Raw genomic sequence first — 60,948 nt, 5'->3', positions numbered from 1 at the left:
TCCCATTCCTGCCTCTCAAGGGTCCTCGTTTCAAAGAGGAGCTTGCTGGCACGGAGCAATGTTTAACCAACAAAAGCGTTGGCGATGCCACCACAGCTTTGCGGTGCCCGAGGGGGGGCTCTAGTTGGGAGCCGGAGAGGGGTGCCCGTCAGCCACACGGGGCACCCCCGCCCCGAACTGTGAACAGGGCTCTGGCTCTGCCCCTCCCCTCGAGCTCCCCTGGCTCAGCCCATTTTCCTCCCCAGTGAGGAGAAGGAGAGGGGGCACTGAGGGGCAGGGGTGGTGCTGCGGGGACTCTGTTTCCCTTCTTGTCATTGTTTTCCTTTATTTCAGTGAGAGGCACATGCACGCACACTGCACTCACACACGAGCCGCGGGACCCAGGCCTCCTGGTCCACAGTCTGGGGGGGCAGGACCAGGGGTGCGGCTGCCCCCCGTCTGGTGCCTGCTCGGGGCAGTCCATGGGGCAGGGGAGTCAGGGGCAGTGCCGTGCTCGGGGACTCGGGGTCGCGGGGGGCGGTGGAGGCCTAAACGTTGGCTTTTTTGCCACCACCAGGGCTGCCCACTCTCCGTTCTAGCCGGCTGTAGGGCTCGAAGGCCGAGGAACCGAGTTCACAGCAGGCGGGGAGGTCCAGGAGGGGGGCAGAGGAGAAGCAGAGGGCTGGCGGAGGCGGTGGCAGCGGCGGGGATGCGGAGGCCGAGGTCAGGGGGTTGAGGCATGGGGAGGACTTCCTGGGGTCTCCCGGCGAGGCGCCCCGGTGGCCGGCAGGCAGGCCCAGAGGGCCAGGGCTCAGCGCCACGAGGCCAGGCGCCCTGGGCACGGACAGCAGCCGGCCCTGCTCCAGCAGCCGCAGGATGTTGGAGGTGGCAAAGGCCTCGGAGGCCGAGGAGGACGTCCGCTTCTCCAGGTCCCTGCTCTGGTCTTTCTTCTGCTTGGTGCGGCGATTCTGGAACCAGACCTTGACCTTGGGGCCGAGGGTGGGGAGGGGTGTCAGGAAGGGACAGGAGACAGGCAAAGTGCGGCAGGTGGGAGGAACAAAGGAGAGGAGGTCGTGGAGGGCCAGGGAGGGGGGAGCAGGGCAGCAAGGGTGGAGTAAAGGGGGAAGAAGAGCATTCAGAGTGTCATTAGGTCTTCCCTGCTCCCTCGGCCGCTCTGCGCCAGCCAGTAAGGGACCCTGGCCCCAGATCGTGGCCGCAGGGTGTGATCTAGAAGGTGGGCACAGACTCCTGGTGGTGACGTCCTTCGGCCTTGCAGAGCGCTCACCGGTAGGGAGGCCCAAAGTGGCCGGGGGTGGGCTGCTGGCGTGGGGACCGGCCCACCTTGGCTATCCTGGGACCCCCACACCCCATCCCAGGTGAGCTCTCTGTCCCAATCTGCGTGAGCCCTTCAGCTGCAGAGGACAGGCTCCTCAACAGGACACCCAGTGTGGCAGGAGGTTGAAGGCCACTGGCCAAGGCCAAACCTGGAGACGCAAGCTTGGGGACAACCAGGTGCCAAGTCCTCCACCAACAACAGGGTAGGGGGGCCCTTTGTCAAGGTCTCTGAGAGGAGGCCGATCCAGCCGCCCCCACTGCCCAGCACCCAGGGCTCCAAGCCCCGTCCTCCTCGTGTATGGAAGAAACCATAGGCTGGGAGGGAACCTCAGTGGTCAGCCCCCATGGTGCTGGGATCCCCTCCCCCTGGGAGAAGGTGAGGGCAACCCCTCACAGAAGGCAAGGAGCAGGCTCCAGAAGAATCTTTCATAGGGCCTAGAGGTGCGGGCGGAGAGAGAGTGACGCTCGTGGCCCAGCTAGAGCACTTGCACAGCATCTGTAGGCCCACCGCCCCCCCCACTCCCCCCTGCACCCGCACTGGTGTCCTGGGAGCACAGACTTGTGGCCGGGAGGTTCGGGAGGTTCAAGGAGGCTGGCAGCTGGCTGGGGCAGGGTGTGTCAGCAGGACAAATGGGGGCACAGGGTGGAGGGCGTGCCCAGGAAAGGCTGGGGAGGCCTTGCTGGTGGCCTCCAGCTTTGGGAGAGCGTAAGGGGGGCCGGCAACTCCTATGGCTCTGGTGAAGGAGCCCAGAGGCCGGGAGGAGGCGGAGGCCAGAGTGGGAGGGCTGCCTGGGTGCGGATGAGGGCCGGGAGAAGCCTCCTGGGGCAAGGCCTCACGACACCATCTCCTAGGAGCCACCACGCCCCCGGCGCCAACAGTGAGTCAACCTGTTCCGAGTGGGGAAGGGGAGGACGAGATCTGAAACAGGTGTGGGTTTGGTGTTTTGAATGGGACTGACTTGGGAGGCCCGGGGGGCTCAGCAGTGGAGCGTCTGCCTTCGGCCCAGGGCATGACCCCGGGGTCCCGGGATCGAGTCCCGCGTTGGGCTCCCTGCATGGAGCCTTCTTCTCCCTCTGCCTGTGTCTCTGCCTCTCTCCATGTCTCTCATGAATAGATAAATAAAATCTTTAAAAAATAAAAAATAAGTAAATAAATGGGTTTGGACTGAGTTTCAATGATGGAAATTAACCAGAAGGTTGCGGGATCCACTTGCGATTGGACGCATCATTCATTCCCTCAATCATTCATCCTGCAGAGGTGCACTGGGTGCCCTCTACCTGCCAGGCGCCGCCCCGGACTCAGGGCATCAGCAGTGATGAGAGCAGAGCAAACCCTCCGTGTGGAGGGGACACGGATGAAGAACGGCAGCAAGAACGGCAGCGACTGTCGGGGCGCTCAGTGCCTGGAGCAGGGTCTCTCGAATTATTCGTGCCAAGGAACCACTTTATAAAGTTTCCAGTGTGTTGTGAACCAATGATTTTGTCAAATACAATTAAAATGAATTGCACTTACTCTCCATTTCTGCACCTAACCTTCCTGGGCAGGTAACAGTTTGAGGGGGGACACCCGCCAGCCGCACTTTGAGAGGCGCTGCTTTGGGAAAAGGCTGAAGGATTAAGGGGGAAGGGCTGGCTTACTACTGGGTGGCAAACACAGCCTCTCTGCAGAGGTGACATTTATTTTTTATTTTTTTATTTTTTTAAGATTTTATTTACTTCTTTGACAGAAAGACAGAGCACATGTAGGGGGAGTGGCAGGTAGAGAGAGGGAGAAGCAGGCTCCCCACGGAGCAAAGAGCCCGATGGGGGGCTTGACCCCGGATCCCAAGATCATGACCCGAGCTGAAGGCAGATGCTTAACCGAGCCTCACGGGGGCCCAAGAGTTGACATATGAAGGGGATATCAGTCAGGGAAGGCCAAGGGACATTCGACCAAATGTGGCTGAAGGAAGCGACTGGAAAGAAGAAAATGTTAGTTTGTCACTCCTGGGATCTCGATTGCTCTAGGAAAGGATCCAGTCAGACACCTGGGGAAGCGGCTCTGTGGGTCTCTGCCTTCCTCTCCCCTGCTGGGAAGCCTCCTGGCTTCTGCCTTGCTAAGCAGCCACCCTTTTAGGACCTAGATACCACCCCAAGAATGTCCCAGCCTCAGCTTCTCATCTCAGAAACAGGGACAAAAATACGCGGGCTGTTGCAGGGATCAGATACAGACGTCCACGCAGAGGACTTCACGTGGTGCCTGGCCTATCCTAGCACCGAACCAGCGGGAGAGGACAGACTCAGAAGTCAGGATTCCTGTCCCGGCGAAGCTGAGGGTCTAGGGGGAGAGTGGCACCGACCCACTCCCAGCAACAAAGGGGGTGGCACTAACAAGGGGGGTGAGCCGTAAGGAATGACGAAGGTTTTACGGGCGTCCTGTCCTGCAGCTCTGGGGCAGCAGCAAGAGAGAGGCGTGGGCTCCCCGGGGTTGGGGAGTCCCTGGGGAGGGGAGGGGAGGAGAGGAGGCCAGGGCTGGGGGCTGGCACGCCCATTTCTTGGGACCTTATGGGCCATGTCGGCGGTTGTCAGTCTGGGCGGCACGTTGAGATTCCCCGGAGTCATTTTCTTCTGAATCCTGATGCCCACACCCGGTGGGGCCCACGCATCCGTATTTTCAAAAAAATTTCTGTGTGTGGGACGCCTGGGTGGCTCAGTGGTTGAACATCTACCTCCAGCCCAGGGAGTGATCCTGGGGTCCCGGGATCGAGTCCCGCATTGGGCTCCCTGCATGGAGCCTGCTTCTCCCTCTGCCTCTCTGTGTTTCTCATGAATAAATAAATAAAATCTTTAAAAAAATTTTTTTCTGTGTGTGAATCTAACCTGTGAACTGAGGTAGAAGGAGCTGGAGCTGCAAAGGTGGGGGAGAGGCGCCCCGCCTGACTACTTCCTACCAGCAGTCCCATGGTCCGCAAAGGGCTGACTCGTAAGGCTCAGCAAACAAGGGCCAAACTGAGTGAGAGGCAGGTTCAGAGCCTCTGAGCTCGTCCCTCCTTCCTCCAGGAAGCCTTCAGTTCTGCCGCAGGGGACCCCCTCTCTCAGGGTTAAATCTGGGTACGGGTCTTCGGGGAGGCCTGGGTCCTGTGCAGAAGCATACTACCTGAGGCGCTGGCCTCCCCCTTGCCTTCTGGCTGCCCTGCTGCGGTCTCCCTGCAGGCCGCATCTCGCCTCCTCCCCCTCCCGCTCCCCCCCCACCAACACCCTGGGTGCCTTCACTTCCCCCTCCCCACCCTCCCCACCCGCATCCTCCACTGGACCACACTGTGAGCCGCTGCACACAGGGGAGGGCCGTGGTTCCCAGCTGCCTGCCAGGCCCACGGAGGTATTTTCTGGGAGATCATCTGTCACCCTCTTGAGGCTCGTGGCGGTGCTCAATCCCAAGCCTCATGATCGATTTGGAAATGGGGCTTTAATGAATCTTTAAGGGGCTACTTCCCGTGACTGGGCACATTCCCATGACCGGTACTTGCGGATCTGGGATGGCCCTGGTTTTTGTGACCTGGAAGGTACCAGCTATTCTGCTGTTCTGGAAGAAGTCATGGGGGCAGAGCCCCAGGTATGGGGCTGAAGATAATTGTCAGAGAGCCGGAGCTGCTCTTATCCAAGCTAAGTGATGGCGCTGTCTGGATTGGGACTTGGCAGTTTGGCCTTAGGCTAGAGCCTGGGGCCCTGGCCCGGAAAAAGTCACCCGGGTCAGCTGAGCACTGGGGGTTCTGGGGCAGCCTCCCACCTTGTCTCCCTCCATAGCCACGTCCTCTTTTCTCGTTTCTTGCTCTGACTCTGTCATTCATTCATACAACAATCCACGTCAGCATTGCCAGGTGCTGAGAACACAGGAATCCGCAGGACTCTATCGGCACCCACTGAGCTCTCAGACCCCAGCGGGGGGAAGTGGACAGGCCCGCGGGTGTTACAAGACGGTAACTGCTTTGGCGGGAGTAGCAAACAACACAGTGAAGCAGATCCTGAGGTCAGACAGGATTCAGTTCTGATTCTCTCCTTAATTCGTTAGAATGGCATGGGGCAAGTTACTTGACCTTTCTGTGCCTCAGTTTCCTTATCTGTAAAACGGGATTGTACCAATGCTTCCTCATAGGTTTGCGTGACAACTCAATGAGCTAGTAATAGCGGATTTAGTAAAGCATCTGGCGGACACTGAAGTCTGTCAAGCAATGTGGTCCCACATCAGCTGAAAAACAGAGACGTTGTCAGGTCCTCCCCAGACATTCTGACTCGGAACCTGTGGGCTGCACGCGGAACCTGCGCCAGGAATCTGCATTTTAATGAGAATCTCAGGGGTTCCTCGTAAGGTGGTCTGCAGACCGTACTTTGAGAAGCCCTGGCTTAACCGAGCACCACACGTCTCCTTGAAACAAGGCAAGGCGACCAAGTGTGTCGGGAGGTCCTAAACACCGGGACAGCTGTACCAAGGGGCCCGTCCCAGTTCTCCGATGTGGAGAAGGGCACGTGCGCTCCAGGTGGGCCGGGGCTCACGGGCCTCCTCTGAGAGCGCTGCAGGCGGTGGGGAGGGAAGGCTTCATGGTCCCCCAGGTCCCGCAAGGGGGATTCTCACCAGGGCTGCCCACAATGTAACCGGGCACATAGAAGCTAAGACAGAGAGAGGGAACGAGAAGGGGGTCCTGAGTCAGCCCACATTTTCTCCACCTAAATTAGGGCCCTCCTGCTACCCAGGAAGGGGGTAAAGATGCTGGTTGGCAGGAGGAGGAGCCGTGGACAGCGGCAACCCCTTGAGAGCAGGTGTGGGCGGACTCCAGGGAATCCCGGGGTGGGGGGGGCAGCACGTGGTGTTGAAGCCCCCAGGCCCCAAATAAACCTCAGCTTCTGTTCCCTACCAGGCGTGGCTACAGCATGCTTCCTGTTCCTGGAGTCCCAGGATTGGGTCCCATGTCAGGCTCCCTGTATGGAGCCTGCTTCTCCCTCTGCCTGTGTCTCTGCCTCTCTTGCTCTCTCTCTGTGTCTCTCATGAATAAATAAATAAATAAAATATAAAAAAAAAAACAGTAAAAAAAAAAAAAGACACAAGATTGTGCCTCCTGGTTCATCCCTCGGGGGTCCACCTGTTATTTGAGCACACGTGAAGGAGTCTCTTATCCTTTCCCCTAAAAGAGCCGCAGGTAAATCAGAGAAACAGCAGCCCCCTGAGAAAAATCTGACATGTCTTCCCAACGTCTCCACCTGGATCTCAAACTGAACCGATCCCAAACAAAACGCTAGACTGCTCTCCAGTGTCCTGCTCCTCCCCAGCTTTCTCAACCCGTTACGTGGGCTTGTTGGCCAATTCCCATCATTCCCATCATATGCCCGTACCCCCCCCAAACCAGTTCTTTTTCCTTTGCCCTGTGCACATAATTCCTGATGAGCAAGTCCTAACAGATGCCAACTCCAAATCAGAGATTTGGATTAGACCAGTTCACTCCTCCACCGGCGCTCAGAGCCCCACCTCGGCCTCTCGTCCCCCTTCTCCAGGTGACAGAGTGGCCTCTGTAATGCCAGTCCCCTCGTGTCACTCTCCCCTCAACACCTCACCATGGTCTCTAAACACCACCTGCTGTGTCCCACCCGCCTTCCCTATTACACTCCGACTCCAGCCACACTGGCCTTTGGACACTTCAGAACATTCTGTGCTAGTTCTCACTTCCAGGCCTTCACAGTTACCCTGAGTCTTGACTCCTCCTCTAGTTCTTCCTCTGCCTCTTCCCTGTCATTCACACCCCGGCCACTGTCATTCACCTCCTCAAAGAGGCCTCCCCTGACCACCCCAGGGAAAGATTTCCAGGCCCCAGCATACCATGTTTTATCTGCTTCCTAGCACCCACTAACTCCTGTAAATGCCATCTTTCTCACTCAGGGCGTACGCTGCACAGTGCCTGGTCTGCGTTGTTCTCTGCTACGTCTCCGGTGCCTAGAACAGGGCCTGGTACATAGGAGGTATTCAACAATATTTTTAACAAAGCTATGGGTGTATATAAGGAAGATTCCACAGAATCTTAGCTCTAGAACCTAGGGCAAGTTACTTACCTCTCTCAGTTCCCTGAAATGGAGATAATATTACCCATAAAGCCATCTTTTTATAAAGACCAGGTGAGGGCAGCCCGGGTGGCTCAGCGGTTCAGTGCCGCCTTCAGCCCAGGGCCTGATCCTGGAAACCCGGGATTGAGTCCCGCATCGGGCTCCCTGCATGGAGCCTGCTTCTCCCTCTGCCCGCGTCTCTGCCTCTCTCTGTGTCTCTCATGAATAAATAAGTAAATTCTTTTTTAAAAAATAAATAAACCGCACCTGAGTTCATGCTAACAAGGTGACTCAGGGTGGGCTCTGCCTGGGTTCAGGGTGCAGCAGTGGTCCCAGAGACTGCACCTGTGATTAGGGGGTTGGGCCCCCCACACTTGCCCTCTGGAGAGCGGGGAGGGGCTGGGTTACAAAAACTCTTGAACAGTAAGATTCAGAGAGCTTCTGGGTTGGGGATCACGTGGCGGTGCTGGTGGGTGGCACCCAGAAATGGTATAGAAGCTCCCCGAACACCCCACCCCAACACCTTGCTCTATGCATCTCTTCCATTTGGCTCTATCTCCCCCTTCTACCAAACGTGGCTATTTCTGAATTGTATCCATTACCATAAGCCTGTAAATTAAAGTAAGGTGCTTTCCTGAGTTCTGCAAGCCATTCCAACAAATTGCCAAACCTGAGGAGGTAGAGGTGGGAACCCCCAACTTTATAGCTGCTCCGTCAGAGAGGTACCCGTGGCCCCGGGGCCTTGCACGTGGCATCTGATGTAGATGCCCGGTGAGACTGAGCCTTAGCCTGCATCATCTGTGCTCACCCCAGGAGTCTGGGGCAGAACTGAATCTTGACACTTGACACTCGGGGCTAGGGAAAAGGCGATCTGGTTGCTGTTGGTGTTGGAAAACACCCCACACAGCTCGTGTCAGGAGTGTTGTCTGAAGAGAAACCTCACGCTCTCCCCACACGGTCACAGCGAGGACTAAATGAGTTGGGACATGTCGAGTACCAGAGCCTGGGACAGAGGAAGGTCTCAGTAACCGTTAGCTGTGCCTTATAGTCTCTGCCAGCCCCCCGCCTAGGAAAAGAGAAGGGATTTTCTAGAGGTGTTGCTCAGTAAGGGTCTCCGGATCATTCTTTACAAGCTCTAGGATGGCCGCCAGTTTAGAGATAGCATAAAGATGCCAGACTGCTTGCCCAAATCCTAGCTCTGGTAACTGCACCGTCGGGTTGTCGGGTTGTGGGGAGGCCTCGGTGAAATCCCGTAAGCAGGGCACTTGGAGCCGCTCTGGGGCACAGTGGGCACCCAGCAGCATTATTATCATTATTGTTTTCTTGTATCTCTGGTACCAGACTCAAACACCTCCATTCACACAGAGTGGGTGCTCACTTCACAAAAGTTTTTCCTTTGGGCTAAGCTTATTATGTTAAAATCCTAAGCCCTTCCTGGGTGGAGGAGGTATTCGGACCCCTTCTCTCCAGCAAGGACTTCTGAGGTACAGTGGGATAAAGGGTATGTATGGAGGATGGGGAGACGCCCAGAATGGGGAAATGAGAAATACCCAACCCAATGTTGGAATGTTTCTTCTCTTCTCTGGAATCTCTGCTCCCAGTAAGCCAACACCTCACCACCCTCTCCTGCAGGGTCCCTCATGTGCCAACACCCCCCCCCCCCGAGTTACTCCCTGCATCCTGGATGCCCCTCCTTCCTATTTCTCTGGCCTTTCCCCATATTCCACCCAAAGGGCCTGATGCATTCAGAAGGCCCTCTGTTGGCATATGCCAGCTCTCTCTTGTCTGCGCTATATTTACTGCTCTGATTTACCTATAACTCTAAGCTTTTCCCTGATGCACGTGTGAACTCCAAAGCTGGGTCTGCCTGTAGCAGCCCACAGGCCTCGTACCCCACAAAGTTCCCGGGCTGCAGGGCAAGGGTGGAGGGGCCTAGCCCTGCCCTCTTACCTGGGTCTCGGAGAGGTTCAGCTGGCGGGCCAGCTCAGTGCGCTCACGGCCCACCACGTACTGGCAGCGCTGGAACTCCATTTCCAGGCGGTATAGCTGCTCAGCTGTGAAGGACGTGCGGGTCCGCTTGGGTTGGTCCAGGTCCAAGCCCTTAGGCAGGACAATTTCCCGGATGGTCCCTTTGGCATCTGCAGGGGCCATGAAAAGAGGCTGTTTAGTTCACTAGTTAAGTAGCCAGACCAGGGATCCCTGGGTGGTGCAGCGGTTTAGCGCCTGCCTTTGGCCCAGGGCGTGATCATGGAGACCCGGGATCGAATCCCACGTCGGGCTCCCGGTGCATGGAGCCTGCTTCTCCCTCTGCCTGTGTCTCTGCCTCTCTCTCTCTCTGTGTGACTAATATAAATAAATAAAAAAAATTTAAAAAATCTGTATGCTTATTAAAAAAATAAAATAAGTAGCCAGACCACCAACAATCATCTTCACAAGAGCCAGTGTGATCTAACCGGAGCTCTTTGGGCCTGCGGCTGGCTCTGTGACCTCTGACAAGTTGCGTACCCTCTCTGGGCCTAGCTTCCTTAATCATCCAATGCAGTAGGTTGTATCTATTGGGCCTCTGTATGTGAATGGGCCTTGTTACAAATTTCAAGTCCACTACCAGAGCCTGGGAAGAAAGGATTCACTCTGACCGGCCAGGATTCTGTTCCCTCAGCAGAGTGAAAGGACAAACAGAAAGAGATATACCAAATCCTCAAGTGTAAAGGATAGGATGGGTTAGAATTGGTCTGATAAGGCTTACTGGAGGTGCCCAGAGCCAGGTCCTGAGCCCTGTGTATGGGTGTGCACGCAGGGGTGAGCACTCAGTCCACAGACCCTCCTGGGGTCCGTGAAGAGGCTGGCCTGTATGGGGTGGAGTGCAGCCTGGGGAGCTGGGATTCCCAGGAAAGAGCCCAAAGACCACTGCCGCTACATCAAGGTGCTGGGGTGCCTCCTAGGGGGGAGACTGCCACTTCCCACCTATTTAGTTCTGAACAATAGGACCACCCTCTTGGGTCCTAAATCACTCAAAAAAACTGAGAAATAACAATAAAACGTTTGGCAAAAGTGAGATTCAAACACACACTCTGATAGCTAGAAATCCAGTTATTAGAAAAGTTTGTGTCAAAAATTGGGAGGTGGAAATGTGCAGCATCACATTCTGTAGGATTTACTAAAACATTCCCAGCTTACGACATTGCTGAATGCAGCTGAACTGACACTACAGAGAAAGACTAGTGTCTCTGGAAAACCCGCCAGCTCAAGGCAGCCCTGATCAACACAGGTGGTGCTGGGCACGCACAGGTAACAGAGCAAGTCGCAGGGGTTCGAACCCTCCCCAGGACGCGTGCACAGTTGGAGCTGGCAGTGTGGCCAGAAATGCAAGGCGAGGCTGCTATGTTTTAGACGTGTTTGCCCTGGGCCAGGCACTGTTCTGTGTGCTTGAACCCTCTCAATGTCTCAGTGAAGCCGGAACGATTATGAAGCCCATTCTGCAGGTAGGGAAACAGAGGAACGCATGTTAAGTACCTTACCCGAGGTCACGCTGACCGTGCTCCATCATCTGTGTAAACACCCTCGCTTTACTTTACTGAAACCCTCTTGTAGTAATACTTAATGATTCAGTGCTTAGGCTATAATGAAGAGAAACTCTGGTCACGTGTAAAGAAATGGAATCTTCTGGACAGGTCCGTCAGGGCCCTGGAAGACACAGGAAAGGACCTGCCTCTGGGATGGGCTGTCATCCGGGGGCTCCGGGGAGCCTCACCGCTGGAGACTACTTTGGAATCCCTGCTCTAGGGTGACGGGCACTGAGGAGGGCACTTGATGGGGTGAGCTCGGGGTCTTATGCTAGATGTTGGCAAATTGAATTTAAATTAAAAAATGCAAAAAGTAAAAAAAAATTTTAAAAATTAGAATTCTTGCTCTTGAGGGTGAGCCTGACGCCTCTCCCTCCAAAGCCTCCTCCACCTGATTGATGAGACTGGTTCTGCCTGGCTCCTACCAGAGCCAGCCAACCTCTGCTCCTCCGGGGTGTCTCGCAGCTCCTTCCAGCACCTTCGTGCTGGGTGGACCCTGGGGAGAAGGTGGGTCTGGGTCAGGGACGCAGTGGTGCTCAGAGCTGGTCCCCCCACACTGGGCAGAGTGCAGCTGGGACCACAGGCCTTCGGGACGACCCAGGCCTTCCCTGTCTGACACTTCCTACGTGCCATGGGGGAGTGTTGCGACCCCACTGACTGGTTGTCCTCTCCTCAGGCCCTATTATTTCCAGTCGTGACACAGTCTCAGGACTTCGCATGACACCCACGGCTCCCAGGCATTGCTTTGTTAAAAGTGTGTCGGAGGCGCAGTGGAGGGCGGGTGGGCGTCCTGGTGGTGCCGGCTGCTCCGCTCGGCTTCACTCTCTCAGGGGGCCTCCTCGAACCCACCAAGCTCCGAGCCCAGCCGGGGTTCCTGACCGCTGAGGTCACGTCATACGTGGCCCCTGCCCTCTCCTCCTGAGGAAGAGCTAAGACTAGGGAGCAGGCGAGCGCAGCTCTCCCCCGGGGTCAGGAAGGCAGCCTGCCGGCCAGAGAGCAAGATGCGCCATAAAAGTAGGCACCGGAAAAGATGTCCAACATTGCTAGCCATTAGGGAAAGGCAGATCTAAACCAGGAGGGACACCTGTCAGCACCTGTCAGCACAGCTAAAAGCAAAAAATACTGTCAAAGGCTGCTGAGGATGCGAGAAACGAGGCTCATCCACCGCCGGTGGGAATGCGGAGGTGCGGCCGCTCCAGAAGGTGACCTGGCAGTTCCTGAAAGACTGAAGCTACACGTAGCATGGCCCTCGGTGCCCATACTCCCGGGCATTTGTCCTAGAGGAGCAAACCTTGGGTTCACACCCAAACCTGTGCGTGAATGTTCGTAGCTGCTGCTGTATTTGTAACAGGCCCCGTGGAAACAGGCCAAGTGTCCTCCAGGAGGCGAGCGGTTAAGCAAACTGGGTCCCGCAACACATGGGATATTACTCAGCAATAAAAGGAATGACTCCTGACAGACATAACAAGCTGGATGAATCTCCAGGAAATTCTACTGAGTGAAGAAAACCAGAGTTGGTTCCCAAGATCACATACTGCATGAGCCCATGTGCACGACGCTACCGCGAGGTCGGAGCCAGAGAGGAAGAGAACAGAGGCAGGTTACCAGTGGTGAGGGAGGGGAGGTACAACCATCAAGGAGTAGCATGAGGAAGCTCCTTGATGGTGACAGACCAGCTCTTGATCCGTGGCGGTGGATATGCCGATCTATAAACGTAAAGCGTCACAGAACTATATATAAAGGCTAAAAAATGGGCAGCCCCAGTGGCTCAGCGGTTTAGTGCCGCCTGCAGCTCAGGGCATGATCCTGGGGACCTGGGATCGAGTCCCATGTCGGGCTCCCTGCATTGAGCCTGCTTCTCCTTCTGCCTGTGTCTCTGTCTCTCTCTCTCTCCTCTCTGTGTATTCTCATGAATAAATAAATAAAATCTTTAAAAAAAAAAAAAAACGTTTAAAAAAAAAATAAAGGCTAAAAAATGAGTACGTGTACAGACGGGTGAAATTCAAAGATCTGTGGTCTAGTCAATTATATCATGTTGATGTCAATTTCTTGCTTTTGGTAATGTTTCATGGATATGTAAAATGTCACTTTTGGGACAAGGTAGGTCATGGATACGCAGGGCTTCTCTGTCAGGACCTCTCTCTACTATTTTTACAACTTCTTGTGAGCCAAAAATTATTTCAGAATGAGACATTTAACAACAAGAACAAAACATGAAGCTACAATGAGGTTTTGTTCCAGAGATGGACAAATCCATTGGTGGGAAAAATATAATAGTTTCCCTGCGTGCCTGGTGGCTCAGTGGTTGAGCGTCTGCCTTCAGCTCAGGTCGTGATCCCGGGGTCCTGGGATCTAGCCCCACTTCAGGATCTCTGTGTCTCTCATGAATAAATAAATAAAATCTTTAAAAAAAAAGAGTTTCTCCAAAGTGCCTCTTGTAATTTTCAAGGTGACTTAAAATGGTACATAAATAAACATTTATCCAATCAAAAGTTATGCACTTAATGTTTACTAGGAACAAATTTAACCCTATGATTTTATGTGTTTAGAATGAGGCAGAAGTAGGTAATCTTAAAATGTATTATGCTAAAATATTAAGTAAATAAATGGGACATCATATAACAGAAATGGTGAAGATGATATTCAAATGACTGAAAGTCAGAGAACAATGGAATCAAGGTGCACAATCGGACCCATGCATATATTTGTATACACATATATATATATTTTAAGATTTTATTTATTTATTCATGAGAGACACGGAGAGAGAGGCAGAGACACAGGCAGAGGGAGAAGCAGGCTCCACGCAGGGAGCCTGATGTGGGACTCAATCCCGGGACCCCAGGATCATGCCCTGGGCCAAAGGCAGGTGCTAAGCCACTGGGCCACCCAGGGATCCCCCCACACATATATATTGATAGTTTGTGATAATGGGAGCATTCTCAATGGAAAAAGGTCAGTCTAGTCAATAAATGGAATTAAGCAGATTGGTGACCATAACTTATCTATTTGAAATAAAAGTTAAATTCCTGTCTTTCATCATAAGAGACATTTTCAAATGGATTACAGAGAAAATCATAGACTATAAAATGATAAAAGCACTAAAAGGACATGTAGGATACTATTTTTATAATCCTAAACTTGGGAAGAACAAGATATAAAACTAGAGCTGCAAAGCAAAGACAAACAACTATATTACAACCATACTATATTAAAGCCAACACCTTTTGTATGATAAAAGTACCAAGACCAAGATAATTAAAAAAAAATTGAAGAGAAAACTTCTTTAAATGGTAAAAAGAAATTATACAATGCAATGATAAATATTTTTTTAAAGGGAAATAGTCCAGTAGAAAAGAATGGTCAAATAATTTATCTGGCCTGTTTACAGAAAAAAATGCCAAATGACCAATAAACATGAAAAATGAGCACAGCTTCACAGAAATTAGGATGACACCAATTAACACAACAATGAAAAATCATTCATCTCCTATAGGACTGGAAAGACATTAGTGAATGGTTAATAAATCAATAATGAACTGTAGGGGATTCCACACTCGCACTCAGTGTTGGTAGGACTGTAAGTTGTCACCACCTTTTAAGCCTGTATTTGTCAAAATGAAATATGCACATAACTTTTGCCCTAGCAATTTTATTTTAGTAGGTACTTATCCAGAAAAGCACACACTCATGTGCTCCAAAGTATATATAAGGACACTTGCTGCAGCGGTGTTCAAAATATTGAAAATCTGAAAGCAACCTCAAGGTTCCCACAAGGGAAATGGCTGAACAAATTATGGTAATTCATGCTACAAAACAGAGTGCAGCAATTTAAAAGAATGACAAAGTGTCTATATGAACTTACATTAAGTGAAAGAAAGCGATAGAATAATATAAGCAGTAAAATAGTTGTAAATTAAACAACTATACATATTCAACCATTCAACATATATTTAACGAGCACCTACTAAGTGCCAAATACTATTCCAGGGTCTAGGGATAGAGAAATGAGCAAAATAAGCAAGGTCCTTGCTTCCATTGACCTTGTATTGCGGACAGAGAAAAACAATAAATTTTAAAAATGAACGTGTATGTAATGACAACTGCTGGGAGGACAATAAAACAAGGTAAGAGGATATTACTGACCTTCTCCAAATAACTGAAACCAACCACTACAGTGTGTGTGTGTGTGTGGGGGGGCTATTCTAGCTATAATGGTCAGAGAAGGCCACTCATCAAAGTTTAGTGGAGAAATCATGAATGCTGTTCACCAGTGTTTCCAACTCCACCCAAAGCACATGGTAGAGTTGCAGTAATTTTCTCCCCTTTGAAATTAGATATGACCATATGACTTACTTTAGCCAAAAAGAGGAGTTCACCTTCAGATGAACCTTTAAAAACCGGTTCATAATTTGCCACACCTCTTTCCTCTCACTGTCATGGTCCTGGAAGCAGGAGTCAGGATGGAGCATCATCAGCCTGGATTTCTGAGTACCAAGGTGAGCCTGTGCCCACGGGTGATGCCCTTATCATGTGAGTGAGAAGCACATGTGTGCTTTATTAAAACTCTAAAGTTTAGGGTTGTCTCTAGCCCATCCTTGTTGACACAGCCTCCTTACCCAAATTGTTCCTTTTCTGGGTGGAGTTTGAGGGAGGAAGCATCCAGAAGGAGGGACAGCTTTAATAGCAGGGCCTCTTTGTGGGTACAGTTGTTAGCGTGAAAATGCATGCGTCTAAAGGGAATGTCTCCTGCCTGAGTCTTGCTGCCTTTCTGGTCTCCTCAAAGAAGAGTGAGTCCTAGAAGAAGGGGAGAGGGTGATTCTGTCCGAGGAGCCTTTGGCTTGAGCGTGGTGGTCATCTCTGTCTGATAATAGTGAGCCAATGCCCCTGACCTCTAGAACCAAATATTATCCCCTCCTGGTCCTTCTCCTAGGAGACACCACAAAGCCCTACCTGATTTCATCTCCTAGCACCTGGGGAGTTCCTTTACACAACAAGCTGGTAATATACTGATTTTTAAGTGTGACAAGGTCCTTCCTGCCTTAATCTATAATGTGATTATTATAAAAATTCCTTCTGGGGGATCCCTGGGTGGCTCAGCGGTTCAGCGCCTGCCTTTGGCCCAGGGCGTGATCCTGGGGTCCTGGGATCAAGTCCTGCGTTGGGCTCCCGGTGTGGAGCCTGCTTCTCCCTCTGCCTGTGTCTCTGCTTCTCTCTCTCTCTATGTCTATCATGAATAAATAAATAACATCTTTTTAAAAATTCCTTATGGAAGATTCATCAAGTCTATTGGGAAAAATTGAAAATGGAAGAATAGTGAAGAAACAAGGTGAAAAAATGAAGAGAAAATGCTTGCATTACACCCAGCAGAACATATTAGAAATTTACAGCAACTAAAATGGTATGATGCCAGCACAAGAGTCTGGAAGCAATCCATGCATACATGAGAATTTCTATAAAGAAGACATTTCAAATTATCAGGAAGAAAGGATTATTAAAGACCTGGCTTTTGGACAATTTGCTCATTATTTGGAATAAAGTAACTTATCTCTCACTGCATGCAAAAACAAACATAAGATACATGAGCACTAGGGATCCCTGGGTGGCTCAGCGGTTTGGTGCCCCCCATCCGCCCAGGGCGTGAGCCTGGAGTCCTGGGATCGAGTCCCATATCGGGCTCCCTGCATGCATGGAGCCTGCTTCTCCCTCTGCCTGTGTCTCTGCCTCTCTCTCTCTCAGTGTGTATCTCATGAATAAATAAATAAAATCTTAAAAAAAAAAAGATACATGAGCATTTTTCACATAAAAATAAGCTCTAGGGCACCTGGGTGGCTCAGTTCGTTAAGCCTCTGCCTTCCACCTTAGGCCACAATCCCAGGGTCCTGGGATGGAGCCCCCATGTCAGGCTTGCTGCTCAGCGGGGAGTCTGCTTCTCCCTCTGCCCTCTCCCCCTCCCTGTTCGCGATCGATCTCTTTCTCTTGCTCGATCGATCACTTTCTCTTGCTCTCTCTCTCAAATAAATAAATAAAATCTTTTTTAAAAAGCTCTAAAAATTGAAGAAAACCAGACAAAATTTTAAAAGGAAAATAAATGACAGATTTGAGGCCCTAGTAATAAAAGCTTATCTATGCAGGATAAGAGAAAGTTAAGAGACAATGATAGATTAGGAGAAAATATTCATAATACATGCAGAGCGGAGTCCTAAAGTCTGGTACTCACAAAAGTCTCTAGAGACTGATGAGTAAAGTCAAGCACTGGGAAACTAAACAAATTATATGAAAGGGTTATTCAGAGAAGAAGAAATGCAAGTGCCTAATAACTATGAAAAAATACTCAAGCACAGAGGGAATCCAGGAAAAATGAGTTAGAACAGCAAATGAGATAGTTTTTTCTTTTTCCAGATGCCATATTTTGCCTATCAGACTGTGAAAAATGTGCTGGCAAAGATGAGGGAAAATATGGGTTCTCTCAAGTACCATTGTTAAGAATACTTTTAGGGGACAATTTCACAACACCTAGCCAAATTAAAAACGGCATAATTTCATTGTCCTAGAAATTTTATGGAGGTTTCTACTACAGAGAAATATTGATACACTTTGATATACTTTATTTTTTTTTTAGAAAAATATAGGGAAAAATTGAATGTTTATCAGTGGAAAAATGTACCTGTGTACATTTTTGTTTGGTTTGTTGCAAAGCCTGTGAAGAGCTTTCTAACAAAGAACTAAAATCCCCAAAAGAAATGGGCATTAGATATGATTACAATTTAAATTTAAATTCAGAAAAAAAACTTACAGCAAAGTTTTAAAAAATAAAATGATTTAGGCATATTTGCCACATGTGTCACAGAAAAAAGGATTATTTCTTTAGTATAAAAAGAGCAGTCACAGCTATAAGGAAACAATAAACCAATAGAGAAATAGCTAAACACATGAATAAAAAATTCCAGAACAAAGTAAAATCAATAAGTACACGAATATATGCTTAACCTCATTAGTAATTAAAAATGCTAACAAAAATAATTTTTTTCACTTGAAAAGATCTCACTCTAAAAGATTCAGCGTACTCTGGGTTGGAAGGATGAGGGAAATGGCACATTTATACACAATTGCCAGATTTTTTGGCATGAAATATCTATCATAACTTTATTTTTTTTTATCATAACTTTAATATGATATATGTGAACTCAGCCATCAGAAAGGATGAACACCCACCATCTGCTTCGACGTGGATGGAACTGGAGGGTATGATGCTGAGTGACGTAAGTCAATTGGAGAAGGACAAACATCTTATGGTCTCACTCGTACGTGGAATATAAGAAATAGTGAAAGGGACCATAAGGGAAGGGGGGGAACCGAGTGGGAAAAATTAGAGAGGAAGACAAACCACGAGAGACTCCTGATCTGGGAAACAAAGGGTTGTAGAGGGGAGGTGGGCGGGGGACGGGGCACTGAGGAGGGCACTTGCTGGGATGGGCTCTGGGTGTATACTATATGTTGGCAAATTGACTTTACATAAAAATTTTAAAAACAGCTAAGAAGGGATCCCTGGGTGGCGCAACGGTTTGGCGCCTGCCTTTGGCCCAGGGCGCGATCCTGGAGACCCGGGATCGAATCCCACATCAGGCTCCCGGTGCATGGAGCCTGCTTCTTCCTCAGCCTGTGTCTCTGCCTCTCTCTCTCTCTCTCTCTGTGACTATCATAAATAATAAAAAAAAAAAAAATTAAAAAAAAAACAGCTAAGAAAAAAAATATGTGAAATAATGCTTATTATTTTAAACATTTTATTATGAGAAATTTCATACATATACAAAATGAGAATAGTGTAATGAGCTCTGATATACCTATTCCCTAACTTCAACAACTATAAATTCAGGAACAATCCTGTTTCTCTCTAGCCTCATAATTTTAAGATATCATATCATCTCACCCAGAAATATTTCTATATGTATCTCTAAAAAAAACTTCCTTTAAAAAACAACCACAATACTGTCACAACCAAAAACATTAACAATCATTCCTTAATATAAAAAGTCCTACTTGTTTACACATTTTTTCAGATTGTCTCATAAATGAGACATTTATTTATTTATTTATTTATTTATTTATTTATTTATTTATTTATTTTTAAAGGAGACTTTTAGAAACCATCTGTCCAAATTAGGATATAAAGATGTTCACTGATGCACCGTTTGCAGTAGTGAAAAAGTAGAACAACCTAAGTACCCATCAATAGGGGACTGGTTAAATTATTATTTATTTATTTATTTTGGGGGGGACTGGTTAAATTAATTTTATCTGCAGAACAGAATATCATGCAGTTGTTACAAAGAACAAGGCATGCTAGACAGCAATCTTTCTACAAATGTTTATTAAATGAAAAAATGTTTGCAAAAGAATTCCCACTTTTGTAATATATAACTTACATATTTATACTTTTCAATTACTGGAGAAAGTTTGGGAAGTTACATCCTGGGAATGTACATGCTTTATGGGGGGGGGGGAGGGAATGAAGATGTTTTAATTTATACATGATATAGCAAAACAGCATGGTTGGTTTTGTAATTAGAAAGTTATTTTATAGGTCAGAAAATAAAAGACATCAGAAACAAATTAGAAGGAAATTATAAACTTTTTTTAAAAAACTGCAACACATATGGAAAGCACTAAGCTACTATCCTTAACAGGATTTCTACAAATCAATAAATAAAGGAATATTTAAAAATTGGAAGTGATCAAGGAAATGAGTTAGTAACACCAGAAGAAATACACTGGCCAATAAATACAGAAAGATCATCAACTTCACTAATAATCAATGAAATAAAAATTAGAATGCCAATGATGTACTGCTTATCACCTATTGCTAAGTATAAGTGACACATATTGGTACTACTTACCACGGTTTAACAAAGGTAATAAAGGTATGTAACGCCTAATATGGGCAAAGGGAAAGGGTGAAGGTAAAAGTTGCAAACTTTTCCCTCCAAAGAATAATTTGACGGTATCTATCAAGATATAAAGTATAAGCTGTGATGGCAAGATCTGGAGGTACAAGCACGTTCAGGCATTGCTGCTGGGACGAGGGTAGGGGTCGGGGTGGGTGGGGAGTAGGCAGGTGTACCATCTAGAAGGCAATTTGGCATTATCTTCTAAATTACAAACATACCCAGTAACCTGCCTTCAAGAACTTCTCTGGCACATGTGGAAATGACCAAGAAGGAGTTTATTTATTGCAGCATTGTATATAATAGCAACATCTTAGAAAAAGGCTAAATGTCCACCAATGGGACGTGGGTTACACAACAAACATCATGGTCCAGTGTAAATGGAATACTATGCATCCGTGAAAAATCAAACAAGAAATTCCTTACATCCCCAAAATATATTGGGAAGTGAAAATAGCAAGGTGTGGAAAAATATAGAGATGTCACTGTAGGAGTAAAACAAAATAAAAGCAAGAAAAAGTAATATAGCAGCCCTGACCTGCAGAAGCAGGAACCGGTTTTGTAAGGACAAATTAGAAAGTAAAAAGCGGTGCCTTAGAGCCGGGTGGGAACTGGAACCGCCGGCAGGGATGGAGATTTTTCACTGTATACGTAAAATAGCAACACAACGTCTTGATGTTCGAATCATAGGAGCTAATTACTGTTTTCGAATCCAACAAAACCCGTTTTTAAATGTTGTAGTGTGTGTAAACCTTCTGAGGCACTGCGGGGAATCATCTCCTGGAAACCCTCAAGTGCACAAAGGCCCACGCCTTGGGAATTTATCCCCAGTGTTTATATCGAGGAAAAAGCGCCTGGACCGTCTCCCCAGAGGCTGGAGAATTCGGCTTTCCCCAACCCAAAGATCAGTCCCGGAACAGCAGAACCGGCTGACCCCAAAGATGACCCCTGCGGACTGAATTTGTTTAAAAGGTAAGTTGCAAAACAGCTCACGTAATAGGATCCCGCTTTTGCTAATGTGTGTGAGAGTGGGGAAAGCTCCTGGAGCACGCACCTGAGGCTGGGGACCGAGTCCTGGAGCACGCACCTGAGGCTGGGGACTGCGTCCCGCCCCCCCCCCCCCCACACATACCTGAGACTGGGCACCCCGTCCCCCCCGCAGCCCTCTGCCGCTCGGTTGGGCTTGGTTTTGTTCTCGGACGATGCGTGCGTCTCGCCTTTGGAAGTCAGTCCTCCGACCGCCCCGTCTACCACGCGAGCCCAGCTCCGCGGGCCTGGGTCCCCGAGCCCCACGAGCGGGGAGGGGACACAGCCACAGCAGGAGCAAAGCGGCGAGCACACCCGGGCCCTGGGGCTGGAGGCCGCTGGGCTGAGGGGGGCGCGGGGGGGGGCGGACTTGCCCAGCGGTTTCCATCTCACCACTACCCATCCCGCCGCCCTGCGCCTCGCAGGACCCCCTGCCCCGGCTGGACGGCACTAGGCCACTGCCCGGCCCTGGGGACCCAGCTACGAGTCAAAGAAACATATTTGAGGTTTTCCAAGTTTTTCACTTCGGTGATTCCCAAAGTCGAGGGCTGCACAAGATTCCAAAAGTACGGCCGGCGTTGGCGATTTTATAGTTTAACAATTATCCTTGTGGCACCATCACCGGCTCATGGAAGGAACAATACTGTAAGGTCAGAAAACGAGGACCCTCTCCTCTCAGTGCGGCCTTGTTCCGGGGAGTCTTCGACGAAACGAGATGCGAGACGTTGGCAGTTTTACCTCCTTCCATCCATCACGGCTCTACCGTGTACCCTGCGCGGGGACAGTTGCCTTAGAGGGCTGCAGAGATCCCGGATTCGGGGCGTGGTGACCTCTTCCCGCTCCTGGTGCGGCGACAAAGGAACTGGGCTCGGCCCTGCCTCCCCGAAGTCAGCAGTTAGCGGGGGAGCCTCCGACCACCGGCCCCACCGGGGCCACCGCGGGCGGGTCGGGAGCCCTGCACTTCCCGGGGTTCAGAGGGGGTCCTGGCTGGGAAGCTGAGCCCCAGCAGCCCCCTGACAGCCGGCCGGGGACACATTCACTGACGTGTGTGGAAAGAACCTACGAGTGAAGGGCGAGACGGAGGGAGCAGCGGGGAGAGAGGGATGGTTCCCGACACCGCAGCGGCCCCAGGAGCCAGCACCTAAGCACCCGACCCCACTCCACCCCCATCCCGGCGCTCCCTGCCCCGGCTTCCACAGCCCTCACTCCCCTGCTCTGTGGCCCAGATGCGGTCCTGGCGGCGCCACTTCCTTCTGCATTGTTTGATGCCACCCTGGCACCCTCAGCTGCTCCAGCCTCCCGCCCGCCTGGATGGGGCGGCGGGCAACCAGGAGCTCAGGGCACCCAGCTCCCAGGGATTCCTGGGTAGGCCCACTCTGCCTCGGTGTTCTCTATCGAGGTCCTCGAACGAGGGTAGGGAACTCAGCAGGATACACTGCTCCCTAACTGGCTACCTGCTTTACAAGGTGTAAGGCCAATCCTTTTTCTTTTTCTCTTTTTTTAAATAAATTATTTATCGAGAGAGTGCAGCAGGGAGAGGAGGAGAGGGACACAGAGTTTCAAGTAGACTTTGCTGTGAGCCAGAGCCCAAAGTGGGGCTCAATCTCATGACCCTAAGATCAGATCAGGACCCGAGCAGAAACCAAGAGGGGGATGCTTAACCAGCTTCCTCACCCAGGCGCCCCAGGCCAAGTTTTATTTCATATTAAGCAAACAGGAAAGAGAAGCAAAATTAACATGTTAATACCCCCCACCCCCACACCAAATACAAATCAAAGAGATACAGGGCGGGAGCTCAGGGCCCCTTTGGCCCCAGGCTCCATCAGGGTAATTGAGGAAATGGCTTAGAGCCAACAGAACCCATGGAGGCTCTCTCTCCCTGGTGCACAATGGGCCAACGCCCCAAACTGATGCCATCCATCCACCTATATCAGTCCAAGGACACACACCCCGGGGTCCCCTCCCTGCCCTGCAAGTGCTCACTCACGTCCCAGCCTTGGAACACAGACTCCTTGCCCTGTAGGGTGAAGGGGGTGGAGGTGCAGGTGGAGATGGAGGGGGTAGGGGGGCACCCAGACGTTCTGACCCTGCAGGTGTGTGTATGTGTGTGTTTGCACATGGCCATGGGTGCCCACACGAAGATGTGGTAGCAGGTTCATGGGCACGGACTCCAAGCCACCACCCAAACAACAAAAATAGCATGAGAACACAGGAGCCTTGCACAGTTCCCCGAAATGAAAACAGTGCACACAAGACACATCAACAGGAAGACACATTTGGTTGCTGGGCAGCTTCTGTGCAAGCGTTGGGGTGGGGGTGGGGGTGGGGTGGCGCAAGTAGATAAAGGGAAAATAAAGAACCAACGTGATAGCACCCAGCCTAGACCCTTGTTGAGAATGTGGGTCTTTCTGCCAAAACAAAGCAAAAGGAAAAACATTACAAAGCAAAACAATCCCAGGAAAATAAAAAAAAGAAACCGAATACACCCCCCAAAATAGCCCCCAAACTAAAAATTAAAATAAACACAAAATTGCAACATGCAGTCCTCTGCATGAAGGATTCGAACCTTCCCACTGCTGCCTGGGGCCTGGTCCTGGGTAATCGCATCTAGTAACAGACTAGTATAGAAGCCACGGTCCCGAGGTCCCCGAGGTCCCCGAGGTCCAGGAGCTGAGACGCAGAACCCCGTGCTCAGTTAGGGAGACCCGTCTGCCCCACCCTCCCTGTTGCCAAAATGCCCGCTGGACAAGAGGGCAGATGTGCCCCTGCGGAGCTGCTGTGACTTGTAGGGTGAGGTCTGCGAGGTCAGGGCTGAGCCGCCGTAGGTCCAGTAGTTTCTGTAACTGCAAGTAGAAAGCGAGCAGATTCGGAGTGAACCTGAGCCCAGATCTGGCTGCTGGAGGGGGCGCGGAATCTGCACCCCCAAGCCGCTCTCAGCGCAAGCCCCCATGCCTTGGCCCCCTGCCCAGCGTCTTCCATGAGTCTGGCAGTCAGCGTCCTGCCTGGTGACAGGATTGGGCAGTCTGTAAGCGTTCAGAGGTGCTGGTTCTGGGCCACACCAGCACTGCCCCCAGACTGGGGGTGGGGTCGGGCCTAAATTCAATGTCTGCCTTCCCGGGGAGAACTGCCAGCAGGAGTCGGAGGCCCTGGTCTTCCTGGGTTTAGCCACTCGTGCATCCCTCAAGCTCCCAAGTGAAAGCGTATCCGCTGGTGGGGGTGGCGTGGAGCCAGCTGTCGCGAAGTCAAGGGATCCCTCATCGTTCCTGCTCCCAGAGAGAGAAGTGTGGACGTGAGGAGGGCGCCCCCCAGGCCTCAAAGCAGGGGAGCGCTCTGGGGGCCAAGGTGGCTACACGGTGGTGGCGCTGGGGCCAGAGGATGGAGCCCGAATGGGGTTCTGACTCCCGTCCGCCGTCCCCAGAGACCAATCCGGGTGAGCGGGTGGCTGCGCTGAGCGTTGTTCCTCAGTCGGTGGCGCTAGCAGGCGGCTCTGGCGTCCCGGCTCCATCCAGAGGTTGTTGATTTTGCATCTGGACTAACCTGGGACTCCCGCGGCGCCTCTAGTGCGCGGGTGCGAGCGCAGATGCGGAGGCTGCTGGAAGTTCTGGGTGAAAGCTGGTCCGCCTCTCCGAAGTGCCCGGCCCGGCTGCACCGAAGAGGCCTTTGCGCGTCCCCCGCCCGCCCGAGCAGCCCGAGCGTTAGCGCCACAGCTGGGAGGGGTCTGCTCGGCCGCTTCCAAATGTAAAACAAAAGGATCCCCCGTCCACACTCCTCACGGCCTACGGGCTGTGCACGCAGAGGTGTGCAGTGGCCTATGCGGCTCGCTGGCCGTAGAAGCCCGGCTGCGGGTGCTGGCGTGCCTGGTGTGCACCCAGGCCTGTCACCCTTGTGGCCTTGTTTGTGCCCCCGTGTGTGGCTTGGGGCGGCCTCCATTTTGAGGTGGGGATGCAGCAAGTTGGGCCTCCTGGCTCCCTGACCCGCATTTCGCAGAGGCAGCCGGAAACTTGAACGATTGGTGGAGTGAGGGTTCCTCGAAGGGGATTGGGGAAGGCCACACCTCGTGGTCTGTAAGGTGGCACCAATCCTCCTTTCACCAGCCAGTTCTCAACCCCTTGGCTACTCACCTCCCAAGGCAGGCACAGCAGTTTTGCCAAGGCCGAAGGACAGCAAGTCCCCTACAGGGGGATGAGCTGGGGGAGGCTTCTGAGGAAGTAGGCCCATGCCCCGAGTGGCTTGTGGGTCACCTCAGAGCAGCCCCCTTTCATTCAAGAGAATATTTATGGAGACCCTCCTGGGTGTTTGCGATGTTATAGGCATCACCACTGACTCTCAAGGTGACAGCTATGGGTTTCTATGTATAAGGAAACTGAGGCACAGAGAGGCAAAGACACTGGCTCAAATTTAAACGGCTCTAAGACCAGTATTCCAAAGCAACTTCATTTAATTCCAGTACATATGGTTGCCTTTTATTCCCCTGTCTCTTGAAACTACCCCCCCAAACAACAGATCTGCTACCCTGGGGTGGGGCCCTCAGGTAGCAAGTTCAGCGCGCAAAAGAGACAGGAGTGCAGAGAAAGTGGGATTCTTTCCCAGAATTCTCACCCCATCACCAATCTAATGGGCTGTGATGGCAAACACCTCCCTTCCACCTTTTTATTGTTTCCTCTGAAAGTGCTTTGGGAGGATGTGCCCTGGGAGGTCAAGGGCAGCATGCACCTTGGTTAAAGCACACTGGAGAGGCATTCATCCCCAGACAAGGCGCTGCAGGCTTCCCCTCAGCAGTGCCAGGCCTTTCAGCTGTCGGAGCCTCTACCCACTGTGGGGCCAGGAGTGACACAGGTGACCCTGGCTAGGAGGGATTAGAGCTAAATGATGCGCCTGGTATCTTGGGCCTGAAATAACCTCCTTTCCATTAAATGAGAAATGGCAGAGGGACTTAAGGGCGCCTCGTGTACATTTTATTTTTTTTTAGGTGTGTAAATGCACCCGCTATGCTATATTCCCATATTGTACAAATATAATGGCCTTGTTCTACATGCATACATGCATTCAGAAACGTGTATCTCCTGACAGTGCATACAAGCTGCCCCACATACGGTGTGTGTGTGTGGGGGGGGTGTCCATCTCTGTCCAGCTGTGGATTGCTCCTAGTCACTTTTGACTCTTCCCTTCTATGGGTCTACACCTGGGAGTCATGCAACTGGCCATCTGTACAGCAGAAGTGACGGTAGGTGGGCATAAAACTCACAATTGTCCAGAATTCACCAATACCCACAGGTGAGTGGGTATGAGGTGGTGAGTGTCATGGGCAGGGACTTGAGGGTCTTCGTCTGTGAGTGTGGGTTTAAGGGGCTGATTTCTCCATTTCTGAAAGCCTTGCACGTTTTCTCAATGAAACCCCAAGCTAGCTGTTGACATCTTGTATTCGGGACACACACACACAATGAAAAGGGATCTAACTTAATCTCAGGTGCCCAACAGGTCCACACACCTGCTGGAATTGCTGCGAGGTGGGGGCTGCCCTCCCATCCAGTCCCATAACTGTCCCATCCCAAGCCTGCCCTCTGCACATCGCTTAGTGCCTCACCTCTAGGACACACCTGACACCGGGAGTGCTCCCAGAAGACTGGGGTCCTTGGGTCTGTGTCCAGGACGGCCCCTTCCCATCGGGCGGCCTCCAGGCTGCACACTGGCCCTGCCCCCATTCCCGGCCGCCGAGCCCAGGGCCGCGGTGCGCAGCAGCCGAGGTGCCCCGGTCTGCGTGCGGGTGGCCCAGGTCGGATGGACAGAGGCGGGGTCCCGGCGCCCGGGCGTCCTGCGGCCCGCGTGGAGCTGGTGGCCCTGCCCAGGCCGCGGTGGCCGGGCGCCGGCTCTGGCCCGGGGACTCGGAGGCCTCGCGGCCGGCGAAGGAGAAGCGGGGGAAGGGCAGCGCGGGGAGGCGGGGCGGGGAGCTGGGGGGGCAGGACGCCGGGGTCCCCGCGCCCCTCCGGTCGCTCCGGCCGAGCCCGGGTCCCGCGAACGCTGGGGGCCGAGGCCGGGGAGGGGAGGCCGGGGAGGGCGCGGGGCTGAGCGGAGAGAGGCGCGCGGCGGGGGGACGGGGGGCGCGGGGGGCCGGGCCGGGGCAGGCCAGCGCCGCGCACGCCGCCCCCTGCCTCCCGCGAGCCGCCGGCGGGGTGCGGGGCGCGGGGCGCGGGGGGCGCGGGGGGCGCCGAGGCGGCGGGCGGGCCCCGAGCGCAGCGCCCCGGACGCCGGCCCTTCCCGGTCCCGACGCAGCCGAGCGCCCGGGACGGGTGTGCGCTCCGCCGCGGGGAGGCTCCCCGGCTCCGCGCCCGCATCTGCGCCGCCGCCCGGCTGGGAGCGGCCTAGGGCGCGGGCCCGAGCGCCCGAGCGGAGCCGGAGGGGAGCCCGAGCGGAGCCCCAGGCCCGCGGCCGCGCGCGGGAAGCCTCCTGCCCGGGCCGCCGCTTGGTCGCCGCGCAGGGCCCACCCGCCGCGGGAAGGGCGCGCGGACCGATGGCGGACGCCGGCCGCCCGCGCTGCGCCCCGGGACGCGGCCGCTTACCTCGCACCAGGATGCGGCGGCAGTGGCCCGGCTCCCCGAGCCCCGGAGGCCCGTCGCCGTCGCCGCCCCGGGGGCCCGCGGGGCTGGGAGCCGAGGTCCCGGCCATCGCCCTCGGGCCGCGGCGGCCCGCACCGGCGCCTGCGTGCTCCGCCGCGCCTCGCCCCCGCCGCCCGGCTCCGCGCGCCCATCCCGCCGCCCGCGCCCCCGCCCCGCCGCGCCTCCCCCTCCGCGCGCCCCGCCCCGCCCCGCCCCGCCCCGCCCGCGGCTCCACCCCTCGCTGCCCACCGGGCCGGGGCCGGGGCCGGTCCTCGAGTCGCGGAGCTGCGAGGGGGCGGGGCGGGCGGAGGGGGCGGAGGGGGAGGCGCGGCGGGGCGGCTCCCCCTCCCCCCTCCACCCCCCCCCCCCGCTCCAGCCCGCGCCCCGCCAGGAGGAGGGAGGCGGGGGCGGCCCTGCGCTCAAGTTCGCCAGCCTCACCCCTCCCCGCGCCCCTGGCCCTCGCCCCCCGCCCCCTCCCCGCCCCCTCCCCGCGCCCTCGCCCACCCCCCTGTAGGCCCGGGGAGGGCAGGCCCCGCGCTCCCGCGCTCTCAGCCGGGCCAGCAGCCCCGGGGCTCCGGGAAGGCCACCCCGAGACCCTGCAGAAAGCAGCAGAAAGCGCTGGGCCTCGGCCGGCGGGGTCGGGCCTCCGCGCTCCGCCGCCCCCAGACCCCAACGCCCTCTCCCGGGCCGCTGGCCGCAGGCCCCTTGCTCCGCGGAGAGCGCGCGGCGCCCCGATCCCGACGGGCAGCAGGTGGGTGACCCCGTGCGCCGCGCCCGGCCCAGCCCCGGCCCAGCCCCGGCCCCGGAGCGGCCCCCGTGGGGCGCGGAGAAGCGGGGGGCGGGCCCCGGGGCGAGCGCTCGGCCTCCCGCGCTCAGAGGGGCCTGCGCCCCGGAGCCCAGCGTCTCCTCCGACGGCCCCAGGATGGGCCCGGCCCCGCGTTCCCTCCGCGCGACCCCGGGAGGGGCTGGAGGAGACCCTGGGCCCGGGAGGCCGGTGCCCCGGGCGCGCCCGCACCGAGGCCTGCCCCCCCCCCCCCCAAAGCGCCGGGACCGCAGACTTCGCTCCCTCCCCGGCTCCGGGCTGTCGCGCCGAGAGTGTGGGCGCCAGTGGCTGGTGGGGTGCGCTGGGGGCCGCGCCCGTGGCCCTGCAGGCCGGGGCCCCGGGGAGCGCGCAGACGGGCCAGCCGGTGCCTTAGCGCGTGCCCAGGGTGCCCGTGTTTGTGTCCGAGCTCGGATGCCCGCGGCAGAAGGCGAGGTGGGCTGGACGCCCCAATTACTTAATTGGGTGACAAACAGCGCCTGGGTGAAAGGTTTGAGATGTGGGAAGAGGGGAGGGAAAAGGGTGCAGGGGAGGAGGACGGCTGCTCCGTTCTGATAGAAAGTGGGGGGGGGGGGAGGATAGCAAAGAAAGAAACTTTCTCCGGCCAGGGAGCCCCAGGCTGTCCGGCTCGGGCAGCGCGCACAGGAGAGGTGACAGTTGGTGGCACCTGGGGACCTGGGAGGAGGGAAGCTTGTAGCCGCAGGAGGACCCGGGCAGTGCGACCCGACCCTGCAGGACCGAGCCCGCGGGAAGGACCCAAGCGGCCCATCTGCGGGGCCCAGACTCCACGGTGACCCCCACAGGGGCCTGGACACCCGGCTGCCGGTCGCCTGATGCAGCCTGTCCCCTTCGCTCTGCACTTCGGTCCTTCTCCTCTCCGACTCTCTCAAGCTGACTTATCTTTATTATTCAAGCAAGAAGCAGAAAGTAAATACTCCGGCTCCAACCTTGGGTGGTGTGGGGGGGAGGGGGCAAGCCCTGGCTTTTCTCGGGCGCAGCGGCCGAAATTTCAATTCAAAGAAAAACGGAACAGCCCCGGCTGAGCCCTGCCGGGTTTTGTTTATTTTCACCATTTACATTTTCGTTCCACAAACACCGTCTCTCAGGGCCAACAACTCCGGTCCGGTCTCCCTGGGGCAAACTGTCCCGAGGTCCACAATGGGCGCACAGGCACCCACACCCCTGGGGACCCAGGCGGGCCTGCAGGAGAGGCGAACCCCAGGGGCCAGGACCCTCCCGGAGCAGGGAGGAGGGCTAGTTCTTGGGAGGTCCCTTGCTTCCGCTGTCTCCTGCCCTCGATTTTTCCTTTCCCTCCCGCTGCCTCTTTTTGGGGTGGGATTTGGCTTCCGGAGGGCATCAGGCTCTCTGGGCTCCCGGGCCTGGAGGTGGGGCCCCCACCCTGGGATTGCACCCCTCGGGGCCAGCAGGGGAGCTCAGGGCTTCTGCACACAGAGGCGGAGAGTGTACGTTGCGCACGCGTGTGGGTGTGGGTGTGGATGCGGGGCCGTGCTGGATCTGCTGGATCTCCTGGATCTCCTCCCTCAGCGGCTGCAGCCCAGCCAGGGTGCTCGCGGGCCCTGCGGAGCCGGACCCCGTGCCTGGCCCAGGAGATGGGCTATGTGGGGCCAGCGGGCTCCCACCCACACCCTGTCCTCTCTGGAGGCCCTGACCTGCCGCCTGGCTCCTGAGCTTGCGGGGTGCGGAAAGCTGGGGAGTTGGGGAGTCTGTACCGGGCAGGGCCCCGCCCCCCGTAGGGCCATGAGGGGGTTGGCCTTGCTGAGTGTCGCAGTCATTTATTGGGGTGCCCGTGGGTTCCAGGAGGCCCTCCTGCCAGGGTGGGCAGTGGGCAGAGCGCTGGTGTTGACCTGCCTGGCGCGAATTCTCTGAGATCTGGGGTTCCTGCCTCTGCAGCAGGACAGGTGGCCTATGTGGCCTGTGTCTTAGGCTCTCACTGCCAGTCTACACTGGCGGTCTCCCAGTCATCTCAGCTGGGTTGAGATCCTAGGGATCTGGAAAATCCTGTCTCTCTACACACCCACTCCCTTTCTGTAAAGCAATTCAGGGGCCTTAGTGGGAGGCACGCGGGTGGGGGAGAGCAGAGGGAGTCCCAGCGCGCAGGGGTGGGGCCATGGCCCAAACTGCTTGCCCAGAGGCTCTGACCCTGCCAGGCTGCCAGGGCCGCAGACCCTAGGTGTTGCTCTGGCCCTTTCTGGGTCCCACCGAGCCTCCACAGCTCACAGCCAGGATCTGTCCCTGTTACCAGCTCTGTCCTGGCCTCTGCTGGTCCCACCGAGTCAGTGGGCTTCTGCTCCGCAGGATGAGTTGCTCTGGTTAGATTGAACTGCTGCGTCCTGGGCTGGCGCCCTGTGTCCTGTGTGTCCTGTGGCGACCTCTGCCACAAGGAGCTCCCTGGCCACGGTGGTGGGGGTGGTCCTCCCTTGGCTGTAGGAATGGAGAGACAGCCAGGCAGCAAAGGGCTCCAACAACCCAGCTCCCTTCAGATGCTCCTTAGGATTTGGTCTCCAGAAGATTTCTCCAAAACAGCCTGAGTTGGGGAAAGTCCTCCCTCCAGTCTCACCTTGTTTCCCGCCTTGCTTAACTGCCATCTCCAATTCTTGCTGATTTTTCTCCCGGTGTGGGCTTGATCCAGTCTTTTTCCAGGGACCCTTTAGGCCCTCCCCATCCACCTTCACCAGGCCTTCTAGCAGCCTAACGAGTGAGGAGTGAGACGTGAGACGTGAGACGAGTGAGATGTCCTGAGCCTCTGTCCTTCTGACAGCTGGGCACCCCCGCCCCATGCCTATCCTGCTGGGCAGCAGGCCCTCTAGCATCAGAAGTGTGTCACCTGTCCTGGGTTCTAGGGGAGCCAAGATGCGCATGTGTTTGGGCGGGAGTTGGAGTCCAGGTTCTCCCAGAAGCTCCCTGTATTTTGCACCCAAGTGGGTGAGTCCTCCACGAACAGTGGTCCTGCGGCTCTGGCTGGAACCTTCAGCATCCCCTTTGCTGCTCAGATCCTGGAAAGTCAGAAGCGCCATCCTGTGTCTGGTTCCTCATCCTTCTGTATCCCTAGGGACTCTGACAAGCACGTCAGGCCAGCTCTCCAGGCCTGGACCCCCGACCCAGCTCAGCCCGGCTCCGTCTGATGCCTGGGCCAAGCCTGCAGCCCCTTCCGGTGCCTTCCCCAGCTGGCTTCCTCCCTGCATTCCTCAGCCTCTTTACCTCCCTGCTCCCCTCTCTGGGCCAGTGCTTCTCCTTGGTCCTTTCCCTGAGGCCTAGAGCCTTGGGAGGTCTAGGTATCTCTGTCCTGTCTCATCCCCTTTTTGTCTGGGACTCCTGTCCATCATTCTTCTTGCGGGTTTTGGGGCCCCATACAGAGGTCCCTGGGAGATGCTGGGTGGCATTCTTCTGGCCCCCAGCTATTCCTGCTGGGACAAGGACCTGGGGGGGGGGGTTTGGGTGAATAGGGAAGACCACTCCTTGCAGATTCAACTGGGGAGCACAAGACCCAGGGGGCAGAAAAAAAATCCGGCTTCTCTTCCTTCCCTGACCCTGCCTATACCCCACCCTACATGCCTGGGAGCCAGACCTCCAGAACATCAGGGAGGGACCCTGGCCCCACTCTCTGGTAGGAAGGGATTGACATTTTAAAAGTAGATGAGGTGCTGGGGCGCCTGGGTAACTCTATGGGTTAAGCATCTGCCTTGGGCTCAGGTCATGATCCCGGGGTCCTGGGATGGATGGAGCGCCATCAGGCTCCCTGCTCGGGGAAGCCTACTTCTCCCTCTGCCTCTGCCTGCCGCTTTCCCTGCTTGTGCGCTCCTTCCCCTCCCCTGTCAAAAAAAATTAAGTAGATGGGGTGCTGTTGGAGTTTTTTTGTTTTTGTTTTTTTTACAATGGACATTGTTATTTTTGTAAAAAACAATAAAATGTGTTCATTTCTGAGAAGAGTAGCAGTGCTGCAGCCCAAGGAGGGCTGCTCTACTGGTGAGATGCTGTGTTCCTGGGTTGGTGGGACAGGTGCTGGGGGCAGAGTGAGGCTCTTCTCATAGCCAGCCGCCTGCAGGCTCAGACAGGGCTCAGTCAGTGACAGGGAGCAGACCCTCCGGGCCCTATACCCTATGTGTGCCAAGGTGGAGGGGGGATGGAGGGGGGCTGGGAAGCAGGGAACCCAAGTTAGCTGCACTGGGATGGGCTGGTGCAGGGTGAGGTGGGGAAGGGCCAGCTACTGCCCCATTTCTCACTTCTTTGCCTCTCAAGGCAACACCCCCCTGCTTTGCTTTGTCCCCTCTTCCGTGTAGGCAGGAATCCCAGGGAGGCGGTGGGACAGCTCTAGGGCTGTCAAGATCTGCGGATGCCAGGTCTGGTACACCCGGATGCCAGGTCTGGTACACCCGCTGGTGCCTTTCCTGATCCTGGGGGTCCTGAGGCCCATGGGGAGAGCTGCCCGGGGGTGGGGGTGGGGAGGCTGTGGGTCTAGGCCAGTTTGTAAAGAGGACCACACTGGAGTGACAATGGCAGGGTTGATAACCTCTCCCGGTACTTACCACCCAGTGGCTACCAGGAGGCAACTCCTGCCTGGACTCTGGCGTTGGACCAGCACCAGGAAGGCTTAAAGGGAGGAGGCCAAGGATTTCTCAACTTCCCATGTTTTAAATCACTTAGAAAAAAATCACTAGTGCTGGGCTGCTGACCAAATGGCTTCAATTCAGGTCCAATGACTTCAGATCAGGTCCCCAGTGGGTTCGTGATATTTAAAGGGCTTCCAGGGGAAACCTGGCTGGGAACCCTTGCATTGGGCTAGGGCGGGGAAGCGGGCATTGCTGGATGAAAGCCAGGAGCCAAGGTCTCGGGTGGTCAGTATGCAGTAATCCTGGGAATGAGAAAGGGTTATTTCACTCAGGACTTCGGGTGGGTGGGGGAGGAGGGAAGTCAGCAGAGGTCTGGGAGGTAGGGGCAGTCTGGGGGTAGGAGGATCAGAGAGGGTGAACAACTGGGCCTAACATGCAGGTGTTCAATCTGATCTGGAAAGCTCCCCCACCCACAGGACTCTGTTGAGAGGCCACCTAAGGGCAAGAGCGGAGGCGACTGGCCAGCCAGCCACTGGACGTAGACTCAGCCAGTGGAGCAGAGTGGGTGTCCCCAGGGTCTGGGGCAGGGGCTTGGCGGGGTGGGGGACTCCTGATCGCTGATCTTCTCATCTGCTTTCTCTAGACAGATCACCCCGAAGCTTCCTTGGCGTCCTGTTCCTCTTCCCTGGGATACTCTGAATTTCCTTCCTTGCCCCTTCTCTGATGGTTTGCTACTTCATCCTCCTGCTTCCTTTCTCCTTCCGGTTCTCTAGTCTTCCTCCCTTCCCGGCGTTTCTCTCCCTCCTCTCTCCCTCCTCTTCCCCTCCGTGGCTCCCAAATTCCCCACTTTCCATCAGCCCTCTCCTCGCAGGGGCAGAAGCACCCATGCTTACTTGTGTTTCTTAGGAAATTACCATCCCAGCTGGGTGAGGAATGTAAACGCGTGAAAACACTTGAGACTTGAGAGAATCTTCTAAAAAATTTCATTCTTTCTTAATAAACAAAATTCACTCACTCCCGCCACACTCTGATTTTATCTGGATCATTCTCTAAATCAATCTAGCAAGAGATACAGGGCAAAGTGCCCCAAACTGTGCAACGCGGACACTGTCATCGATGGGACACGACACCCCTTAGGGTGGGACTGGGTTGCTCCCTTCTGCAGAGAAGGAAATGGACCTGACCGAGGTCACATCCCTAGGTTGTGTGGCTTCAACCCAGGTGCGGGATGAGGGCACTGCCACGGCAAAAACCCCTTCCTTTGTCTCTCACTTCGCTCTGAGAACGGGGCTCCCCCGGACTGTCGCGGGACTCGGGGCAGGCACTATGTGGTGGCTCCCAGCACGGCAGCCAGCCGGTGGGCCCCTTCCAGGGCGGCTGTGGCCTCTCCCGAGACCAGAAGAGCCCTGGGGTGTCAGACTCCGAGGAGCAGAAGCTGAGTCGCCTGCCGCTGGCTTTACTGTGTGCGGCTTTGTTCCTGTTCGGGTGTGGGCTTCCCTGAGATACGGCCTGCGTACCCGACCCACACACCGCGCTCCAATAGTTTTTAGTATTTTCACAGATAATACTCACGTGCGTAATGTATGTCCAGATGTCCAGTGCAGCTGTCACCACCGTCAATGTTAGGTCATTTTCATTACCTCAGAAGGAAACCTGTCCCCTTTAGCCGTCACTCCAGCTGCCCACACCGCCCCCTCCCAGCCCTAAGCAGCCACCAAATATGCATTTGCCTATTCTAGATTTTTCATATAAGTGGAATCATATAATAACTGACCTTTATATCTGGCTTCTTTCACTTAGCATAATGTTTCAAGGTTCATTCACGCTGTAGCATGTATGAGTGCTTTACTCCTTTTATGGCTGAGTAACATCCCCCTGTATGGTTATCCCACATGTGCTCACCCATTCATTATTGGTAGACATTTGGATGGTTCCCACCTTGCCTGTGAGAGTGTGGGTCCCCCCCTAGCTGGGGGTGTTCCACTGGCAGCTCAGAAGAGCAGCTGGAGGAGCATGGCGAGGCTCATGATGGGCCATACACCGGCTGATGGGTCACCTTCCAAGCCTCCTTTCACTCCCGCCCAGTGAGAGGGGACAGCTGGACTGAGAGACTTGTAGGAATTCTAGGCTCTGGAGTAAAGATTCAGAGCCTTGACTCTTGACTAGGTTGGGTTAGAATCCTGGTTCTTTTTTTTTTTTTTTAAGATTTTATTTATTTATTCATAAGAGACACACAGGGAGAAGCAGAGGCGTAGGGAGAGGGAGAAGCGGGACCCCAGGATCATGACCTGAGCCAACGCAGAAGCTCAACCGCTGAGCCACCCAGGCGTCCCTGGAATCCTGGTTCTACCGCTACCTAGTTGCTGACAGTTTAACTTCTGTCCCTCAGCGTCCTCATCCATTAAATAGGGATCATGTTACTGCCAAACTCCTGGAGTCCTTATGAGGGTGAGTTAATCTGTGTAGAGCACTTGATCTGGTACCTGGCACTCAGCGGGTGCCGATGCCGGAGGAAGACAAATGTAAGCTTTCATCATTTAGGGCGTAGAGCCAGAGCTCACGGCACAAGTTGGACCCGCTTTCTCTTCCTCCCGGCTGGGTAAAAGAACAAAGACGTTAGCCATGCCTAAGGGGAGGCATGGGGAGGGGGAGGGGAGGGGGAGGTGGTCTGACCTGGGGGCTGGGAGCCCAGATTCCAGGTCTTCAACCCCAGCCGCCTAGGTGGAGTCAGGATGGGGGTGCCGGAGAAACCGTCTCGCTGCCAGGGCCCCTGGATAGCAAAGCTGTGTTTTCAGCCAACCTCACGTTTCTCAAAAGCAAACATTGGGCTCAGAGAAGACAGTGGGCGGTGTGGCCCCGACCAGAACTCTGCTTTCAGTTATCCAGGCGCAGGGACACTGCTGAGCTCTTGGTGTTGAAAGTGCTACCCTTGCCTCTGCCGTCAAACTAGATTCTCCCCTTCCCTGGTGGAGAACCCCAGCCAGCTCCGGTGGCTCAGCCCGGGAAGGAAGGAATGGCAAAGGGAGCCCTAGAGGGATCTGAGTCTTGCAGCCTAGAGGCAGGGGGTCCCCACAGGCAGTGTCCTGCCCCCCCCCTCCACTTCCCTCATTTCCCACCAGGCCTGGTGCGGACAGACCAGGAGTGGCTCCTTGGGCTCTTTGCGGAGCAGCCTGGAGGCCACCAATGGTGGCTTTTATATCCTCTTACACCTTTGGATGTGTGGGGTTCAATTCAAATCAATCTAGTGAAACAATTTTTTTTAATGTTGCTAGAACAGGTTTGAAGAGGCATGTTGTTTTGTTTTGTTTTTTAATTTGACGGGGGTGGGGGAGGAGAGAGAGAAAGAGAGAGAGGCAAGCAGGGGGATCCGCAGGCAGAAGGAGAAGCAGGCTCCTCGCCCAGCAGGGAGCCTGACTTGGGGCTGGATCCCAGATCCTGGGATCCTGACCTGAGCTGAAGCCAGAGACCCAACCGTCTCAGCCACCCAGGTCCCCTAGGAGTTTTGTTTTGACGTCTCCATCAAGGACAGCTGCTCCTTTGTCCCTCCCCTACTTTGTGCCTGAGAGCTTGCCTGCAGTGACTTGCCCCAGAGACACGGTTCTTTTTGTCTCTGCAGTGCCTGCTGCCGCACTGCACATTCACGGTCATCAACCATCCGGGTTGGTCCCAAGTCCCCAGCACGGGAACCCACTCGTCTTGGACCTTGTCCCAAGAAGGATCATTTGCCATCAGCATCACAGCTAAGTTGGGGAAAGGGAAGCTGCAGAGGCATGATGTGTGGCACCCCTTCAGCAGTTCCTTGGCTCTGGGGACTCCTCTACCTCTCCACCCACCCCCCTCCCAAGCTTCCTTGCTCTCTGGGTCAGGCAGGTCCCTCCACCAGCATGGCCTGGCACCGGCTGCCACGCAAAAAGGGAGTTAACTGGGGTTGAGCATCAGGTGGCCCTGGAAGTATTCTCCAGCTCCTGACTTCAGAAGTGGAAGGGCAGGGACGCCTGGGTGGCTCAGCGGTTGAGTGCCTGCCTCTGACTCAGGGCATGATCCTGGAGTCCCAGGATTGAGTCCCACATCAGGCTCCCTGCATGGAGCCTGCTTCTCCCTCTGCCTGTGTCTCTGCCTCTCTCTCTCTGTGTCTCATGATTGGATAAATAAAATCTTAAAAAAAAAAAAAAAAGAAGTGGAAGGGCAAGGAGCTGCATTGCAGCCTATGTTGGGTGACTGCTGGGCCTTTGTTGCAATCTTGGGAACGCCCTGACCACTAGCCAAGGCCCCCTCCAGATAGTCCCTTAGGGCACCTGTCGGATTACCCACGCCCGCCCAAATGTCGCTAAGAATTTATATCCACTGGGAACCATATTCTAGAAGCTGCACACTTTTTGGAAGATCCCTCCTCTGACAAATGTTTATTGAGCTATTACTATTTCTGGACAGAAGGCCGGACACTACGGGACATTTTTGAGCCAAACAGACCTAAATCCTCACAGTCAGGAAGCCTATTTTATTGGAGACAGCTAACCTTCCCTTGGATAGTGAAGTTCAAAGGGGAGTCATGGCAGGGCATCTCCGAAGTTGATCTAGAAGGTCCCGCCCACCTGCTTGGCAGTTTGCAGAGATGCACAGACCAGGTTTGTTTTGGTGACTAGAAACTGGCCTCTGAAAATAACTGCCGTTGAAGAGGTGCTCTCCTGCAGCCTCAGTGGTTCTGTAATAAAGGAAAATCCCAGAAGGGGAACACATATTTCTCTTGTTGAGTTGGCTAAGACAAAACAAAATAAAACAAACATACAAACAAAAGCTCCCAAACAGACATGCAATCCCATGCCTTGGGCGTGCGGGGTGGGGATTTTGTTCATGTATGTTTGTTTTGCATCAATTTCATTAACTTTTAAACAGTTTTTTTTTTTTTTAAAGAAGGACAACATTCATCTGAGGAAAAAAAAAAACCTCTAACTGGCACAAAGGGTTATAAAATGACAAGCAGGTGTCTCTCCAGAGCCTCAGCCCCATCCTGGAAGCCCCGAATTCTTGCCCCATCTCGGACATCCGCGACCGCACAGAAAAGCAGGACCGAAGCCACCTGTCTGTCCTCTGCCCTCCCTGCTGCCCTCGCCTGCCTGCGCCCCGGGTGACCCAGGAGAGTCCGCTTCCCGACAGCCTCACCATGTCAGTGTGTCACCTAAAATTCGGATCTCTGTGGGTGTGATAGGATTCTTTTTTTTTTTTTAAGATTTTATTTATTTATTCATGAGAGACACACAGAGAGAGGCAGAGACCCAGGCAGAGGGAGGAGCAGGCTCCAAGCAGGAGCCCGACACGGGACTTGATCAAGGGACCCCAGGAGCATGCCCTGGGCGGAAGGTGGCACCAAACCACTGAGCCACCCGGGCTGCCCAGGATTCTTTTTTAAAAAAGATTTTACGTATTTATTCATGAGACACAGAGGGGATTCTCAAACGAATCAAGCCCAGGGGAAAGGAGGGGGAGCGCAGCGCGGGCCTGGCGCACAGGTGGGCTGCACCGGGCGGCCTGGAGGCGCAGCGCAGGGGTGGGGGTGGGGGTGCGGGGGCGCGGGGTCAGTGGGAATTAGCGCGCGGCCGCCCGAGGAGCCCGCGGGGCGAGGTTCGGCGGATTAGCGGGTTCAACGGCAGGTCAGGGGAGCTCAAGGGGGCGACGAGGTCCGCGCGAGGTCAGGGCCTCGGTACCGCGGGCCGGGCGCGGGGCTGCGGCGGGGACCTTGCGGCCTCGGGGGCTGGACCCGGCCTCTGCAGAGCGCGGGGATGCGCTCGGCTTCCCGCCTCGGCCTGGAAACGAGGGGGCGGCCGCGGAGCCCCGAGGGGTCCGATGCACCGTCCGCGAGCGCCCGGCAAAACGCGCGGGGGCTGCAGGTGCGCGCGGGCGCAGGCGTATCTGGGGAACCGACTTCTGGGTTTCCATCCCGGTTCCTTTTATCTGTAACGACCTTCCCGTCCGGCCAGGTAGGAGAGCTCTCAGGCGAGCGCACAGCTCCACGGGCCGCACCTTCGTGCCGAGAGCTCGAGTCTGTCCTTTCCCGAGGCAGACACCTGCGGCCTCCGCGGCGGGACCATCGCGCCGTTGGTGCAAAACTAATCACGGTCCGCGCCGCGCGCTCTCGGAGCCTGGGCGCGCGGAGGGAGAGCCGGGAGGGCGGCCCGGAGCCAGCGCTCCCCCAGGGCCGTGTTGGCGCAGCGCGCGCCCTCCCGGAGCCCCCGAGCTGCGGCCTGGGGAGAAGGCGCGTCGATCTGTCACTTGAGCCCCTTTCCTCGCCTCCCCCGATACTCCCGGGGGTGGCGAGGGATGCCAAGTGGGCTCTCCACCCCGAAGTCCTGGGGCGCCCCGGGGGCTCGGCAGTGGAGCGCCTGCCTTGGGCCCAGGGCGTGACCCCGGGGTCCCGGGATCGAGTCCCACGTCAGGCTCCCTGCGTGGAGCCTGCTTCTCCCTCTGCCTGCGTCTCTGCCTCTCTCTCTCTCTCTCTCTCTCTGGGTCTTTCATGAATAAATAAATAAATCTTTTTAAATATTTGGAATCCTGGCCTTGGCAGATGATCCCCAAACCCCAGGAAACAGACGGACAGACGATGGATAGCGCTCCGCGTCACTAAGTGCAGGTGGCACCACCCTCGTCCATCTCTAGTGGCCTCACGTTGCATCATTCCTTCTCCAGGGACCTGCCCCTCCTTTCCGCAGCCTCGGAGTCCCCGAGGGCGAGGCCCGCGCCGTCTGGGGCGATGGAGCGGAGATGCTGAGCGGGAGATGCTCCGGCGACGTCCCCACCTCCACCTCCACGAAAGCCGGGCCCCCGGGTTGGGTCCTACTGATTTTCCAGAGGAGGCTCCTCCTTTAGGGTCGCTCCTCTGGGGCAAAAATTGCAATAATTACGAATCCTTGGGGAGATGGTGGTTGGGAAGGCAGTGCTGGGGGTCCCGCTGGGGGAGAGGTGTGAGTGTGCGCGTCTCTGTGTGCGTCTGTGTGTGTGTCCGCGCGCGCCTGTGTGTGTGTGTGCGCATCTGTGTGTGTGCACGTGTCCGTGTGCGCGTCCGTGTGCGCGTGTCCGCGTGTGCGCGTCCGTGTGCGCGTGGGGGGCGGTGGCCGACCGGGCCGGGGAGCGGGAGGGAGGAGGCTGGAGGCCGCCGGGAGGGCGGGGAGCGGGGAGGCTGCGCGCGGGCCGGGGCGCCTCGGGTCCGGCCGGGACCACCCTCCCGGTTCTCGCCGCCTGGGCTCGCGCGGACGTGCGCGTCGCGGGCGGGAGGTAGTCTCCGGGGACGTGGCGAGGGGTCCTGGCCTGCGCTCCCGTCCAGGTGCACTCGGAGGTCCCGGCTCCCCAGCAAAAGACCCTGGAACCCCGGTGCCGCCCTCGCTGGCCGCTCGCGGCTGCAGTCGCTGCATCTCAGGACTGAAAGGCCGGCCCCTGGCTGGAAATACCTGCTTTTAAATCGAATGGACAATGTTGAGCCTCCTTTAAACGCCTCTGCACACTAGTCAGTTAGAACAACACTAATAGAATTAAAGGGGGGGGGGGGAGAAAAATCCTAGTGCCCAAACCTAAATCCATCACCTTCTTGGATCTTTTTAAAAAAAGATTTTATTTATTCATGAGAGACCCAGAGAGAGAGGCAGAGACACAGGCAGAGGGAGGAGCAGGCTCCCTGCGGGGACCCCGATGCGGACTCGATCCGGGACCCCTGGATCACGGCCTGAGCCCAACCACTGAGCCACCAGACGTCCTGTATTTTGCATTTTCTACTTGAGGTCTCACCTAAATACTTGCCACGCGCTAGGGTCCTCAGGGCCGAGAGATATTCTGTGACTCTGCAATTTACTTTAACCATTCAACTGTTAAATATTCTGGTGTGTCCAGCTGTTGAGCATCAGAGTGATGCTCAAACCAAAACCTTCAAATAGATACTTTTCTCCTTTAGGGGGATTATTTCCTTAGGATCCTTATAGGCCAGCAGGGTAGGGACGGTTTTGCTGCTCTGAATACATCGCCGCACCGCCTTGAAGCTTTTCCCCACACCACAAGCCTCTGCGGAGCGGGCCCCAGAGCAGCTACCCCGCAAAGTGCTGAGCCCTTTAGGTAGAAGGGAGATGAGACCGGGGAAACGTGGGGAGGGTGGAGAGGGTGCGGGGATGGTGGGTAGAGTGGTGAGGCTGGGGCAGAAAAGGACTGAAGGTTCCTTTTCCTGCCTGGAGAAAGGTAAGACTTTCCAGGGGACGTGATGCCCTGACAGCCTCAGGCAGGAGTTTGTCAGGTAGAAGCTAAGGGAGGACACAGGGACCTTCGGGTTCACAGGCCGGGTAGCTGGAGGGCTTTGGGGGTTTGGAGGGGCAGTCGGTGGGAAGTCCCGGAAGGTGAGACTCTTACCTTCCATTCAACGGAGTTGAAAACCACGACTTCCTCATTGAGCATAAGCACTATTTTAAGCTGTTGCAGGATTAATAAGGGCGTGACAACATAACCATTAGTGTTTTAAGTAGTGTTTGGTTAAAAAGGAACTTACATTTCCTTTTAAAAAATCAGTTGTCCTTTAAGAAACAATTCCTTACCTCAGCTACAGTGATATGTATCTTAAAACCATACATATATTACTTGATTTTTTTCCCGTAATGAGACTATATTCATGCATTACGTGCTTAACATTTTTGTTAACAGAAACTCATGGTAAAATAACCCGGCTGAAATGTATCTGAGTCCTCCCCCTTAATCCTCCTTCCACAAGTCGCACAGCTGATAGGTACAACGGTGCGTGTGCAAACTGTGTGTTTTTCATCAACGTTTTATACTATTGCTGCCACTGTGCAAGTTCGTTCCCATTGAAAAAAAAAAAAAACTAAGAATAGGCCATGACATTCTTATATATCAGTGGATGTAACTCTATCTCAGTTTTTAAAAAATATCTTTAAAATTTATTTGAGAGAGAGAGTAGGTGCACGGAATAAGGGAAAGTGAGAAGCAGACTCCTGGCGGGGCCAGGAGCCTCAGGAGGGGCTGCTCCCAGGACCCCATCCTGACCCCAGCAGAAGGCAGCCACTTAACAGACTGAGCCACCCAGGCACCCCTCTATCTCACTTTTAACAGCTACCTAGATCACATTATGTGGGTGTTCCATCTTTCCTCTATATCGAAGATTATATAAATAATAGATGAAAGTATTTTGTATCACAAAACAATTCCAACAATCCCCAAACATTAAAGATAAAACACAAAACAGTGTGTGTTTGTATGATTCCCTTCTTCATGCTTGCCTCCCCTCTTATTCCGCCTTATTCCTCAGAAGTTTGAGGTAGAAATTTGGCTTTTGTCCCTCTGGACACCCCGCCTCCAGTCTTTAAAAGACTTTTATTTGTTCTCTTGAGCGGACACACTCCCATTTCCCTCCCCGCACCACCCCCTACTCCATAAGGAACCATTGAATTGTGTGTCCTGTGTATGTTTCTGTTATTACACTTCCTCACAGAATACACATTGTTTTTTGTGCTTGTGCTTTTCATTCTTATGCATCAGGTTTTATATTTCATCTTTTTTAAAGATTTTATTTATTTATTCATGATAGACATAGGGGGAGAGAGAGGCAGAGACACAGGCAGAGGGAGAAGCAGGCTCGTGCAGGGAGCCTGATGTGGGACTTGATCCCGGGACCCCAGGATCACACCCTGGGCCAAAGGCAGGTGCTAAACCACTGAGCCACCCAGGGATCCCCTCATCTTATTTTTAAACATTATTTTAAAAGCTTTAGTTTCAAATAATTTTAAAAGTTACAAGAAGAGTACAAAGAACTCCAGTAAACTCCAGTAAAGCTGCATTTGCTTTATCTTTCTCTTCCCCTATATATTTATAAAATTATTGTTATTGAAGTATTACAGAGTAAGTGGCAGATACCATGCCCCCTTATATTTCCGAAGAAGGAAGTCCTTCACTACCTGAGCAAAAATGATGAAAATCAGGACGTTTAACATGCTATCATATACTCTTCAGACCTTATTCAAAATTTGCCACTTGTGCCAATAATGTCCTTTATTAATTTTTTTAAAGAGTTTATTTATTTATTCATCAGAGACACAGAGAGAGGCAGAGACACAGGCAGAGGGAGAAGCAGGCTCCATGCAGGGAGCCCAAAGTGGACTTGAGCTCAGGACCCCGGGGTCAAGCAAGACCTGGATGAAGGCAGATGCTCAACCACTGAGCCATCCAGGTGCCCCCAATAATGTTCTTTATTATATTTTTCTGGTCCAGGATCTAATTCAATATCACTCATTGCATTTAGTTTTTGAGTTTTTAGTTTCCATTAGCTGGAAACAGTTCGATTTCTTTTACGTTTTTGTAATATAGACATTTTTTGAAAAGTATGGGCCAGTTATTTTATAGGCATTATGGTTTCTTGCTTTCTTTTAAGCAAAACAGAAACTTACAGAAAAGTGGTCAGATATGAAGAACTCACCTGCCCTGGACCCATTTGAGTATAAATTCCTGACATATGCTTTATTTTGTATTTCCAACAAACAAGGACAATCTCCCCATAATCATAATGCAATCCTCAAAATAATAAAATCAACATTATCACCACGGACTACTCAGATCTCATTAATGTTTGCCAGCTGTCCTGACAATATCTCTGTAACACGAAGACTCAGCCAAGATCACATGCCGCATTGTCTCCTTATTCCTCGTCAATCCGTCAATCCGTCAATCCGTAGCAGTTCCAGGCTTTTCTTGACTTCCATGGCCAGTTACTACGTATGATGTCCGTCAGTATGGGTTTGTCTGTTATTTTCTCCTGGTTCAATTCAGATTATGCACCTTTGGCAGGAACACCACTGAGGGTGCTCAATTCTCTTATTGCATCCTTTCGGATGGGGCATGATTTTTATTCATCCCATTATTGGTGACGTTAACTTTGATCATTTGAGTGAGGTGATGTCTGCTAAGTTTCTTTCTATAAAGTGAATATTTTTCCCTTTGTAAGTAATAAATATTTTTCAGGGAGGAGCTGTGAGACTACGTATATATCCTGCTACTCATCAAATTTTCTCTGCCTTCTTATATCATTAAGTGCAACAGATTCATATTTTACTCAATGGGTTATAACACATTACTATTATTATTATTACGTAATTTGCAAATTATCCCAAACGTAGTCAGTGGAACTGCCTTCAGCTGGCCTCTGAATCCTTTTTTCTTTTTTTGTGACAGCTTTGTTGAGATTCACATACCATAAAATTCACCTATTTAAAGTGAAGTCTATTTAACCATACAATTAAATGGTTTTTAGTATGTTCACAGAATTGTGTAACCTCCCCTCCAATCGGTTTCTCCTACATTTTTGTTGCCACTTGTCATTATCTGTCTTTTTGATTATAGCCATCCCAGTAGGTGTGAAGTGGTATCTTATTATGGTTTTGACTTGCATTTCTCTGATTAGTGATGTTGGCTATCTTTTCATGTGTCTATTGTCTATTTGTATATCTTTGGAGAAATGCCTGTTCGGATCCTTTGCCCATTTTTAATTGGGTTACTTGTCTTCATATTATTGAGTTGTAAGGGTTATTTGTATATTCTAGATACAAGTCCCTTATCAGATATATGATTTGCGGGGCACCTGGGTGGCTCAGTCAGTTAAGTGTCTGCCTTCAGCTCAGATCATGATCCTGGGGTCCTGGGATCTACGTGACTCCCACGTCGTTGGGCTCCTTGCTTAGTGGGGAGTCTGCTTCTCCCTCTCCCTCTGCCTCTCCTTCCCACTGGTGCTCGCTCTCTCTTAAATAAATAGATAGATAAATAAATAAATAAATAAATAAATAAATAAATAAATAAATATTTTTAAAAATTGTTCAGATACATGATCTGCAAATATATTGTCCCATTCTGTGGGTTGTCTTGTCACTTTCCTGATAGTGTTCTTTGAAGCACAAAAGTATTTACTTTTGATGAAGTCCAATTTACCTAATTTTTGTGGTTGCTTGTACTTTCAGTATTATATCTAAGAAACCACTGGCAAGCCAAAGGTCATGAAGACCAGGGGCTCAGCCAGAGGCAAGCGTTTGGGAAGAAAGAAGGCATCCCCGAGAGCGGCTCCTGGTTTTAGAGATATAAAAAGAGCATGGCAGGTGTAGTCAGGCAGTGAGGACTGTCCCCAGGAGCTGAACACAGGGAGGTCAACCATCCTGGCGGGGACGTGCCAGATAGTGGGGGAAAGGCCGCCGGCTTTCTGAAGCTGCCCTGTACACTCCATCAGTTGCAGGGCCAGAGGCTTTAGAGGGAGGCACAGGAGTTGTGGGTCGCCTGATGGAGTAAGAAGCGTTATGTTCTTGTAGGGACAGTCGCTGTCCTGGAGTGTAGAGGTGGACAAGCGGACGTCTGACTGATCAGAGACAGTCTGAGTTTCTACCCTCCATGGGGACTAGCACGATGCAGTTTGGGCAGGTTGTGCCCTATACCAGGCCCCTGGCCCTGAAGTCAGGTAGATCCCAGGACCCAGCCTGAGCTAATTCTCACAAGGGGGCGTGGGCTAGAGGCGGACTTGCCTTTGGGCCACAGGGGAGAAGACAGTGCCCAGGGCTCCCTGGCCTCAGGCGCAGGAGGGAAACTGCAGTGGGGGGTCCCCAGGACCTCTCAGCAGCGGCCCCCTCCTCCCCGGGATCCCTCCGGGAGGGCGGCGCAGGCCTTCTGGGAAGATCCCACTCCACGTCCCTTTGGGCTGAGCCCCAGGGGCTGTGCTGTGAACAGAAGCGCAGGATTTCCGCAGGCTGCAGGTGGAGGTCAGTGCTGCGCCTCCGGGAGCTCCTGGGGAGAGAGCTGAGGGGCTGATGGTAGGTGCCAAGGTCCACCCGTGGGGGCAGGAGAACCCGGAGGCGGCCTTCCCTCTTCTCCCTTTGGGATCTGCAGCCTCAGCAGCAGGCCGGGCCCGAGGCCGCAGAGCCGGAGGGGGGTGGGCGTCCGGAGTCGCGCAGGGGCCTGTGTCTGCGCTGCTTTCTCCCGGAGCCTGGCGCTTCTCCTCCGTCCCTCCTGCCCTCATTTCTGCTGGGTCAGGTGCCGGCCCTCCCTCCTCCCCTCCCTCCCTCCCTCCCCCCTCCCTCCATCTCTCCCTCCCTCCTCCTCTCCCTCCTCCCCTCCGTCTCTCCCTCCCTCCATCTCTCCCTCCCTCCATCTCTTCCTCCCTCCTCCCTTCCCTCTCTCCCTCCTGCCCTCCCTCCCTCCGTCTCTCCCTCTCTCCATCTCTCCACCCTCCTCCCCTCCCCTCCGTCTCTCCCTCCCTCCATCTCTCCCTCCCTCCTCCCTTCCCTCTCTCCCTCCTGCCCTCCCTCCCTCCATCTGTCCCTCCTCCTCTCCCTCCCTCCCTCCGTCTCTCCCTCCCTCCATCTCTCCCTCCCTCCTCCCTTCCCTCTCTCCCTCCTGCCCTCCCTCCCTCCATCTGTCCCTCCTCCTCTCCCTCCTCCCCTCCGTCTCTCCCTCCCTCCATCTCTCCCTCCCTCCTTCCTTCCCTGTCTCCCTCCTGCCCTCCCTCCCTCCGTCTCTCCCTCTCTCCATCTCTCCTCCCTCCTCCCCTCCCTCTTCCCCTCCTCCCCTCCGTCTCTCCCTCCCCCGTCCCCCGCTCCCCCCCCCCCCCCCGCCGGGGGACGCGGCTCCGGGCGAGCGGGGAGGCGGGCTCGAGTCGCCCCCTGCTGGTCGCGAGCTCCAGCGCCCGCGGGGCTGTGCCGCCGCCGAGGAAGCTGCGCATGCGCCGCGGTGGGCGGAGCGTCTCCCGCGGAGGCCGGGCTGCAGCGCGGGGCGGGTCTCGGGTCTCGGTCTGTGCGGTAGCGGCCGGGCTCCGTGGCCGGTCCCTCCCCGGGTGGGGGGCGGGGGGGTCCGGGGGGTCCCGCCTGGGGCCCTGGAGGCCTTGCCGAGATCCAGCTCCGGGCGATGGAAGCGGCGCCCGTGGGACCCAGCGCAGTGCCTGGGGCTGGACATCGCGTCCTCCTGCCTCCGTGTTCGGGCCGGGCCGAGGGGCAGAGGGCACAGGGCGGCAGCAGGAGCAGCGCCGGGGTGTGGGTGCAGCGGGGGCAGGGGGCAGGGGCTGTGGGTGTGGGTGCAGCCGAGACAGGGGTCAGGGCTGTGGGTGTGGGTGCAGCGGGTACCAGGGTGCAGGGCTGTGGGCGTGGGTGCAGCCGGGACAGGGGTCAGGGCTGTGGGTGTGGGTGCAGCGGGTACCAGGGTGCAGGGCTGTGGGCGTGGGTGCAGCGGGTACCAGGGTGCAGGGGCTGTGGGCGTGGGTGCAGTGGGTACCAGGGTGCAGGGCTGTGAGTGTGGGTGCAGCGGGGACGGGAGCAGGGGCTGTGGGTGTGGGTGCAGCGGGTACCAGGGTGCAGGGCTGTGAGTGTGGGTGCAGCGGGGACGGGGGCAGGGGCTGTGGGTGTGGGTGCAGCGGGTACCAGGGTGCAGGGCTGTGGGCGTGGGTGCAGCAGGTACCAGGGTGCAGGGCTGTGGGCGTGGGTGCAGCGGGTACCAGGGTACAGGGCTGTGGCGTGGGTGCAGCGGGTACCAGGGTGCAGGGGCTGTGGGCGTGGGTGCAGCCGGGACCAGGGGGTCAGGGGCTGTGAGTGTGGGTGCAGCCGGGACAGGGGGCAGGGCTGTGAGTGTGGGTGCAGCTGGGACAGGGGGCAGGGGCTGTGGGTGTGGGTGCAGCGGGTACCAGGAGGCAGGGGCTGTGAGTGTGGGTGCAGCCGGGACAGGGGGGTAGGACTGTGGGTGTGGGTGCAGCTGGGACAGGGGGGCAGGGGCTGTGATTGTGGGTACAGCGGATACCAGGGTGCAGGGGCTGTGAGTGTGGGTCCAGCCGGGACCAGGGGGTCAGGGGCTGTGAGTGTGAGGGTGGAGCCAGTACCAGGGAAGTCAGGGTCACCAGGAGGTCGCCCAGGGGCAAGCAGGGGAGACTCCATAGGAGCCCGCCCAGCGAAGGCCCCTGTGCAGAGGGCCTGGAAGGAGAGGTTGGGGGCCCTTCTGCATGTGCCTTCGTGTCTGCCTTGTTGCAGGCCGCGCCGCCTCTTTCCTGAGCCTCAATCCCGTGTCTCCCCAGGTTGCAGGAGATTGGATCGTTCAAGACCCTAGGGCGACAGTTGTTGGCTGCGTCTGCCACCTGAAGCAAGAGGACAGTCGTCTGACCGAACAGGTGAAGCAGACAACACCCAGTGTGCTGGGGAAGATGGATCCTCCTGAGATGAGGAGCACAGGTCCTCCCTAGCCCCCTCCCCTGTCCCGAGAGAAGGGCTTCCCTGACTGAGCGCTGTTCCCCGGAGAACAGTCCCAGAAGAGTCAGAGGCTGTGGCTCTCGTCCCTGAATCTGCTGGTTTTTGCCGCTCAGTTTCATCTTATATGTAAAGTGGAAGGAAATGGCTACGGCCTTTGATCCATTGACCTACCAGAATGTGGGATCCTGGTGCTCCCCAGTCACTGGCCCTTGGCTGTGCTGGAACCTCGTGGAGGACAGTGGCCAGGGGACATCACTGGGGTAGTTGTGTGCCTTGTGTGCATGGGAATCCTCTAAAATGAGCCTGGAGGGGATCCCTGGGTGGCTCAGCGGTTTAGCGCCTGCCTTTGGCCCAGGGCGCGATCCTGGAGTCCCTGGATCGAGTCCCATGTCGGACTCCCGGCATGGAGCCTGCTTCTCCCTCTGCCTGTGTCTCTTGCCTCTCTCTCTCTCTCTCTCTCTCTCTCTATGTCTATCATGAATAAATAAATAATCTTTAAAAAAAATAAAATGAAAAATAAATAAATAAAATGAGCCTGGAGGATGCCACTGGGAATTTGTGGTGCTTTGGATACTGGACCCATTTCAGCAAAGCAGCATTCCTCAAGGGCAGTGACTGAGCAGGGGAGATACGAGAGATACACAAATAATGAAAGCGTGTGGTAGAAAGGGACCAGGACCTTAAAATGAATGGTTCTTGCCAATGTGCGATGAGAGTTCAGAGGAGAGAGGGCCTTCTTGCTCTGGTGTTCAGAGAAGGCTTAATGGAGGACGTGGCATTTTTTTTTTTTTTTAAGATTTTATATATTTGACAGAAAGAGAGCATAAGCGGGGGCAGTGGCAGGCAGAGGCAGAGGGAGAATTAGGCTCCCAGCTGAGCAAGGAGGCTGATGCGGGGCTTGATCCCAGGACCCTGGGATCATGACCCGAGCTGAAAGCAGACGCTTAACCCACTGAGCCACCCAGGTGCCCCGGAAGTGGCATTTTTGGTGGGTTGTGTAAGTGGGAAGGATTTCAACAGGCTGACACGGGCAGCAATGTGCTCACCTAGACATTAGGGTTACAGGCTGGGAGAGGACCCTGGAACCTGAAGATAGGACACTGTGTATGTATTTGAGATATTAATTAACTTAAAACATATGTTTAAAAATAAAGAGATACAAGTGACTCTGAAAAACAGTTTGGTGACTCCCTATAAAATTAAATATACATCTACCCTATTACCCAGAAATTCCACTCCCAAGTATTTACCAAGAGAAATGAAAATATATGCGTGCCCGTGGGTGTACAAACACACAAAAGCATACATGCAAAAATGTGTATAGCAATTTTATTCATAATAGTCCCAAACTGGAAACAACCCAAATGCCTATTACCAGTTGAGTGGATCAACAGATTGTAGTATTTCCATATAATGAGTATATTTCCATGCAATAAAAAGGAAGAACTATTTGTGCATGCGGCAGTCTCTGAGTATGTCAAAGGCACTGTGGCCAGGAAAGGAAAGGAAGGCAGACATAGAGAAGACTTGCTGTCCGATTCCATTAATAATGTTCAACAACAGGAAGAATTATCTATAAGGACAGAGAGCAGAGCAGGGGTGTGTAAGGCAATGGGGATGGAGAGGAGGGCTGACTGCAAGGGCCACAAGGGGTGGTGATGGGTGATGGGATGTGTTGTGTGTGGACTGTGGTGTAGTTGCATGAATGTGTACCAAGCTGTACACTTAAAATGGGTGTGTTCTCTTGTTTGTAAAAATATACCTCCATAAACTTGATTTAATAAAGAGGTGAAAGGGATCCCTGGGTGGCGCAGCGGTTTAGCGCCTGCCTTTGGCCCAGGGTGCGATCCTGGAGACCTGGGATCGAATCCCACGTCGGGCTCCTGGTGCATGGAGCCTGCTTCTCCCTCTGCCTGTGTCTCTGCCTCTCTCTCTCTCTGTGTGACTATCAATAAATAAATAAATAAATAAATAAATAAATAAATAAATAAAAAGGTACAAAAGGCCTAACAGCTCAAATTCCCTACCCCAGGCTCTAATCACTCAGATACCGTTCTCAGAGGCCTTCAATAGTGTTCATTTCTTTTTCTTTTTTTAAAGATTTTATTTATTTATTCCTGAGAGACACAGAGAGAGGCTAGACACAGGCAGAGGGAGAAGCAGGCTCCATGCAGGGAGCCCGATGCGGGACTCGATCCCAGGACCCCGGGGTCATGCCCTGAGCCAAAGGCAGATGCTCAACCCCTGAGCTCCCCGGGGCCCCTAGTGTTAGTTTCTTTTGTGACCTTCCAGGATGTCCTGCACATATACAAGTACATGCACACACACCCCCGTGTGCCACCCTCTTTACACAAATGACAGCATATTGCAAGAGAACATACCCATTTTAAGAATGGCTGGAATTTTGTGGGGAATATGACCTCATAAGCTAAAATAACTAGACATCTGAGGAGAACAAGTATCTCAAAAGAAAGTAACAAATAAGACAATGTTTATCTTTGGAAGTATTAGAATAGATGGACCAATAATTTAAAATGTATTCAATAAATATACTTAAGGAGACAGGGAAGGTGTTAATAATATAACACAAGAACAAAGAATCATAAAAAGAAGTGAGAGGAAATATTAAATGTGACCAATATAATATTTGAAATAAAGAACACAACAGATGAGATAAATAATAGAATGGGCACACTTAATAAACAGTGAGTTGGAAGATCAAATGTCTCACAGAAGATGTGAAGAATAAATAATTAGGAAATTGAGAACAAAAGTTAAGAGGTATGACAGTAGAAGGATAAGTGCCAGGATCCATATTACAGGAGTCCTAGAAAGAGAAAATTAAATATGCAGAAGAAGTGTTCTGAACAAAAGATTCACAAAGCTGTGTTTCAGTTTTGACGAGGAAAGAAAACTTTATTATTATTATAGAAACCTAATAGAAACGGAAGCGGAGGGACGCCTGGGTGGCTCAGCGTTGAGTGTCTGCCCTCAGCTCAGGCCGTGATCCTGGAGTCCCGGGATCGAGTCCCAGGCCCAAAGTGGCCCCTGTCTTCTGGACGCCAAGAGCTACAGTCTTGCCTCACAGCCGCTCCTGCGCCAGGCTGGCATCCAGGAGAGGAGGCAAACAGCACAGCCCAGGCTCCTTAAGTATAAAAACATGATAACACGGAGACGTAGCTCACTCCAAACTGCACGTAGGCCAGCAAATGCTTACTTTCGAACCCTGTCGTTTGCCCTAGAAGTACGGCCTCTGATGGGGCTGGTAGTTGGAGGTCTCACCTGAGGGAGGATGCTCTGGCCAGGCCTCTATCGATTTCACGGCCCTGAAGATGCGTCTCCTGGGCTGGTCAGACGTCCCGAGAAGCTTCTCCCAGTCCCCTGCTTGGAGGGAAAGGCCAGGTTGCTAACGGGTTGGGGTGAGTGGGAGAGGAGGGCTGGGCAGGTGACCCAGTGGGGAGACCCTCGGTCCCTCTAATTACATCTGAAGGAAGCTGAAATTTTTCTAAAAGAATTTTATCAAAGATTGAGGGAGAACAATAACAACAGAAGGACACACACAGAGACACACACACACACATAAAGAAGGAAAGCAAGCAAGCAAGAAGCATTCCGTAAAAACAGCCAGGTTCTCGGGACCAGGCTTCACCCCTCTGAGAAGGGACCGTGGTTCTTTCCCGAGTCACGGCCTCTGTCTGGGATTAGCACGCTCCCGCCCAGAGTTGAGCAGAGAAGCCTGGTCCCTAATCTCAGCTCTGATCAGTGGACTGTGGTTGCCCCATGCGCTTTGCCAAGGAGCTCTCTCTCTCTGTCTCCCTGTCTCTGTCTTTCTCTGTCTCTGTCTCTCTGTCTCTGTCTCTCTGTTTCTCTGTCTCTTTCTCTGTCTCTATCTCTCTCTGTCTCTGTCTTTGTCTCCCTGTCTCTCTTTGTCTCTCTGTCTCTCTGTATCTCTCTGCCTCTGTCTCTCTGTCTCTCTCTGTCTCTCTGTTTCTCTGTCTCTGTCTCTGTCTCTCTGTCTCTCTCTGTCTCTGTCTCTCTCTGTCTCTCTGTCTCTGTCTCTCTCTGTCTCTGTTTCTCTGTCTCTATCTCTCTCTGTCTGTCTCTGTCTCTCTGTCTCTGTCTCTCTGTCTCTGTCTCTGTTTCTCTGTCTCTGTCTCTGTCTCTGTATCTCTGTCTCTCTGTCTCTCTCTCTGTTTCTCTGTCTCTGTCTCTGTATCTCTGTCTCTCTGTCTCTGTGTCTCTCAGCTTGTTTGCGTTTTGAAGCAAGCGCGAGGCCAGTCTGATGATCGCCCTACACCCGCCGTCCAGCTTCAGCACTATTTGATCCACATCCCTGTTGTTCTCCCCCAACTTGTCTTAGAGCAAATCCCAGATATTCTATCATTTTTACTGTGAGTACCTGAGAAGTGAGAACTCTCACAAAAGAGGAAGAACTCTAGAAAACCACCGTAGTCACGCCTGTAAATTACTACGAACTCTTACATTGCCAAACCTCTGGTCGTTTTCTCCACCTTCTGTATCCGGTCGCGTGTCACTTACGGGTGACTTACTTGTCAGCGTGCAAACTCCGTGTACCGCGTGTGTGTCTGACACACTCTTTTGGGCTTTAAGCTCTGTAAGGCAGGTGCATGTGAAAACCAGACCATGTATCCTTACAGTTGTTCGCTCTGGATTTGCTGCCCACCCCCCCCAGGGTCTCTAACCATGTTGCTCTGATCCCTGCAGTTAGGTTTAGAGGCCTTACCAGATTCAGGGTTGATTTTTCCTTTTTTTTCCTTCCTGTTTTGGACACTAGAACCTCGGGGGTGGTACTGGCTGCCCAGGTGTCCTTCTTCCCTGGTGGAGGCCTTCCTGCCCTCGGCAACCACGGCTTTGGTGGAGCAGGCGTGCGGCGTCCCGGGCCACCGGCCTGCTGTTTGCAAGGGGTCCCCTCGCGATAGGAACCCGGCAGTGCTAAGTGTCTGGTCTCCTGGGACTGACTCCATCAGGACTTGCTGCGTTTCACATCCCAGCCGGGGGAGGCTGGTCCCAGCTCCAGTCCGCCTGCTCCTGAAGACCAAGACTGAGCGTCCGCGTTGCCCCTCGGCCGCAGCTGTGTTTTCCATAGAGGCGTCACCGCGTCTCTGCTCAAACCATCAGGCCCCTTGATCCACTTCCTGCAGCCTCCGGCCGGCAGTGAGGGTTGGGGGGATTCCTCCGGGCAGTGAGGTTCGGGGGATTCCTCGTAGCGCTCGCTGCCCTTGCCTGCGGTCCCTGGAAGGCCGTGATTCTCACTATCGGGAGCACCAGACTCACGCAGCTGTGGAAGAGGCGTTTCTCCCCGGAGTGGCGGAGGAACGGGGTCCCCCGAGGGTAGGGGCGCCACCTGCGGGGCCCGAGGACAAAGCCTGGGGGTCAGTGGGGGACAAAGCCAGAGGCCGGCCTTGGGAACGGAGCTCCAAGCTCTTTCCGCTGATTAGGGAGGCGTGGGCCGGACGGTGACCTGGTGGGGACCCGAGGGGACTGGCTGCAGCTCCCAGCCTGAGCCCCTGCGCGGCCCCCCCCCGTTGCTCCGTCCCGTGCGCTGAGCTACCCGGGCCCCGGGGCCTCCGTGTCGGCGAGTGGGCAGCGCTGGGCCCCGAGGCTCCCGGTGCGGCGGAGCTCGAGCTGCAAGGCGCCATCGCACGTGAGCGTTGTCTTCTTCCCGTCAGTCCATCTTGGCCAGAAGCACACGTCTTCATTCAACCACCTTAGTTTTGAGCTCCGCCAAGCCAGGGACCGATGGCTTCAGGGCCACCGCTAGAGGAGGCCGGCGTCTCAGCGACACCCTTCCTCCCCGCCCCGGTGAGTGTGGCTGGAATCCAGGTGTGTGGCGCATCCTGGGCCCCAGGTACCCACTGAGTGCCGGGGCTGGCAGGAAACAGTCTTTCTGCTTGGTGGGGGCTTCCTCTTAGTCTTGTCAGGGGCCTCTGTGACAAAGCCTCTGGGTGTTGCTTCCTGGCTTCTTTCTTTGTTTCTTTCTTTGTCTCTTTGTTATTTCTTTTTTAGTAGGCCCTGTGCCCAAGGTGGGGCTCGAACCCACGGCCCTGAGATGAAGAGTTGCACATCTACCAACACCTGGCCAGCCAGGTGTCCCGCCTCTTGTTTGTTTGTTTGTTTTTTTTAAAGATTTTACTTATATATTCATTGAAAGACACAGAGAGAGGCAGAGACACAGGCGGAGGGAGAAGCAGGCTCCCTGCAGGGACGAGGACCTGGGGATCACGCCCGGAGCTGAAGGCAGATGCTCAACCGCTGAGCCACCCAGGGGCCCCCAAAGATGGTAGATTTTTAATTCTCTTTCCAGGGCAATGAGGATCCTTGAAGCAAGGGAGCCCGGGACCACCTGGCCCCGGTACGATCTCATTTCTTCCCATACCTGGGAAATGCCCTCAGGTGCCTGGAGCTACTGTGTCCACGCGAAGTGTTTCTGTTCTTTGTAGACACGTAGCCTTTCTGCATCCGTTTCCCTGGTGGCTACACACTGGGCCTTTGTGTCCCTTCTGGTTCTCACTCCAGGGAAAGTACCCAGAAGCGAGGGGATTCCCTGGTCGAGTTGCCCAGTCCCAAGAAGGTGACTACAGGCCACACCCCGGAAAGGGAGCCAAGCCCACATCAGAGAGTTGTGGTCACGGGGAGCAGCCAGGCCTCTTGTGGCCAGGGAAGAGGACAGTTCATTCTAGGATTTACAGAGACAACTTAAAGCAAGCAAAAGCATGTTGTGGGGGCGAATGGACAAATAAATGCTCAGAATGGAGGATCCCAGGAGGGATGGGCGCTCATTCCTTCTATTTTACACTGGCCTTTGCCTCTTTTCCCCTCTCTGGGTCTCCCTGATGGCACTTACCAGTATCCCTGTCCTGTCCTGTCTTGCAGCCCTACAGCTGCGTCACCTCCTCTCCTTCCTAGCGTGGAAGGTCGGGAAACCACCACATACCTGGACAGATGGGGCCACCCGCCCTTAGTGGTGTGCCAGGACCGGCCCCTACAGCCTCGTAGGCCTATCGTGTGCTTCTGTCCTCAACTCTGCTTTCAGTGACATTATGTTGGTTCCTTAATGGCCATTGTGGAAATATTTACACAGTGACAATGGGCATGTAATATAAATCAGGGTTTCCCTTCTAGAAGGAGAGAGCCAGTTGTTAAAGTCTGAGCATACTACCGCATACTCCATTTGTTTTAAATTCTCTTTTACCTTTTTTTCTATATTAAAGTTTCTCGGGGGCACCTGGGTGGCTCAGCTGTTGAACGTCTGCCTTCAGCTCAGGGTGTGATCCCAGGGTCCTGGGATCGAGTCCTGCATCGGGCTCCCTGCATGGAGCCTGCTCCTCCCTCTGCCTGGGTCTCTGCCTCTCTCTGTATCTCTCAGGAATAAATAAATAAATTTAAAAAAAAAGTTTCTCAGGACTTTTCTCCTGGACTAAAGGACTTAATCTTGAGAGCAGGTTTACCCTTGAGCATGATGCTCATGAAAAATACCTTAGAAACCGTAGGAGAAAATATCCCCTCCCACAAAACTATAGGGAAATGGGCCTATTTAAAGTGAGTTCTGATGAAGAGGTGTATAGAGAAAATCCACAACACGCATCAGTTTTACTCTCTTGCCAGTGGGAAGACTCATTGAAAGGGTAAAATCCTATTCTGTTTTCACATAACAAAGGAATCTCTTAGGATGTCTGGATGGCAGACATGGTTATGTGCTGTGAAATGTGCCCTTTGATTCTTGAAAGTCCGCAATTCCAATTGGATGTCACTCAATATTTCAATGCCCTGATAACAATATTTACATTGATATATTTTTTTCCCGAATGTATAACTTGCAAGATTTTGAGTTAGTCCAGAAAAGAGGCTTTGGCATGTCCCTTGCCAACCTCCAAGCACGGTAGATTATTGCTTTTTCAAAGGGTCTGAGAACGTCTGAAATGGGCAGGGTCACTCTGAATGACAGGGCCGCTGGGAGTGTGTGGCCTCAGGGTCACCTGGCGTTTCCTAGCCCGGGGGAGTTTCCTCTCCCATTCCCTCTGCTGCTTCTTCTTCTGCTTCTTCTTCTTCTTCTTCTTCTTCTTCTTCTTCTTCTTCTTCTTCTTCTTTTTAAGATTTTATTTATTTATTAATGAGGGACACAGAGAGAGAGAGAGAGAGAGAGAGCGAGAGAGGCAGAGATACAGGCAGAGGGAGAAGCAGGCTCCATGCAGGGAGCCCGACGTGGGACTCGATCCCAGGACTCCGGGATCATGCCCTGGGCCAAAGGCAGACACCAAACCGCTGAGCCACCCAGGCATCCCCCACCCTCGCTGCTTCTATTCTAAATCTGCGCTCTTCGGTTTCCTGGCGCCACTCCAGCAGATCTTTCTCTCCTGCTTCATCAAACAATCAGGAAGGAACAAGAGGGAAATAGACACAGAGAAGCTTCCAGACAGATTTCTGAGAAAAATGGTGGGGTGGGAGCTGACCAGCTAACCAAACCGCTTCCACCTGGCTGGAATGAAAAGAACAAAAGGAATAAACGTAGCAAAGACCTCACCGGCTGTGCTACAGCCAGGAATGCTGAAGTTTTGAAAAGTGTCCTTTAGACATGAAAATCTGGACTCTAAACCTGAAATGAGATTGTACAACCCGACATGGTTCTTTCTGGAGAAACGGTGACCAGCTCCTGTTAATTCTGCTCCTTAATATATCTGGAATCTTCCCAAAGTTTCCATATATTCATAGTTTTCATGGGTTTTGTGTACACAGGAAAGTTGTTCATGTGGGTTGCTTTGTCCATATGATTATTGAAGTCTCATCAATTTAAATAACTCTTCCAGATGGTTCTTTCAGATTTCATAGGTAAAAAAAATCGTACCATCTGCAAATAACAATAACCTTGTCTTCTTCCTTTGACAAAAAAAAGGTTGGGACCTGCATGAAGGACACTAAAAAATGTGGACTGACAGATGAAACAGAAATAGACATCACGTGGATCTAGATGTAAAGACTCTTCTAAGGATGTCAGATCTTCCTAAATTATTTTATCGCTTTACTAAAACTTACTAAATTCACTAAAATTAACCTTTACATAAAGTTGCAGTAGGATTTTGTTGTAACTTGCCAAAAGGTAACTCGAAACAACAAGTTAAGAATGGCTAAGAAAATTTTAATTTAACAAATGGTTAAGAGGGAGGATCTGCCATATTTTAAGATGTTTGGTAAAGCAATTATTAATTTGGTAAGATTAAAATAATTCTGAGGTCAACAGAACAGAAGAGAGGCCTTTAACAGACTGAGAAGAAAACCACGTCAAAGAAAGTAAGTGAAATTAATGGGGAAGGTACCTATTGCTCAACAGAAGGGGCTGATGTTCTGTGGGTAGCGTGGCCTCCTAGGAGGAGGGTGATGATTCCTCGTGAGATTCAACTGGGGAAGTGGCAAGACCTCCCACAGCAAACAAACTGGAACTTAGAAATCTGAGGGAACTGCAGTCTCTCTCTCTGAATATTCCTCTTTTTTTTTTTTTGGCGTCAGGACACTGATTCTCAGAGTGAGAAGTGTCATCCATTAAGCATGAAAGAAAAAATAGTAATGGAAACGTGTTATAAACAACGTGAAACAGATTTGCTCAACACAGGACTTCTCAGGACCTTTAATATAATCACAGTTGCCATCAATCTTCAAGAAAGGCATACAGGATGGACTGTTTACCAAACTTATTTAACTTTTGAGCCCATTCTGAGCAGACTTCTGGGCTAGTGTTCCATTTAACACCCTGTGGGAAAACTGGACCAATAGGAAAGGAGATACCCCGTGGGTATATCAGTTAGGGTTCTTGATGGAAACAACAGGCCCATGTCTGCATAATTTAAGCACAAAAGAAATTTATTAGGAAGGTAACCACTTGTTCTCAGCCTCCATGTGAAGGCTTGGGAAATGGGGCAGGACCAAGGAAAGGAAGACATCAGAGAGGACTCCCAAGGTGTCCCTTGGAGACTCTCCGATATCTCTGAGGCAGCGCATTGTTGTCTGAGTCGTGTAGATGGGGGCATCTGATTGCCCGAGCCTGGGTAATGTGCCCGAGGTTCAGCTGCCAGGGAGCTGGGAAAAAGAAATGTCCAACTCTTTTGGTCTTTGGACTCAGAGCTGTGGTCCAATCTCACCGATACTGAGATTTCTCGTTATTAAGAAAGGAACTGACATCCTGGACAGGGAGCCAAGTATCTCCACAGCCCGACACCCTTATACACCCTTTTCCTCATCCTGACGCTTCCCCAAGCTGCTATCACCCGATCTTGGGCAGCTCCATGCTTTCCAGATGCGTCTTTCTAAGAGTAGACAGCCCACGGGGTGCCGAGGTACCGCAGCCAGCCCCACGGTCAGCATCACTGAGTGATGGGTCGTCCTCTTTGTTCTGTCATGACCCCATCTGGGTTGCATCCAATGCTAACTGAGAGGAAAATGAAGGAAAAATTATATTAAATTAAAAAAAAACAAACAGACGGGCACCTTGCTGGCTCACTTGGTAGAGCATGCAACTCTTGACCTTGGGTGTGTGAGTTTGAGCCTCAGGTTGGGTGTGCAGATTACTTAAAAATAAAATAAAAAACCATAAAATTAAAAAAAGATTTGGTCATCCTGTTCATTGAGAATTCCAAACTTTACAGGTTGAACTAGAAGATACCCCAGAGTAGCTATTGCTTCAGTTCTACTCATAATTGCTGCACTACTCATCTATTGCTGCCTAACAAATTGCCTGCAAACTCAGTGGCTTTAACAACAGACCTTAATTACTTCAATGTCTGTGGGCCAGGAATCCAGGTGAGGCTTAGCTGGGCTCCTCTGACTCAGTGTCTCTCATGAGGTTACATTTAGGCTGTTGGCTACAGTCGTGGTCTCATCCGAAGACACAACTGGTGGAGGAGGGTCCTTCTCTCAAGATCACAAGGGCATGAATACCAGGAGGCAGAGATCATTGGGGACCATCTTGGAGGATACCTACCACATCCCATTTGTGTGTCAGTGAATCTTCTTCCCTTGATTATCAGGATCAACCATCCCTACATGGTAGACATGGAGATTTAGTTCCCAGATCCCCCTTCAAAGAAGAACTTGTTGCCTGAACTGTTGGGGGCTGCTCTGTCAGCAGATGGTGTCCAGCTGTCAACTCCTTTCAGGGAGCCTCGGTTACAGAGATACCCTCACCCAGGGGCATGTCCTTCCCTGGGTGGCTTACACCCAACAAATGATTAAGGCAGGGTCAATCAGGCATGGACATTTTAGCCTAACACAGGACAAGTCTGGCAGGTCATTTATGCTCCGGAGCTCCTCATGGGGCTGACTGAAGTTTGTTGGTCCTGTACTAAAGTTCAACATTTCCGCTTATCTCTCTGCCCAATCCTGTCCCCTCGTACTCCCTTCCACAGATGTTGGTCCTTCCTGAAAAATCCTATACACCAAACTCCATCTCAGTGTCTGCTTTTGGAAAACCCAGTCTGAGATATTGGCATAATTTAAGCATAAAAGAAATTTATTGGGAAGCATAAAAGAAATCATTGGGAATTTATTTATTTTTTTAGAGAAATTATTGGGAATTTATTTATTTATGTTTAAACCTGTTTTTCCAGTGGCATGAAATGTTTGAAAGAGCCTGATAGCAATCTCAGCTCCTAATTCAGGAGAATCATTGTTGTGTTCTCTGGTGGAAATATTGCTCTTGTGGATCCTCTAAGTCAGCAGATCCAGACTTTCAGAAGTGGAGCAAGACCACTGAGGGTGCATCCTTATATGTCAATGTGAGCTATACTACCGACCTTGCTCCCTGGTATAAATACCCTAGGTCCCTGTATTTGGGGAGGGCAGGGAGAAACAGCCCTATTTTAAAGCAGATGCCACATGCCGCAGAGCAGCTCCTGGTGTTTCAAGACGTGTCCTGGTTGGCACTACAGCAGACTCTTGAGCCCTCAAGTCCACTGTTCTAGAAGGCCAGCTATTTCTGGGGGATGGAGTACATGAGAAATCTAGCGAATCTCGGGGCACCAGCCCATCGCCTTTCTTCTTTCACTCTGAAGTGAGTTCCTTAGAAGGACAACGTTGGATGGGATGCCATGGCATTCAGTAAGGGGCTATAGACAGTGTTGCAGGCAGAAGCATGGCAATCAGTGAGAAGAAACCTAAATGCAGGATAATCTCCCTGTCTTCCGATCTGAAAGCCAGCGGATTATCAGCCAAGACGTGGCTTCATTCGCTCTGGGTGTCGGGAGCCGAGCCGCCGCCGAGCAGGTGCACGGGGTCGAGGCCCTGGTGCTGCTGCTACAGGTCCGGGGCCTGTGCCACGCGGTGCACCGTCTGCTCCTGGTGCCCTTCCCGCCTCTGGGGGGCGCCCTCCCCGAGAACAGCCTGCAGGGTGGATGGACGGATTGTGAGATCCATGCCCGCCCCGGTCGTCCCCGTGGGTTCTTTGCTTTCCCGGTCAGTAGCCCGCGCTACTCCGGACCGGGCCGGGAGGGTTTGGATTCTGGACCTGCTCCTCGGGGCACTGCGCGACGTGTCGAGGCTTAGGCTCACTTCCTTTCCCCTCTTGTCCCTTCCTCTGTTCCAGACCAGGCCTGGAGCTCTCCACTGTTCCCCAAGTTTTGTCTGGTCCCGAGCCAAGTGGCTGGGGCCGCAGGGCGACAGGGAGCCTGTGATGCTTGCCCCAGGCCGGGTCTGTGGTCCCTGGCGCTCGGGGACCCCGAAGGGCTCCCAGCCTCAGCACCCCCGCTCCTGGATGGGCTGACTGGGTACAAAGCATCCTTACGGCTTCGCATCATTTCCTCTTCTAACC

General features: G+C 53.4%; 1 protein-coding gene and 1 long non-coding RNA gene across 2 annotated transcripts; one reads left to right on the top strand and one right to left on the bottom strand.

Annotated features, from left to right (window-relative positions):
- Positions 1 to 334: 334 nt before the first annotated feature.
- Positions 335 to 27,577, bottom strand: VAX2 (ventral anterior homeobox 2). The gene is made up of 3 exons (XM_072746144.1): positions 27,472 to 27,577; positions 9,331 to 9,518; positions 335 to 965 (listed from the first exon to the last, which is right to left on the bottom strand). The coding sequence occupies exons 1-3, from the start codon at positions 27,575 to 27,577 to the stop codon at positions 528 to 530; spliced, it is 732 nt and encodes a 243-aa protein (XP_072602245.1). The 3' UTR covers positions 335 to 527.
- Positions 27,578 to 46,679: 19,102 nt separating this feature from the next.
- On the top strand, positions 46,680 to 48,600 carry LOC140597505 (uncharacterized). The gene is made up of 2 exons (XR_011999339.1): positions 46,680 to 46,934; positions 47,963 to 48,600. It is a non-coding gene; the product is annotated as an uncharacterized lncRNA (long non-coding RNA).
- Positions 48,601 to 60,948: the final 12,348 nt, after the last annotated feature.

This window comes from Vulpes vulpes, unplaced genomic scaffold (assembly GCF_048418805.1).
Source record: "Vulpes vulpes isolate BD-2025 unplaced genomic scaffold, VulVul3 u000000657, whole genome shotgun sequence".
NCBI lineage: Eukaryota > Metazoa > Chordata > Mammalia > Carnivora > Canidae > Vulpes > Vulpes vulpes.
This window is presented reverse-complemented; position numbering and strand designations above follow the sequence as displayed.

Coding starts and splice junctions, on each gene's coding strand:
- VAX2 (XM_072746144.1), bottom strand. CDS start 27,577: ATGGCCGGGACCTCGGCTCCCAGCCCCGCGGGCCCCCGGGGCGGCGAC. Junction 9,519..27,471: donor CCGCCGCATCCTGGTGCGAG/GTAAGCGGCCGC, acceptor TGGCCCCTGCAG/ATGCCAAAGGGACCATCCGG. Junction 966..9,330: donor TGAACCTCTCCGAGACCCAG/GTAAGAGGGCAG, acceptor CTCGGCCCCAAG/GTCAAGGTCTGGTTCCAGAA.